Source organism: Thamnophis elegans, chromosome 2 (assembly GCF_009769535.1).
Source record: "Thamnophis elegans isolate rThaEle1 chromosome 2, rThaEle1.pri, whole genome shotgun sequence".
NCBI classification, from domain to species: domain Eukaryota; kingdom Metazoa; phylum Chordata; class Lepidosauria; order Squamata; family Colubridae; genus Thamnophis; species Thamnophis elegans.
The window spans coordinates 123268206-123337927 of NC_045542.1; the positions used below are offsets into that span (position 1 = coordinate 123268206).

At 40.0% G+C, this 69722-nt stretch overlaps 1 protein-coding gene across 3 annotated transcripts; it reads left to right on the forward strand.

The window, feature by feature from the left end:
- The first annotated feature begins 5332 nt into the window (after positions 1–5332).
- Positions 5333–51585, forward strand: LOC116503897 (protein SSUH2 homolog). Of its 3 annotated transcripts, XM_032210613.1 has the most exons (13): positions 5333–5426; positions 7377–7438; positions 19012–19107; positions 20559–20631; positions 21588–21717; positions 25024–25084; positions 27254–27378; positions 28841–28903; positions 33639–33721; positions 42988–43080; positions 44190–44295; positions 48253–48360; positions 49731–51585. In XM_032210613.1, the coding sequence occupies exons 1-13, from the start codon at positions 5401–5403 to the stop codon at positions 49869–49871; spliced, it is 1167 nt and encodes a 388-aa protein (XP_032066504.1). In that variant the 5' UTR covers positions 5333–5400; the 3' UTR covers positions 49872–51585. The 3 variants fall into 3 exon arrangements, with proteins under 3 accessions (XP_032066504.1, XP_032066505.1, XP_032066506.1); XM_032210614.1 differs by lacking the exons at positions 5333–5426; positions 7377–7438 and adding an exon at positions 8926–9026; XM_032210615.1 differs by lacking the exons at positions 5333–5426; positions 7377–7438 and adding an exon at positions 9906–10090.
- Positions 51586–69722: the final 18137 nt, after the last annotated feature.

The window sequence follows — 69722 nt, forward strand, 5'->3', positions numbered from 1 at the left end:
ATGCCATCATGGAGTGGGTTGGCCTGATTTTCCCTGGGGCTCATCGGTCCCCCTGAAAAGCATCAGCAGTTCCTGGCTTCATCTTCCTTCATTTCCCAGAACGAAAAGCAGTTTCTTACCAAACTGACCCCTTCAGGGCAAAAGCTGTCTAAAAATCAATGTGTAAATTTTATATTCTATACTTATGCTCTTCAATTAACAAAGCAGACTTGGAGAGGGGAGAGCCAGATTTAAATCTCCGTCACCTACACACCTCATGAGATGATTTCCATCAGTCACTTTCTTTCAACGGTTTCTTTCAATCCTTCAATCTCATCGGATTGTTATTGGAGAATGACAGGATATTCCCATTCATGATAGCTTGTAACTTGTCATGACTGCATGACTGTAACTTTGTTGCTTATATCCTGATGATTTATATCGATATTGTTTCCTGATTGCTTATTTGTACCCTATGATTATCATTAAGTGTTATATCTTATGATTCTTGATGAATGTATTCTATTTTATTTTTCTTTATGTATACTGAGGGGATATGCACCAAAGACAAATTCCTTGTGTGTCCAATCACACTTGGCCAGTAAAGAATTCTATTCTATTCTGTTCTTTGCAACTTTGCAACTTTAATAAGATTTGTATGCCGCCCACTCCCTAGGGACTCTGGGCAGCTCACAACAAAAGTAAAAACATAAAATATTAAAAATACAATTATTTAAAATAAGATATCATCCATTCAATCAAGTGGGGCTGGATTTTAATCAACAGCCCCAGGCCGGCCGGAACAGCCAGGTCTTGGTCGCTTTACGGAAGGCCGGGAGAGTGGTAAGGGTCCGGATCTCTGCGGGTAGCTCGTTCCATAAGGCCGGTGCAGCTACAGAGAAGGCCCTGCATCAGGGAGCTGCCAGCCGGCATTGTCCGGTCGACGGCACCTGGAGGAGGCCCAACCTGTGTGATCTTATTGGTCATTGGGAGGTGAATGGCAGGACGGTCTCTCAGGTAGCCAGGTCCAATACCATGTAGGGCTTTAAAAGTAACAACTAGCACCTTGAAGTGGGTTCTGTTCTGTTCTATTCTATTCTTGGACTCCAAAAGGATTGAGAGATATTAACATGGGATATATAAGAGGCACTGTACTTGTGAAGGTCACAAATCTACATTTGATTTACTTTGACCATGTCATGCATGCAAATTTATTCAGAAGTCAATGATGCTAGGAATGGAATAAGAAGAAAGGAAAAGCAAGGAATAAGCTTGCTCTATAACAGCACAACTGATGCAAAGATGAACATCCAACAACTGAAGGAAACTGTGCTTGACAGGGTAGCATGCCCATAAAGTTACCAAAAGTGAAACATGACTGAATGGTTAAAACAACAACTTGTGAAGGGGCAGTAGCATTTTTTCCTCTATCTATTTCTGCAGAAATTGCTTAGGAGGCCTTATTGGGTGCTGCTTATCTTAAAGAACTGAAACACATAAATCCAGGTTTGTTCTGAAGCACTGAGATAAGATACATTTGCATGATGGCTCTCAAGAAACTAAGCAGAATTATAAAATATTTGGGAGACACCAGAACTGCTAGCTAAGGTGAAAATAAAATAGAAGCATACCAAAGGAAAGTAGTTATAATCCATTTAGATGATATTGCCAAGAAGACTCCTTGGACATGTCCATGAAGTCAGCATGAGTTGAACTTTTCGAAGAAACTCTATAGTAGAGAAAGCAGAACATCAGCAGAGGTTGCTAAAAGGTGCCATCCAGTTCAACAGTTTTCTGACCTTTTTGTCCCCTGATAAAAAGGCAAACAGCTGAAGCTCCAATGATAGCTTATCACTTTTGAATTTTGCTGTAATATTATAGTTTTCATAAGTGCCCTTGAATGCAAAAGTACAAACTTAATACCCATGGGAAAACTTTAGATGTTCACTGGACTTATTTTGCTCGCCATGCAGAAAAGGGGCTGTTTTTCAGAGCACTTTATTCATAACAGCTTTTAATTTTATTTCGTATCTGAATCAGATTTTTAATTATTTCACCCTTCTTTCACTTTCTTTTATTTAGCTCAGTGTAATATGTCATATCATAATATATGTTTTATATAAGGTCTAATCAAACAAACAGAAGGTTGTTTTGTTTTTGCTTTTTTCCTCATTCATTTCCCCCCTGAAAGATCTTATGCAAGTTACTTTTTTAGACCTGGCATTCATATTTAGCCCAAATATACCTTTTGTTTATTAGGACTCTAGCAATGCTACTGTATGTTGCTGCTATTTTGGGTTAAATTGTGATCCATAATGGAGACTGATTCACCAGCTAAGATTAATGGTTTCGATCAAATATTATTTATCTTTTAGGCCATTCACTCCTTTGAGAATCTGGTGAAACCTACAGATCCACTTCTCAGTTAATTTATTCAGGTGTATAAAATACAGAGCTAGAACTGTATTGCAAAGGAATATAGTGCCTCAAATACAGTTATCAAAATATGAACTAATAGAACCCTAACCCTGTTTTAATCTGGCTCAATCCATGCCCAGGGGATGCATTTCCCAGGATTTTCATATCCATTGGGATCTTGGGAATTTCTATCTGGAAAATATCAGGTTGGAGAACATATATGGAATATGAGATGTTTGCATATCAATTTAACACAAGAAAGTGTTTTAGAAAAAAGGAAAAAGTTTGCAACAGAATCCATTGTGAATGTAATCTAATTGTTGAAAGCTTGATGTTGAGAGTTTGATTTTTTTGCCTACATTTTATTACCCACCTAGGCAACAATACCAGTGCTAGTGAGAGTGAGGTTTGCTCCCTGTTTATATACAGTAGCTTGCCCTATGAATGCTGGTGGAAATGTTTTTTTTTCATTAGTAATTCCTTGATTAGGGTATTGTTTCTGTTTCATAGTTTGTTTGGTATTAATCTCTGTTTATCTGAGTGTTGTCTGCTGGAAAGGATATGTTCTGATCTTTTTGTTTCTTTGTGGTTTTTATTGTTTCTTTTGAAAGGTCTGTAAATGTGGTTTGTCTCTATGTGTCTGTAGATGGCTGATTTTTCTGATTTCCAAATTTACAGGAATTCCTTGGCATTTCTGGAATTAGCTTAGTCTAGGATGTTCAGAGTTCCCAAATGAAGCAATGTTTGAGTCTGTCCATGTGTTGTAGAATTAAATGGTATTCATTGTGTCTTCTGACTGCCAGTTAGTGTTTATGGATGTACTCTGCAAGTCTTCAATTTGTCTGTCCTTACAGATAAATTACAGTCCTTATACTGTATTGTTGTAGATGAGTTCTATTTGTTTCTTCTTGGGCTTCTGAGTCTTTTGGTTTACTTAAGATGTTTAGGATAACTTTAGTTGGTTTGTGTGTAAGAGTTTGATGGTTTTTAATGTATGGCAATGCTATCCTTTTCATCTGCTTGTGAGGTGGGAAGTTATATAAATGTGATTAATAAGTAAAATAAATAGGCTGTGTTGGTTATTCTGTAGAGGGTTGAGTGGTCTGGCACATTTGATATTTTGTTTTAAGCTTGGGGTTTTTTTCTGGAGTAATTTGTACTCAGACTGTCTACTTAGCTTGGTAGAAGAATTTATTTGCTCAAATGACTAAAGGGAATTCTGCTAAATGAAGTCAAAGGTCTAGCCGCACAGCAAAGTAGAGATCTTGAGAAGATCACAAGTAGGGCATAAGGTCAACGATGAACACTATCCATCCTCTCACTGCAGCCACTTTGGGAATGACTCACACACTCATTCTCTTTCTCACATACTCATCCTCTTTCTCCTTAAACTGAAAGGTCACATAAATTTAGCATGCCTGTGTGCTGTTCACCAGTTTGTGAAAAATTAAATGCTTAAATTTACCTTCCTCCACATTCATTGAACAAATCTTCAGGAGACTGGTATAGTGTCTAACGACTTCCTCCTTCACTATTGATTCTTAGTGAGATAGTTTAGGGCCAGAGAGGTAGTAATTTGTCCAGGGTTGACTGATTAGTTTTAGGGACTGAGATTTTGAACCTGGGAGCCATTGTAACCATTTTTATAATATAGATATGTCGGAAATCTGGAAAACAATATATAATATTTTATGTTATGTAATACTAGCTGGATACCCGTAGGGGAAACAATGCAATCAGGCTTGATAAATTGACACTTACACATTGAGAATTAATGAGTAGTTACGATTGGCCTCTCCTCTCCCCTTTTCTCCCTCAGGCTTGCCCCACAGAAGCCTCTCCTCTCCTGTCCCCCTTCTCTCCCTAAGGTTTGCCCCACAGAGGCCTCTCCTATCTTATCCCCTTCTCTCCCTCAGTTTAATTCCTTAGCATCAGTGTGTTTTTCAGGTGGGGAGGGGGAGTAGAACGGCTAACTCCTTAGCATCAGAGTGTGTTAAAAATAATATAAGAAATGCTAATGATCTGATGGTCATTTTGAAAAATCCTTTCTTAGTGAGCACCTAGAAGCCAGGAGGAACATATATGCCAAATTACAAGTTTGTAGGCTTTATTGTTCTGGAGATATTGTGATGGTATGAGAGTGGTATTTCACGTATGTATGTATGTATGTATGTATGTATGTATGTATGTATGTATGTATGTATGTATGTATGTAAAAAATCCATTTATCACTCAAGCTGCCATCATTGCAAACAGGAGTTGCGGATGTTTGAACTTTACCTGGGGAAATATCTCTTAGATTTCAGTTCTTAGTAAAGGTATCTATAGCACTGACTAACTTAGGGGGATCCCAAAGCCAGTTACGCAGAGAAAGATTTGGTTAGTTGGACTGGAGCCCATCACAAAAATCCCAGAGTGAGGAAAAAGTCCTCCACTCGCCAAATGCGCGTGGACCATTTTGCTCCGGAATCTTCCCGTCTCCCCCCTCAAAGCGATTACAGCACCCCCAAATACACACACACGCACTCGCGCTCTGCAGGATGAGCGGCCAAAATGGGGGTGGAGAGGGCGGCGTTCTCGCTTTGGGATCGAGGCTGAGGATGCTTTCGTGCCCCCTGGAGTTTGCCAAGGTATGCAGCACATCCACCCACCCCGAGCGGGCGCGACATTCCTCGGCAAACTTCAGGAGACACAAAAGCACCTCCAGCCTCGATCCCAAAACATTCTTGAGCGAGAACCCCGCCCTTCCCCGCCTCCCCCCCCAATTTTGGCCGCTCATCCTGCAGAGCGCGAGCTCTTAGAAAAACAAAACAAAACAATCTTTCCCTTTTTCACGTTTTCTTTCCAAAATCCAATCTGGAAAGTTTCACAAGCCGGAAAGTTCGTTGGTCGGGCGGAAAGGCTGAGACCGAGTTTAAAGAGAAATGAAAGTGAAAGTAAAGGGGAAAGTCAGGCGCTCGTGTTTCCCTTTTACAGTAGTTTCCGGAAAGGTTCTTCGCAGCCATGGCCCAAGCAAGTCAAGCGATCCGGTGAGAGCCTTTTACCCTCCCGCTTCCCCGGCAGCACCCCGCCAAAACTCTTTAAATATTTCAATAACTTTCTGCAACTAGGCGGAAAAGCCCCCCCCCCTTTTTTTTTTGTCCGAGCTCCTGCTTGAGCGGGGCTGATTGCAGAATGTAAACCACACCCCCTCGCTTGTCTCATTGTGGAGACCGAGAATGCAATGTAACCAAGCCAGCCACGCCGAATCCCTAAGCTAAAGATTGGGGCTTGGCTCTCAGAAACCACGGTTTGCGGATCGAATCGGATTGCCTAGGTTCTTATGGCAAGTGAAGATCACGGGGACCCGGTTCGCTCAATCCGGTCGGTTGTTTTATGGGTTGGTGAAAAACAACAACTGAACTGCCGTTTTCTTCTGAAAAGAAGAAATGTAGTTGACCTAGTAAACGCATATTTGTAGCAGCTCTGGAAATCATAGAACACAACCTTCTGTTATTGGCACTCCGGATTTTTAATTAAAAATATAGGGCTTGATTCACACCGAATCAAAGCACTCATTTTATCTCACACGCATAATGGCCTCAGGCTTTGCTCATAGTTTGCTTAATCATGGTTCATTGAATAAACCACCATTATCTGAGTTCACACAACATGCTATAATAACCTCTGGTTTACAAACTGCAATGGCTACGTTCATCGCATGCAATAACAAGCCACATTATGACTGCATTCCTACAATATGCTAGTTGTATAAGTATTGTATAAGATACAATCATTGTGTTTTATAAGCAATCTTTATGGAGTTGTGATATGGCCTCAGGGTTGCAAGAGGTCTTGGATCCCTTTTTGTGACTCTTGGAGATTTCTCTGACCATGAATATTGAAAATCATAGTATATTCTTTTACAGATTTGAATTGGGGTGTGCATAAAATCTGTAATTTATCGAAACCAAATTCTAATCTGGACCAAACCAGTTTGGGGCCCCTCAACCTTTGAAAAAATTGTCAGTGTGCTCTGTGGCCATCAAAAGATTGTCCACCCCTGCAATAAACTATAGTTAGGCCATATTGATTTAGGATTGTGTGTGCATAATTCTGAGTGAAGTTGGCTTTCCTATTAGCACAATTTATTTACCTTTTGTTTGTGTCCCCCTTCATTTCATTTCAAATTAACCACGTGTTTTGGAAAAATTAGACTGCTCATTGCTTCGGGACAAGAAAAACATCGTATCTGGACAACAAAAATATAGACAACAATTAGATATCCACAAAGAGAGTTTTCAGTATCTCTCTTCTGCAATCTTGTTTCCTGATTGATTAGGCCTAGCCTGGTTATATTTGAATTATTAATTGGCTATGTTTTACTCAGTGTTAAATATTGGATGCATGGATACTTACTGAGACATTGAAAAGGGCAGAAGCTTATCCTCGGGTTCTATCTATGAAAGTTCACCTTTACAATGGTAAAGAAATTAGATTTGGACTAGGGAAATTTGGCTTCATGTCCCCACTTGAACCTGAAGATGGCTGAGAGACTTTGGACAAGTTGGTTTTTTTCAACCCAGCTTCCTGATAAGTTTGTTTTTTATAAATGTTTTTTTTAAAAAATATGAACATTCCATATTTCTTTAAACAGTGTGTTGTCTGGGTACAAATATCTCTCTGCAATAGCCACCACCTACAACATAATTCACAATATTAATTATCTAATCTTAAAATTATAATATATTAAACAGTTGAACATAGTAACACCTGTTTGTTTTTCCCTCTTAACGTATCTTCTAATAAAAATGCAATAATAATATGTAAGATAATAATCCTTATCATCATAATACTGAGTTAGCATATTATTTATATTTTAACATATTTTCTGCTAAGATTGTTGTGAGGATCAAGTGAAAGGAGTTTTCAAGAGAAAAAAGAAAATAATCAACCAAAAACGTGCTATTTTATAACATCTTCTCTTTCTCTCCCCATAGCGACGCATCAGATCATAAATATTATGGAGCTATTGATCAGATGCCTGCTCCGGAGCCTTTTGGTATGAGAATTAAGCCATCTCTAACAGCAAGTATTCTAAATATTGCAGGTTAACTCTGCAACATAATGAATTTAGATGTTATTGTCATCAACCAAGCTGCAATCAGATAAAAAATGTTTGTGGCTGCATCAGTTGAGCTTCTGGAATTTACCCCTTTAACAAGCAACCCAAGTGTGTTTAGCAGGATTTCCTGTATGCTACCCAGAGCCCATAAGAACTCCAGATCAGATTGGCTGAGCTAACTGCACCTGCCTCTCTTCTAGAGATGTGCTAGGTGCACTTTGGAACGGAAGCCATAAAACAGCTTCAGGATACGCTGAACCGGTCAACAACATGAAGAAGCTGGATCTTTTCCTAACCTTGGGTGATAGTTGCACATTCCCCAGGAAGACATGTGTCTTTAACTGTCTTTAATTCCAACATTTCTTGTTCCTGAGAGCTTCTACATGGCTTCTATAGGGAGATGCTCACAGCTATGACACTCCATTTCTCAGATTCAGATTCAAAGCGCTGCAAATCCCTTCTCGTCAATTATTAGCAACAGGAAACTTTAATACCATCCAGGAAACAGCTGGAATTGGCAAGCTGTGGTTCTCACCATAACCAATAACTTCAACACCATAGAGAATGAAACAAAGCCTTTCTTCCCCTTAAGGACAAAACCTTTTTTCACTGCAGTAGAATAGTCCCAATTTAGGCACTGCGGGAGTTTTTCTTCTTCTCCATATTATTTGGGACACAGACACTTATATTTCCCCTAAATAGGAAAATCATGTCTTATAATACATGCATTTTCTCTAGAATTATTTTTTACGTTCCAGAATTTATTTCCTCTCCCACCCCTTCCAATTTCTCACGGGATTTATCATTTCACTGCAAAATATAAATTGTGACATCCTGTGGTTTGGGTTGTTTTTTTTTGCTGAAGGAGATTTCAAAGCTTATTTAAACATAGTTTCCCACCCTTAAAACTGAAGAACTGCAGGCATAGGATTTTTGCTCTTTCTCCTCCCAGTCTACTTCTTAATGTTACCCTGTAAATCTTAAGTTGGCACATTCTGTCCACAAGTATCAGTGTGTTCTTTGGCACCAGCAGAGTTGTTTCCCTTCAGCAGTTGCCTCCCCAATCTCCTTGAACCTTCTCCATCCAAGCAGACATGGACAAAGCCCTTTAGCAAGTGGCAGCCAATTTTACCTGTCCCAAATGCAGACTTAGGGACACGAAGTGGGCAATTATCTGTTATAGGGCTACCTAATCTGGACAGAAAAGATCTAGGAGATGGCAGGAAAAGAGATACAGAAACGGGGACTCTTTTGTGCTTTGTGGTTGTTATGAGTTTGCAGCTGGTAGCCTGCTGCTGCAGATAAGAGCTAAACTGTTTTGATACAAAAATGAAATCTGCTTGGGGGAAGTAACAACAGAGGGCTTCTGCTCCACCTCTAGCTCTGCCCTCCCCTATTTGTAAGCTCATTGGGAGGGGGAAGAAACTAACCGGATGTAAACTCATTGGCATGCAACAAAGCAGTTGGCTGGGGGAGAACGAATAGCTTTGAAAAGCCTGGGGCAATTCAGATAACTGACAGAAAGGTAAGCTGAATTTAAGGAGAGGAAGCCTACAAAAAGACCCCCCAAAACATGGTCTTTTCGGGGAGAGGAAGCCTGTGGGAGAGGCCCTTGTAGTGTGGGAGACAGCGTGTAATGTAGCTGTAGACTTTATACCAGCGTTTCTCAACCTTAGCAATTTTAAGCTGGAGGGACTTCAGTTCCTAGAATTCTCTAGCCAGCAATCCTGGCTGAGAAATTCTGGGTGTTGCTAAGGTTGGGAAACACTGCTTTACACTGATAGTCTGCTTATAACGGTGCTTTGAACTGTAACATACAGTGCTTTAGATGAATCCTTCCTTGGCCTCTGTGGTCGGTGTTGGGCCATTCTCCAGACAATGCTTGCAAGATTCTCCCACCCCCAGCCATGTTTCTCTAATAGAGCACAAGTTGGACTCTTGTCTGTTGCTTGGCGAGAAGCAGAACTGGGCTTCTGCCCTCTTTCACAGCAAGCAGATAAAAGGATACTCTTCCACGGCATTCAGCAGGGGTGAGAAACGTGCAGCCTTGTCCAAATTCATCCCTGGAGGAAAAAAAAACCTTGACTTGTTGCAATGCATTTTTCCTCCATGTGTGACTGCAGTCTAATATACTGCAAACTGAAAACTAGAGTATTTGGGAACAGTGGGGATTTGCCAAGCGGGTGTGGTCCGAATCTGCAGGAAGGAGGAGGAGGGAAAGGGTTTTGCTGTGGGTGAAAGACAAAGAGCCAAGACTGAGAACCAGAATTCCACATAGCTTTCCATTTCCTCTACTTTCTCTGTTACTAGTCACACCCCTTCTACAGCTTTTCTGGATGACTCCTCCTACTCTTTGATCATATCTGGGGCTCAGTAAGAGGAAAGGGGCTGGGCTGTTCCCTGGGTCCTTGCATCGGTTTCATTTCCTGGGTTGAAGAAGAAAATGAGATCGAGAGAATTGTGAAACATTCCTTTCTTAGTTGTTCCTTTATGATGGTTAGACCAACAGGAAGGAAGATCATCCTGGTGTTTCACAAATCACAGGGCCTTGGTGGATCTATTGCTTGCAGTTACAGATCTTCCAGACTGGTACCCATTTGTTTGTTTTTCCTATCGGGTTCTTTTCCCTTCTTTCCTTTCCACCCTTTCTATTGCTCCCCCCCCCTTTTTTTCTCTTTGCAATCTCAGCTCTCGGTTTTCTTGTCTATGGAGATTCTAAGTCATCCAGGTCACGGTTGTCCCAAAGGTGCTTTTTATCAAAGGGGAGCTGGACTTTTTGGTTTTTTTTAAAAGACTTTTTGCTTCTCATCGAAGAAGATGAGAAGTGAAATGCCTTCAAAGAAAAAGAAAGTCCAGTTGTCTCTTGATAAAAAGCACCTCTGGGTCTCGAATTTCTGGCTTTGAATTTTTTTTTTAAAGACATTGGCACAGGAATATGAAAATTAGGTAGCTGCCTTCTGACTAAAGCATTTTCAGAAAAGCTTTTGGGAGCTGCATTCATCTCATGAAAATAGCTGCAGCTCATGAAAATTTATGCCTTTTGATGAAATTGTTAGTTGGAAAAGTTACTACCAGACTCCTGATTTGGGACTATAGTAGACTGATGGGTCTCCCTTCCGACAGTGGCTGCACAAATAGAAGGAAATTCTTTCATCTTTGTCTCATGCTATAAAAATGACATGGTTTTTAAAATAAAGATTTTTAATTGGCCTTTAGTTTTTCACCTAATGACTTTTTGGCTTGAAATAATGAAGAACTGGTATTTAGGGGAATACTCATTTTATGACCAAAGTGGCACATTGGCCTAAAGGTGAAGAGGCTCACCTCCCACTTGAAAGGTTGAGAGTTCACTTCTAGGCAGCTGTTTCTCTATCAGGGTGCAAAGAGAAAGTATGTGCTGCGAACTCTGCATAGGCATCAGGAAGGGCATCCGGCCAATAAACACTCAGCACCATTCAGTCGCCTCGATCCTACCCCAATGAAGGGATTAGAAGGTTGTAAAAAGAAAAAAAATCCATTTTATGAACAGCCTCCATGGCAGCTATTTCTTGTTCTTCTGAATCAGGGATGAAATCCAGCCGGTTCTGACAAGTTCTAGAGAACTTGTAATGGAAATTTTGAGTAGTTTGGAGAACCAGCAAATGCCACCTCTGGCTGGCTCCAGAGTGTGGTGAGAATGGAGATTTTACAATATCCTTCCCCTGGAGTGTGGTGAGAATGGAGATTTTGCAGTATCCTCTTCCTGGAGTGGGATGGGAATGGAGATTTTGCAGTATCCTTCCCCTAGAGTGGGGTGGGAATGAAGATTTTTCAGTATCCTTCCCTTGGAGTGGGGTGGGAATGGAGATTTTGCAGTATCCTTCCCCTGGAGTGGGTTGGGAATGGAGATTTTGCAATATCCTTTCCCTGGAATAGGATGAGAATGGAGATTTTGCAGTATCCTTCCCCTGCCACGCCCACCAAGCTACAGAACCGATTGTAAAAAAAATTGAATTTCATCATTGCTCTGACTTAAAACATGCTCAAAAAAGATTTCCAGTACCTATCAGACAGGCTAGCTCAGAAGTAAATCCCACTAAATTAAGTGAACTTTTCCTCCTGAACAAGTATGGAAACCAGCTCTATAAGAGTATCTCAGCAAATGTTCTTGATACAGGCATGCATGCTCACACATGGAGAGTTTTGGCTATATAAAAAATAACCATAAATATATCAGAAGAATGAAACATATTCTTTCAAGGGATTGGCTAAATTCTTCTTTTCAGAATGCAGTCCTGCGCAAAAATGAAAATAAAAAAATAGATAGCCTCCCTATTAATAAAACCACTTTTGTGGTTTTTTTTTTTTTTTTAGAAAAGTAGATTACTGCATGACTTGCAAAACTAAAAGTATAAAAAACTAAAGTATAAAATGGCTGGTTTTCATAACCTCTGCTTTTCAGCTTTTAATCACAGATGGCTTTCATTTTTGGCCTGTCATTGGATTTCCTAAGATGGAGCCAAGCAATATAATAGCCTTGGATTGTGCAACAAAGGACTTGACTTGCAAAACATCTTGGAAGTTTTAGAACCTAAAAAGTCATAGAGGATATTCATTCTTCATCAGAAGTAGATTAAAATCAGGGATGTGTAAAAAAAAAAAAACACCTTATCACACTCCATTTTGACTCATCTTTCCTCTCTGGGATGTGCTAACCTATTCTGAGCAACATGCAAACTGCATTTTGTGCAGAAAAACAAGTTTCCTTGGAATTAAGATGAGAACTAGCAGCCTCTCATGCGCCTGCCTTGGCTTGAATGCCCCTCCCAAAGCAGATCCCAACAGACAAACTAAAATGCAAAAGAATCACAAAATGCTGTGAGCATCGATTTAGCAGGCATTTTACCCCCATTACAGGCAGTCCTCGATTTACAACAGTTCATTTAGTGACGCTTCAAAGTTACCATGGTGCTAAAAAAAGGTGTTCCATTGCATTGTCTCAGAGTCATGTGCTCCCCTTTTGTAACCTTCGGGCAATCAAAGTCAATGGGGAAAAATCGGAATCATTTAACAACCATGCTACTAAACAATTACAGTGACTCACTTAACAACTGTGTCAAGAAAGGTCATAAAATGGGACAAAATTCACTTAAATGTTTTGCTTAACAACAGAAATTTGGGGCTCAATCTTGGCTGTAAGACGAGGACTACATGTACTCGATAGTGTTCACCTTGGTTCTTGGTGGACACTGATTAACCGTAAATGTTACTTTGATTACACTGAGGTTTTTTAAAAATTATACAGGAAGTCCTCCAAGTACAACTATAATTGAGTCCAAAATTTATGTTGTTAATTGAGAAAGTTGTTAAGTGAGTTTTGCCCCATTTTACAACTTTTCTAGCCACAGTTGTTAAGTTGTTAAATTAGTAACACAGTTGTTCAGTAAATCTGGCTTCTCCATTGACTTGTCAGAAGGTCACAAAAGGTAGTCACTTGACCACAAGGCCATCATATATATGAACCAGTTACCAATCATCCGAATCAGTAGTTGGTTCCAGATCCTGTTGCAACCAGTACAGTGCAACGGGGCTGGGCGTCCACCACATGCACACGTGTAGCACATGCGCAGCGTACTTACCGCCGGCAATGCTCCAGCTGCTAGGCGGAGCATTGCGCAGACGCTGTACACTCTGTACACGTCTGTGGAAGCCCTGATCAGCTCAAATACCGGTGAGGACGGGCGGGCAGGCCCTCCGGAGCACCGTACCAGAACCTGGTGCTCCCAGCAGGCACCGGTACATCCATACCAGGGCATAGCGGTCATATCCCACCACTGATCTGAATGTAAATCAGTGACCATGGGGATGCTGCAACCTCATAAGTGTGAAAAATGGTCTTGTCACTTTTTTTCAGTGCCATTGTAACTTCAAACAATTACTAAGTTGAGGAATACCTGTATTTATTGAAGATTTTACATAGAGTAGAAGGCAAATCTAAAGAAAAAGAAAAAGGATAAAGAAAAAAAGAGGAAAGAAGAGCAAGACAAGAAAACAATCTTTAAAGTTATGAAATTTAATGACTTCCAATGTTCTCTTTTGGCAAATATTAACAAACCCACTGTCTATCCTCCCTCTTAACTCTTCCAGAAACCCCTTCAACCCCTTACTGAATTCTTATCTGTTTCAATCATTAAATCCATAAATCATCCTCTCACTTTCTTCTTTTAGTGAAAAGTCTATAAAAGGTTTCCAGACTTAAAAGCAAAACCAAACACTTGTTTTCTGCCTCACCAGAGAGGTCAGTTTTGCCATTTCCACTAGTTCTGACATGTTTATGATCCATTTCTCCACTGTAAGAATTTCAGTACTCTTCCATCTTTGTGCCTATAACTTGCTTCGGTTACATATACAATCTACTTTTAATGATGTTGAAATTATTAGGGGAACATTTCAAACTAGCTAAAGGTCATGGAACAGAGTCACTTTGACGTAGTGGTTTAAGGAACCAAGATAAAAACCAGGAGGCTGTTAATTCCTTGGATATGGAAGGCAGCTGGATGACTGGCCCATTACAATCTCTCAGCCCTAGGAAGAAGCAAGCAATGGCAAATCACTTCCAAATATGTTGCGAAAAAATGACAGGACTAGTTTACGCAGTCAAACTATTCTCTAAAGACCCTGAAGGTAGAACAAGAAGCAATGGGTGGAAACTAATCAAGGAGAGAAGCAACTTAGAACTTAAGGAGAAATTTCCTGACAGTTAGAACAATTAATCAGTGGAACAATTTGCCTCCAGAAGTTGTGAATGCTCCAACACTGAAAGTCTTTAAGAAGATGTTGAATAGCCATTTGTCTGAGGTGGTGCAGGGTTTCCTCCCTAGGCAGAGGGTTGGACTAGAAGACCTCCAAGGTCCCTTCTAACTCTGTTATTCTATTCAGTCCCTAGGAGTCAAGACTGACTTGAAAGCACCAAACCCCCCCCCCCTTAAATTAAATATAGAAAGCAATTCCTGTATTACTGGCAACAGAGCAATGGTTACCCGTTCCTTCCGAATCAGAATCAGTGAAAATGTCTGATTATTCCTCTGTCTGTTTCAGGCCAAGGAATCTGCTTTCTTTTTTTAAAAAAAATCCCAGAACTTCAATCCACAATAGGGCAACTGTGGTACTTTTTTTCCCACAGGAGGAAAAAAAAGGTGAAGGTAGAATTCATGGTTTCTTGTTTTCTAGCTGATGCCTTCACCACTACACCTAATTGGTTTACAAAATTTATATCAAATTGTAAGAAATGTTGGCTGATTAATGCTTAGTTTATAGTAATATGATATTATAATGTAATTATCATATCATATCATATGCTGTGAAAATATCTACAGATCCTGGACATAAATTCTACCCCCAAAACGATGCTGTAGGGCACTGTACACCAGGACAAGTAGACACAAGAACAGTTTCCCCCAAATGCCATCACTCTGCTAAACAACTAATTCCCACAACACTGTCAATTTACTAAGACTGTATTGCTATTCTTCTCATCCTTCCTAGTACCTATCTCTTCCCACTTATGACTATAACTCTGTTGCTTGTATCTTACAATTTATATTGTTTGTTTCCTAGTATGATTTGATTGCTTATTAGTAACCCGTGACTATCACTAAGTGTTATATCTTTTTATTCTTGATGAATGTATTTTTTTTCTTTTATGTACACTGAGGGCATAAGCACCAAAGACAAATTCCTTGTGTCCAATCACACTTGGCCAATAAAGAATTCTATTTTATTCTATTCTATTGTCATCAAGATAAGGATGTAGAGGATGTTATCTTTGAAAGAATGCATCTGCTTGTCTGGGGAAGAGGGATCACTTCACATAGGCATTAACTTACTAGAGCAGTGGTTCTCAACCTTCACAGTGCCCGACCCTTTAATACAGTACCTCATGTTGTGGTAACCCCCAGCCATAAAATTATTTTCGTTGCTACTTCATAACTGTAATTTTGCTACTGTTATGATTGTAATGTAAATATCTGATATGCAGGATGTATTTTCATTATTACAAATTTCATTATTACAAATTGAACATAATTAAAGCAGAGTAATTAATCTGCCAATCTTGGTTTGGGAGAAGATCAGCCAGGCTGGGATTTTCCAGGATAAAACAACCTCCCTGCCTGCCTTCAGTAGCAGTTTGTGGTTTACATGAGTTTCACTTTATTAAGGTTTTTTTTTTTACTTTCCGTTCCCACCCACCCACCCAGTTTTGTTTTCTTTCTTTCTTTCTTTCTTTCTTTCTTTCTTTCTTTCTTTCTTTCTTTCTTTCTTTCCATTCCTCCGTCCATTTTCTTCTTTCTTTCTTTCCTTCCATTCCCTCTTCCCTCCTTTCTTTCTTTCTTTCTTTCTTTCTTTCCTTCCTTCCATTCCTCCCTCCCTTCTTGCCCTTTCTTTCTTTCTTTCTTTCTTTCTTTCTTTCTTTCTTTCTTTCTTTCTTTCATTCTTTCTTAACACAGATTAAGAAATTGCCCTTTAAATGAGATTTTAAACAGAGGCTTAAGCTACATCGAATTGTGCTTCTGCCCCAAGTGGAATTCCTCGGGACGGAAGGAATGGGTGGGCGGGGCCTGGCCTCCCCTCCGGCCTTTCCTGCCAGCCCTTCCTGGGGGCCAAAAAGCATCAGTGAGCTCAGTTTAGCCCAAAGGAAAGGACCGGCAGTGGGGGCGGCAAAGGCAGCATCCAGGCCCAAGGCGGCTTGAATCTTGGCATGCGCCTGCCTGGGCAAGAGCCCGTCCCACTGGCTGAAGCGGGTGGCCCGACTGCCCTGTCGGTTTCCTGCTCTACGGGCGCCTTCGAGTCCCTGTGCAGGCAACTGGGCTGAAGCGGCACTGCAGACCGTGCTCACTTCGGACGTCCGTCGGAGCTGAGGCTGATCTGCCACCCAAAAGAACCCATCTCCCCCTTCAGCGCTTCGGCCTTTCCCTGGCTTGGAGACCGGGCAGGGCGGCGTTTAGGCCTGGAGCTGGGAGGAGGCTGCTTTGCCACCCGGTGCTCTTCATACACCTGCCATTTCAGGGCATGCTCCTGAGCATGGGCGACACCGATGGAGGTGAATGGTCTTAGGCCACCCCTGTGAAAGGGTCGTTTGACCCCCAAAGGGGTTGCAACCCATAGGTTGAGAACCACTGTACTAGAGGCATACCCAGCAAATAGCCCCTTCTGATCATTGTATGTTGAACTCTTCTTGTGTTCTAAATGCAGGAAAGCCTGCATGGATTTATTGTCTTTATCTTTATCCTTGAGTAAATCAGCATCCCCAGGCATGCATTTATGCTATATAATAAGGAATGTGGGTCTGGCTGGTGTCATGAAGATTTCCTACTTGCATGGCAGTTTGATGTTGTTTATGTATGAGGGGAGAGGAATTGCAGAGACAGAAGTTCTATACAAGGTTGCCAGTTATCATAACCTTCCAGGTTCTATGCTGTTCACCAAGCATGTGGCCTCTAATTACTAGAGTAAGCAGCACTGGACCCACAGTTAGGTCATTAAAATGACTTAAGAGAAACATTTTATTTTAATGTTAAGGTTCTGGAGTTAAGTTGCCCTCTTGCCATGGTTCTGCTCTTAGATAATAAACGTTATTACTATATAAAATCCTACTGTTGACTTTTAAGGTAAATAGATTCCTTATCATCCCCTGTTCTTTTACACTCCCAGTATACACTGACAATCTGTCTTTATTATCCTATAAAGAATGGGAGAAAATAGACCTAACATTCCAGCTTGAAGCAGGGTGACCTGCTAAAATATTAATATCAGTTTATCTATTTGTATTTTATTCACTTTTTCCTCTAAAAAGCTCTTTGTATCATTCACTTCCCATTGAATTCTCACTTTATCCATTGGGGGTAATCTAGATTGAAAGATGATTATCAGTCAAAGTTCATCCCGTTGAATTTTGTGGCACAGATAAATATGAAGTTGTATTTCTCCATCTTATTAACATTTCATTGACAGATGATTGAGTAATAATATAACCTTTTAGTATTATATGAATAGTTATCAAGAAGGGCCTTTGATCCGAATCTCGGGATGAGTGTGCTATATTTTTAATAAGAAAAGCTGGCTTTTTTATTCAGTTAACTTGTAGATAATTATGAAATATAAATATCATCTATAACACAGGCTCTGTTCTGGTTAAGCACTTTAAATTAGAATGGAATAAAATGGAATGGAGTGGAACGGAATACAATAGAAATAGAAATAGAATAGAAAGTTTATTTTCACTTTAAATGTACACTTACCAGCATACATTAAAATGAAATTTCTTTGCATCCAGCTCTCCTGTATAGTAGTTTAAACTGACTTTATGCCATTTTCTGCTGTCAGTATTAATAGTTGAATTGAATTGAATTGAATTTATTATATTTCTATGCCGCCCTTTTCCCTGAAGGGACTCAGGGCGGCTCACAACCCAAGTCAGGGGGGGGGGGGATAGGGGATACAAATAGGGAAAAAGACATGGACAAACAATACCACAATTTAAAACAACTCAACAGGCACACCATTCGAGCAGGGACAGGAACTCATCAGCCCCAGGCCTGTCGGAACAGCCAGGTTTTAAGGGCTTTGCGGAAAGCCTGGAGGGTGGTGAGGGTCCGAATCTCCATGGGGAGCTCGTTCCAGAGGGCCGGAGCAGCCACAGAGAAGGCCCTCCTCCGGGTGGTCGCCAATCGGCATTGGCCAGTGGATGGAATTTGGAGGAGGCCTAATCTGTGGGATCTAATCGGTCTATTGGAGGTAATTGGCAGCAGGCGGTCTCTCAAGTACAAGTTTTAGTATCAACTGTTGCAATCTGGAGTTGATTGTACTTCAGGACAAACAAACAGAGGTTACAGCAGTGTTTTTGAAATGCTTTAAGAGATGTGGGCTTCAGCTCCTAGGGTTAAAGTTCATACAGCTTAAACTTGCCAAGGAATAAAGAGTTAATTTAATGCCTGATGTGGGATTGCTGAAGGTGTGAAAACACCCAATTGCTCACCCCTTCACCTTTTGAGAGAGTGTAAGGGGCAAAATTAGTATCTTAAACTTTTAGAGATTTTGTTCAGTTTTCCTCTTAAAAGCCCCCCCAAAAAGAGGGGGGAATTATTCAGTGTTTGGGGTTCTCAAGATTTCTGAGGTATCTTAAGCCTCCGTAAAAATATTGTTCCAATTTAAATAATAGATTTGAAATGTTGGGCTGTGGTAATCTGAGAGCTGCAAGTGGGGTGCTAGGGGAACTATTTGTGATCATTAGCCATAGATTGCCCTCCTCTGTCTTAAAGTTTTCCGAAGACAAGGTCCATATTGAGATGCATAAATTAATGGTTGTATCAAATGTCCATCTTTTTGGGGGAAATATATATTTAGACTGTTCTTGTAGTGTATGTATCATGTGACTTTTGAAAGAAAGAGAATGTATTGGATACTGTGTTTCATATGGCTTGTTAAATGCTTGTATGCTGGTAGTAATAATGTTTCTTCATTACATGTTGTAGGGATCACACCTGCTATTATGACAGCCCAAGGACCTTCTGCTCCTGCCTTTGATGTAAACAGTGTGTCTGGTTACGAAGGCACCAAAATTGGGGATGGTAAGTTTGGTGTAGAACTTATGCAAACGATGACATCCTTGGGATTATATATTGAATGTTAAAGTGTCACAAGGCTCTTGTGTTGATTTTGTGCCAGTTAAATTTGCTACTTTGGGGGGAATTACCATATTATCTGAAAGGAAGATTCCCTGCCCCCAATTATGACATTGCAATAGCACTTAGACTTGTATACTGCTTTACAGCCCTCTCCAAGTGGTTTACAGAGTCAGCATATTTGCCTCAACAATCTGGTTCCTCATTTTACTGACCTCAGAAGGATGGAAGGCTGAGTCAATGGATCCTGAGGCAGTCAAGATCGAACTGCTGGCAGTCGGCAAAGTTAGCCAGCAATACTGCATTCCAACTACTGTGCCACCGTGAATCTTGTTGTCTGAATTGCAAACAGATAAACTTATATTTGTCGAGTGTGGCAATAGCGGCAGATGGAGATATAGAAAAAGAGTGAATGAGGAGGATGTAGAAACAATCCATTGTAAATAATGACAGTGACTGGATGGAGCAGAGAGAGGAGAGGTTGCTCCCATTTCTTTGAAGGAAACAAGAGCAAGTTTACTCATACTATCCTGCTCTTACAACTTGCAGTCACTTTGGGTAGCAAGATTGGTGGCTCATACATTTAATAAATAAAATAAACATGCAGATGGAGAGAGTGAAAGTCCACGATATAAAGCTTCCCAGTTATGAACATTCTCCAGAGAGTTAACATTTTCAAATCAATCATACACAGCACTTCCATGGACTTAGAGCAGTGGTGAAATTCAATTTTTTTTTACTACCAGTTCTATGGGTGTGGCTTCTTGGGCGTGGCAGGGAAAGGATACTGCAAAATCCCCATTCCCACCCCACTCCAGGGGAAGGATACTGCAAAATTTCCATTCCCACCCCACTCTGGCTCCAGCCAGAGGTGGTATTTGCCGGTTCTCCAAACTAATCAAAATTTTTGCTACCGGTGCTCCAGAACCTGTTGAATTTCACCCCTGACTTTGAGGCATTCCCTTGCAGATTTTCATTCCCAACATGGAGGCCACTGAGATATCGGTCCTGTTTGTACGGGACTTAAAATCTTAAGTGGGGAAAGCCACTGAACACGGTGGGACTTACAACAGAGGGGAATTGCATAACTTTACTCTTTTGTAAATAGAAAGAAAAAAGAAAAAAAATACATAGGTCTGTTTTCTGTATCCAAATGATACATTGGCCAGCTGCTCGACATCACCTGTTGCTTGTATTTGGTAACAGTCTGTAATGAAACAAATTATAGGTTACACTGTAAGCAGGGCCATCACAGGATATTTACTGGAGAATAAGAGCCTTGAATTTAAGATGACTTACAATAGGATAAGCCATGTTCACTGCCCCTTCGACCACAGACCATTGGCCACTGTTTAATCTGCAACCTCTTTTCTCATCTTTACTCTCCTCTTTTGCAGCAGGACACTATTTCCCTCCTCCACCTGATCCGCTCTCTTATCCGGAACGTTTGCCAGCTCAGACAAACTGGAAGTAAGATGGATACTGTTCTTTTAAATCTTCTAAGAATCCATTTTTATTTTGCCTAACTAAGTGGTTATCTGCTGCTTATCTGGAGGAAAGAGAAAAACGAACGTGCAATAGATACACAAGTAGTCCTTGACTTATGACCATAGCTGAGCCCAATATTTCTGTTGCTCAATGAGACAGTTGTTCAGTGAGTTTGGCCCCGTTTTATGACCTTTCTTGCCACAGTTGTTAAGTGAATCACTCCAGTTGTTAACTAAGTACCATGGTTGTTAAGTGACTCTGGTTTCCACACTGACTTTAGTTTGAAGCTCACAACAGTTGATCACATGATCTCAAGACACTGCAACCATCATAAATATGAGCCAGTTGCCCAACATCCAAATTTTGATCAGGCAATGGCCGTAATTGTGAAAAACTATCATAAATCACTTTTTTTAACAGTGCCGTTGTAGCTCTGAACTGTCACTAAACAAAAGGTTGTAAGTCAAGGACTACCTGTAAAGTGAAGTAGATCAAAGCAAGGGATAAGAGCTGCTTCTATTGAGGGAAAGTTATGTTTCTTATTAAATTATGGTTTCCTCAGCATCCGGTGGGCCCATATAGTTCGCGTGGCTTTCATTTACTTGTTTCCAGCATCACCGTTCTTTCCCCAAAGCTTTCTTTAAATGTAAAAATGATGGGTGGCTACAATTGGTTGCTTTTGGGGAAAAACAGAAGAAGAAGAAAATACTAAAACCCAAAGTCATTGAGACTCTCCGTTTTGTCACTTGACAAATGAGGCTCTGCTACCGAGTGTGCCCACAGGGACTTTTCATTTTGTGGGAGAATCCATAGAGGCTCTGAAAATTCTGACCATGCCCAACAACTCAAAAGGTAGCATGTCCCGGTCTTGGAGAAGTATTTGAAGCTAGCCTTGTGATTTATGCTCACTGTCTCCGTTGCTTTTGCTTGTGCCACAGTATTCCTGCTATTTCGGAAGACGAAGCCAAAGATGCGTTTATCGAGTACGCTGAAAGCAAGTGCTGCTACAGCAAGAATCCGGCCAAAGAGTTGATGTTTCAGGATCTCCTAGCACTGAATACTTACAGAGTAAGCAGAATATAGCATTAGCATGTGTGTGGATGCAATAAACTGAATGTAAAGCCATGCACAGTTAGTCCTTGACCTACCACCATTTGTTTAGTGACTGTTTGAAGTTACAACAGCACTGAAAATAGCGACGTATGACCATTTTTCTCATTTATGACCATTGCAGCATCATGTGATCTGAATTTGGACATTTGGCAACTGGCATGTATTCATGAAGGTTGCAGTGCCCTGAGGTCACGCAGTCCCCTTTTGCAACCTTTGCACAAGCAATGACAAAGCGTAGATTCATTTAACAACTGTGTTATTAACTTAACAGCGGCAATGATTCACTTAACACATTGTGGCAAGAAAGGCTGTAAAATGGGGCAAAACTCACTTAAGAACAGTCTTGCTTAGTAACAGAAAATTGAGGTCCACATATATCCCAGAGTCCTTCGGGATTGGGTGGCCTATAAATCTATTCAATACAATACAATACAATACAATTGTATTTGGACCGGGGTGAAATCTAGCAGGTTCTGACAGGTTCTGGAGAACTGGTAGCGGAAATTTTGAGTAGTTCAGAGAACTGGCAAATGTCACCTCTGGCTGGCCCCAGAGTGGGGTGGGAATGGAGATTTTGCAGTATCCTTCCCCTGGCATGCCTACCAAGCCACGCCCATAGAACCGGTAGTAAAAAAAAATGAATTTCACCACTGATTTGGACTATATGCTGCATAAAGACCTTAGTTAGAAATGTAGTTCACAAGCTTAAATAATTAAATAATGAAATTTTTTTACAAGAAAAGTGTTTTACATCTGTAGGTAAACTCATGTCTTCAGCCCCAACTTTTTCCAATAAGATTGGAATATTTCTAATATATGCAGAGAAAGGTTTGATGAGCCATTGCCACTCACTTGTTCTGCAATAAGGCAAATTGATCTGTTTAGTAAACTGAACCAAGAAGCCCCCCTGATGTTCTTGATTTTATCGCACACAGTTTACTTGCAAATGTTTATATTGTGTCTATTGATCTGAATACGCTCAGAAAGATTTGCAGTTTTCTTTTGTAAAGAGTATAAGGCAATTCACATTGAATATTTTAAAGTGCAATAACATCAGCAGTTCGTACAAAACAATATGCAATTTCAGGATAAAATGGTTTAAGAAAGGACATGTAGAAAATATGGAAAGCATACAGGTTTCTCTATTTGAAAGTGCCACAGGTTTTCAATAGTCCACCTGAAGTTAATCCAACAAGAGAATAATTAAATCAGGAGTGATAACAGAGTACATTCTTTCTCCAGTTACTATCCACCTTATTGAAGATATCCAGGGAAGATTACAATATTTACAATATACAGTTTGCGTATATTCAACCGAGGGGTAGTAATTGATGAGAAGTTTCATTTTCCGCAAATTTATTCAGTGGCCTTAGATGAGACTATAGTTAAACTTCCATCTTCTGATCTGAATTCAAGGTGTGACAAAACACAGGCAAGTGACAAAACATAGTGCAAACGCTGTGTCACATTGCACATTTTTGTCATTTTGGCATCATGGAGAGAAATGGACACCTATCTGTAACCCTGGGAGAATAATACTTAGTGTAGTGATAACTATTAAAAAAAACCCCGAAGGAATGGGGAGAATGTTAAGTAGACTGTCAGTTCTGTTCAGATATGGTTTGTGTTTCTTTTATGGTGCTTGCTGCTTTTTTCCCTTTTTTCCCCTTCCTTGCTCCTTTTCTTACCTATTTACTTTTTCCCCATAAAATATCAGTGGTGAAGATAGAATCAATCAGGAAATAAGTGATTGGAAAGAGAATAGAAACTGGCAGCTTGATAATTCACTGTGGGAACACAAGCGCATAACATGTGATGCCCAGTTGGACTGAGAAAGTCATCTGTTGCTCAGTGTCTTATGTACTGAGTTGTATATGTGTAAGAGACCAGGAAGGGAAGAGGAACAGAAACTTCATGAAATCAGTTAACTTGTTGGCACTTTGTAACTTAGCTCAATTTTGGACAAATTGTACATATGATTGTATAATATAGAACATAATTTTCATTTGGTGGATTGAATTGAAGTCAGTGGATATGGGCCACATGTCTTCCTTGTCAGCAGCTGTGGGGCCATAATTAATACTCTCTTGTGCTAAAATGCTTGGAAATTCCTGGAAGTATCTCCACAAATCAACCACCAATAGACACGCCGAGATATATTCCCTTTACATACTATGTTAAGGATACAATCAAAAATCAGGGAAGGAAACAAACAGCCTAGAACACCTGTCCATCAGCCAAATCCAGATAAAGAGGAAACCACACTAGGAAAACACAGAAAGAAGAATACTTTAGCTGGCAAGGCAGCCTCCTACCCATGTTTTCCCAAAAATAAGACCGGGTCTTATTTTATTTTAGATCACAGGGCTTGTTTTTTGGGGGGAGTGTCTTATTGTTTTTCCATGTACAGGAGGCTCACTTCTTGCTTGTGGCCAGGTAGGAGGCCGCACATTGTGCCAATGCCACTGCCGCAGGGCAGGAGAGAGTGGAGCTGCCCATGTGCCCCACACTGGCTTCCCTCAAGACCCCTGCAGCCAGGCCATCCATGCCCCGACACCTGCTTCGCCTTGTGGCTGCAGCACTGGAGCGCCACTCAGCCTTCTGTTCCATTGCAGCTGCAAGCAAGCAGAAGTGGGCCAGCAGCCATGTGGGCTCCTGCTGCACTTGGCTACTAGTGCTGCCGCTGTGACGCAGGTATTGGGGCATGGATGGCCTGGCTGCGGGGGCCTTGAAGTAAGTCAGTGCAGGGCATGTGGGGCGGCTACACCACCCCCTTGTTTCACCTTGTGGCTATGCCACTGCAAGCAACCACACGGAATGGGCCAGTGGCTGGCTGTGTAGCCTCTTAAATAGGGCTTATTTTGGGCTAGGGCTTATGTTAGGTGCACACATAAAAGCATGCTAGGTCTTATTTTCAGGATACGTCTTGTTTTTAGGGAAACATATATAAACAACAGCAAAACCTGCCTTCCCTTACATTGATGATATTACCTAGCCTTGTAATGAAATGTGTGCGAGCTCACAAAACCCCAAGAAACCAGAACCAGTAGCTTCTAACATCCTAGTTATGTGGACTAACTCAGAATTTTAAACTGGCAGTTTTGATCATTGTGATAAGTTGTTTCTTTATTATATATAAAGATATTGGGGTCTTCTCTGCACTCCATGGCTGCATGCTTGATAATATTTCTTAGAGATTTCTGTTAATTTGCTACTTTTTGACACTAAGCTGTAGTATTTATATTTATTGAATTTTTTTAGTATTACTTGGAGACTTTCACAGAATCAAGGTCTTCATCATGGAAAACCATACCATATAAAGGTAAGTGTTGCTATGCTATAGTAGAACTTTGATTTTGCTGCCCCAATACATTGTATGTTTGTCTTCAAATTTGTATTCCGCCTGGTAGTTTTGGGGAGGTCATAGGGATGGCATAAGAGCCGTTGTGGTGTAGTGGTTAGAGTGCAGTACTGCAGGCTACTTCTGCTGATCAATTGCTGCCTGCAGTTCGGCAGATCGCATCTCGCCAGGCTCAAGGTTGATTCAGCCTTCCATCCTTCTGAGGTGGGTAAAATGAGGACTCAGATTGTTGGGGGCAATATGCTGACTCTGTGAATGGCCTGTAAAGCGGAATATGAGTTTAAGTGCTATTTCTATTGTATTAAGCTTCATATGGGATTCAGATTCCATACTGGAGACATCTTGCTTCACCCATCATCAATTCTCATTGTATCATGTCACATTCAATTTTGTTCTAATAGTCAGACCTATTTATAGATTATTTTTTTAATAGCTATGTGGAAAATAGAGACATGCTTCATCCTATAGGTTACTGTATTTTTCGGAGTATAAGACGCACTTTTTTCCTCAAAAAAGAGGCTGAAAATCTGGGTGCGTCTTATACACCGAATACAGCATTTTTGCCTCCTGAAGCCCCGCCCCTTAACCAAAATGGCCGTACATAGCCTTATGGAGGCTTTCAGAGAGCTCCTGGGGGCTGGGGAGGGCAAAAATGAGGAAATAATGGGCCGTTTTTTGCTCCCCCCAGCAGCACTCTATACGCCTCCATAAGGCTATGCATGCATTTTTTTGACAAAAACTGGGCCTGTTTTCACGAAAAATGGGGTGGTTTTTGCTCATTCTCTCCTCCCAGGAGAACTCTGCAAGCCCACCCACAAGGCTATTCATGCCTTTTTTTGAAAAAAAAATGGGCCCTTTTTGTAAAAAACGGACCGTTTTGAGGAGGTTTGAAGAGTGAAAAACTTTTTTTTTCTTTTGGAAAGCTCTTTGATTGATGAGAATTACATTGATCAAGTGCTGTGCCAGCAGAAACACCTACCTATCTACTGTATTTCTCTCTATCTCTATTTCGCTCTCTCTATCCCTCTATCTACCTACCTACCTACCTACCTACTTACTTACACACACTCTCTCTCCCTACCTACCTACTGTATTTCTCTCTCTCTCTCTATTTCTCTCTCTCTTTATCTACCTACCTAACTACTCTCTCTCTCTCTCTCCCTACCTATATAATTCGCCTCTTCAAAACCTTGGTGCGTTTTATACTCCAGTGCATCTTATACTCTGAAAAATACGGTATGTGTGTGAGGATAGTTTCTGTATCCATGGAGTGTTCTGTATTCCAGGGCTCTATATATGCTTGATTCAGTACACTGGGAAACCATGGCTATAAAAGAGTCTCTTACCTCAGTTTGAGGAGGATCTGAGGATAACAAAACCATAGGATGAAGCTAGTATACTTGTCCTCACTTTCAAACTTTAGTAGTTAACTTCTGCCATGAGAAAGGATGATGGATGTGGCTTTACAACACCAGTCAAGATTAATGTGAGTTTAGGAAATTAATGATCTATTTACACCACTACAAAAATTTATTAATTTAGACACGGTAATGCATTTTGTGATTTATGCAGCAAAAGGGCTGCTTAAGAATTCCACTAGTATAATGAACTGTATAATTTGTTGAGTTCCTTGGAAGGGAGATTTTTTAAAATACTTAAATATTAACTCACTTCTATAGGTAGGATGAAATATATGAACTGCATGACATTCAGGCTTTTATCTGCTTTCTCAGAAAAATGGGCTTCTTTTTGCTATTATTACTATTTTATATACTGCCTTTCAGCCCTAGGGAACTGTTTTAAGAAAATAAACACAGTATTAAAAATGGTGAGAATTTCAATGTTCAGAATTCTCTAACCAACATGATAAGTTTTCGGGATTGAAGTCCACAAATGGAGAGCATCCAGGTTAAAAAAGGCAGTGATCTGCTTACCTAGTTGAGTAATGAAATGTTTGAAAGCAGATAACCCAGCTCAAGAGAGCACTAAGGATTCCACAGTTCATCCTTGAGTTACATATATTCCCTTCTATTGAAATTAAATACATTAAGTCCCAAGCTATGCTTCTGAAATGTTTGTGTGCAAGATAGAATATTATGACATTGTCCAATCATCCTTGCCTTCGATCAGGAGAACCTGTTGATTCTGCTATGTATGGTGCAGCTCCTTCTCCCTGGGACATGAGAGTTGAAGTTCCTATAATGTTCAAAGACAACATCGTAAAACTTAAAGTGCCTCACACATCAACAGTAAAGGTACAGAAAGCAAAAATAAGATAACGTTCTAGTTGCCAGGACCTCCCTCCCTCTTTCTGTCTCTTCAGTACAATTCTGTTCTTTGCTTTACATTATTTATTCATTTGAACAATACAAACTGCATTGCATTATGTAGAGCTTGATTTGGGAGGTGTATATGTGGACAGAATTGCAACCTTAATTGTGAAGCTCCTGCTGCTTTTCTGAAAGAAGGTCAATAGCGATCACCGACTTTGCACTCTAGTTCACACTTAGATTAAAGTGAGACATCAATGGAGATTTCTTTGGGGTTGACTGAAGAAAGTAATTGGAGCATCTATAAGCAAGCCTGTTTTGGGAGTGCTGCGGGTGCTTAAATAGCCATTTTGCCTAATTTTCTTTCTATCTTAGAAAAGAGGCAGGTGGTTAAAGTCATCCAAGTTCTGCATTCAGACATGCTTCATATTAAACAAAGCCTGAGCGGAGCGATGTAATAGACATGCTGTTCATGGGAGATGCCAGTAGGCCAGTGGTGGGATTCAAAATTTTTTACTACCAGTTGTGTGGGCTTGGTGGGCTTGGCAGGAGATGGATACTGTAAAATCTCCATTCCCTCCCCACTCCATGGGAAGGATACTGCAAACTCCCCATTTCCTCCCCATCAGCTGGGACTTGGGAGGCAGAGACTAGATGGGAGTGGGGCCAGTGAGAGGTGGTATTTACTGGTTCTCTGAACTACTCAAGAATTCTGCTACTGGTTCCCCAGAACTGATCAGAACCTGCTGAATACTGCAGAGGTTTGAAGCTCAAACACAGGCTTAGGTAACCACAACATACAAACTGTCTTGTTTTCTCCTCACTGTTAGATTGTGATAGGTAGTTAGGTTGTTAGATTGATTGGCATTTGGATGGTTGCAATCCGGACAGGATTTGTGGCGGAAAGATAGACCCCCTGATGATCTAAGCAATTAAACCAACAGGGACTGTTTTTTGAAGAAAATATTTTCTGGGAAAGCAAGTCTATTCTCTTGCATATAACTGGGTAATATTTTATTAATATTTGGATTTTTTTTTCTATTCAAAGAAAAACAAAAAGTACAGTAGAAAAATCCTAAAAAAAAAACCTATGGAAATTGAGGATGATTGTTATGAGACCCATTCAAGTAAACAATTTTGCATACATTTAGAGCATTAAAAAACCTAAATTTAGTACACCATTTTTTTTATTTGCTGGTGCAGACTTTTGCCCAATAACAAGGGATTGTTGCTGTCATAAGAATCATAATTTAGGGTGCTTTCTTTAACTACTGAAGCAATTATTATCAGCTCTGATTTTTATTTTTATTTTATTTTGTGGTTGTGGGAAGGATTCTCAAGAGGAAAATCTATCGGGCGCTGATGGATCATTTTACATTCCTTGTCAAAGCTGAGCAAATCACAGTAAAAGTGAATGGCTGCCTTTTAACCCTCTTTTTATTTGAAGGGATGTCCGATCTGTGGCTGTTCTGGCAGACGCCCCTGCACCCAGTGCCATGGACTCACAAGGGTATGTACTTCTTTTTTTAAAAAAATATTTACAAACAGAAAATATACACACACAGAACTTAGATGTACACTACATTTACACAATACAGTACAAACAGGAACTTCCTGTTCCTTCTAATAGCAATTTCAAATCGTTACAATTCTCTTTATGTTATTTCCCCTTCTAATATATTTCATTTGTGTTTCACCATTTTTAACCCTCTTATTTTACTAATCTATCTGCGATATTGGGTGATTACCTCTAATAAATTCAAACTCTCTTGTGTGTGTGTGTGTGTGTGTGTTTGTGTGTGTGTATATATGTATATATATATATGTATATATATATATGTATATATATTATATAAGTCTCCTTTTATTATTTATCAGCACAAATGCAACATATGTGTATGTATATATGTATGTATGTTTGTATGTATGTGTGTATGTATATATATATGTATGTATGTATATGTTCTGACCCCCTCCTCCATTCAGTAACGAAAGCTGAGACAAGCATAAAATGGAATGTCCTTTAATAACAAGACCAGACTCTCTCGTTGGCTGAAAGCCAAATAAACAAACAGATAAGGACGTTGGCAGCAAGCCATCAAACTTGTCTGGTGTAGCCACTGGGCACTTCCTCTGTGGCTGGTGGGGGGGGGGTGTTAGCAAGTCCCAGAAGCTGAGAGACTTGACCAGCCAGCAAAGCAATCTGTTGAGCCAACTGGGCATTCTCAGCACAGAGTTGCTCCATTGTAGCTGAATGGAGTTTTGTCTTGGGCAGAAGTCAATCTGTTCTGACCCCCTCCTCCGTCCAGTAACAAATGCCGAGACAAGCTTAAATGAGAATGTCCTTTAATAACAAGTTCAGACTCTCGGTGCTGAAAGCCAAGTAAACAAACAGATAAGGACCTTGGCAGCAAGGTTGACAAACTTTGGCAGCAATTCAGACAAACTCTGGCAGCAATCCAGCCTGCCAAGTTTGTTTCTCTTTTAGTCGGTTGACTTCTGCAAGAAGGGCATGGCACAAGCAGTCTCATTTATAATCTGGAGAGGAGCTTAATGACCATCAGCTGAGCGTAATTACCTCCTGTAATTATGTAGTTGTTCTTGACGCCAAGTAGCCCTTTGACAGCGTGCATCCCGGAACAACTCACAGTTGGTTTCTGGATCACTCTCCCTTGTTTCCTCCCTACTGATCCAAGGCTCAGGCGCCACCTGGTGGCCAACCCGTCTCTCTGTGCCCTGCTCGGAGTTGGAACCCTGTACAGGGTCCTCCACATCCTCCAGGGCCGACTCATAGGGCTCCTCGCTGTCGGAGTCTGGTGGGAGCTCCAACGGCTCCTGCTGGGCCACACATACACACACACACACACACACGTGTGTTGTGCTGAAAAAATAAATAAAAAAACAAATATAACAAAGGCAACAGTAAAAATATTGGGTTTCTGTCGTGATGGACTCTTGTGACGAGCCGATTGACAGATGATGAAAGCAGTTAGCTTCTTCCCATAATTGGGGCTTACCAGGGGTTGTAAAAAATCTAATATATATATATAATATTTTCCTCCATCCACCTATACCATTTCCCCCATATCTGATAATATTCTGTTTCTTCTTTTCCCTGGATTTCTTTTGTTAATTTGTCCATTTCGGCACACTCCATAATTTTTCTTAATATTTCATCTTTGCTTGGTATAAATTTATTTTTCCAATTCTGAGCAAAGGCAATCCTCGCCGCTATAATTATGTGTAAAATTAAATACTCGATTTCTTTTTTATATTTCATTGTCATTATTCCTAGTAAAAAAACTTCAGGTTTCCAATCTATTTTGACTCCTGTTATTGATTCTAGCCAAGTTGTAATCCTTTTCCAACACGTCCACCATATGTGATAATACGTTCCCTGTGTTAATTCACATTTCCAATATTTTGGTGAAATATTTACCGAGATTTTTGCTAACCTTGCTGGTGCTAAGTGCCATCTGTAAAACATTTTGTACTGGTTTTCCTTGTATGCAACCAATAGTGTCATTTTTAAATTTGTCCCCCCCAAATTTTTCGCATTTATCTAATTCAATATTGTAGCCAAAGTTCTGTGCCCATTTTAACATTTGTTCTTTCACAATTTCTTTTTCCATTTTATACTTCAGAAGAAATTTATATATTCTCCCTATCATCTTTCTTTCTGGAAAGAAAGATGGATTATTTTGTCTAATTCGTGTGGTTCCATTTGTATAATTTAGTATCGTTATTGTGTTTAGCTTTGATTGCAAGTAGGTATGTACTTCTAAATCAGAGGCATGTCTTGCTTCGTGTGGAAAAGTTTGTCCCCTGAAGAAAAGTTTTTTTTAAAAAAAAAGAAAAGATAAAAAGTTGACATTCTCAGAGCAGTTTGCAAATTGGGTTGATATAAATGTTAAAAAGCTAGCAGCATTGCTATTGAAATATTATGGTTGACCTTCTTTCTGCTAGCAGGTTGAAAAGACTGCTAGCAGAAAGAAGTTTTATTGGATTTCTGATGGTCATCATCCAGCCCTACTTACCATTATTTGAGGATATTCCCTCCCAAACAAAGCCTCCATCTCACTGATAATCTCCTGGGGAAGCAGACTGAAGCCTATTCAAGGCATTCCAGCATGAAGAGTGTTTTTCAAAGGAAATGGAAGAACCGCTCCCACTTGGAGAGTCCATGGTACATGGAGGAAGTTCAAGGTCAGCTGGTTAGGGTAAACATCTGCTTTATTACAATTGGCCCAGGAGTTCTGTCCCCTTTGTAAAGTGCTGTTTTGATTGTGAGGAAGATCGCAAACCCAGCTTCCATAGCCACACATCCCCACAGCCACAAGCTTCTGAAATTGACTGAAATTGTAATCGAAAGGACTGGGGTCTTATATTTCTGTAGCACATAGGGCAGAGAATGCCCCTCTTTTTAGAAAAGAACATTCTACCATAGAATGAAATTTGGCACAGAAATGGCTTCAACATGGAACCACATTTTGCTTCTCCTTCCCTTTGAGATGATGGGAACTGTGATTTGCTGTAATTTGACACACGGATCAGAAAAACGTTTCCTCAGACTCCTCTATTGACTACCTAGTGCTCAGTAATAGGTTGACTGGCCAGCCAGCCATTTTGAGAAATAAGGAGCAATGAACTCAAGAGCACCTCACAGTTGGATGTGTTTCAGCTGTCAACCCTGAAGCTGACGTGACTGGAGCCACCTTGGAGCTTCAGTGTTGCCACACTGGAGCTGAGGGATGGGGATAGGGATTTTGGAGATAGCTATGTAGTCTGTGTATTTTTATGTAGTCAAAATAAAATACTTTCTCTTGGGAACCAAGGACGTTCTCACACCTATTCCTTGAGGATTTCACCTGCCTTGGAGCTTTGCTTGATATGGGATTATTACCTGGAACCCTGACACATACTCACCGAACCTCTTTCTTGAACTCCATCTGCAAGAAGACTTAGCAGCAGCTTTATCTCAGCTGCAAAAATCCAGGTGTCCATTCTTTTGCAGTTAAGACTCTTTTAACTTTTTGCCATCTAGTGGTAATTACTTCAATAGATCTTTTGTGGAAAATCCCAAAAGTGCTTTTTCAAGAGGCAACTGTACATTTCGCTTCACATCCAAGAAGTTTCTTCAGCTCTGACTGGATGGTGGGAAATGGAAGGATTTATACTCCTTGCAGACAGCCAGTCATTTTTGGTTTTTTTTAGCGAGTTGTTAAGGCTTTGTGGAGGTTTATCTGTGTCATCAGGGTCATCTGAGTGGTGCAAATGTGTATGGAGCCTTCTTGGAACTGTTGAAATGATTGTGTTGTAGACTGGAAATAGATGATGTTAGTTCCCTCTCTGTTGAGAGAGGGCTGTTCAATTTCGACATAGATGGCCTCTTTGACCCTTCTTTCTAAAAAATGCAAACGGCCAGCTGTTTGCAGAGGCTATAAATCCTTCCATTCCCCACCATCCAGTCAGAGTTGAAGAAGCTTCTTGGATGAGAAGCAAAACATCTTCAAAGAAAAAACAGAAAGTTTGGTTGCCTCTTGAAAAAAGTACCTTTGGGACAATCATGACCTGGATGAGTGAGAATCTCCATAGACACTTTGCCGAAAATGTTTCAGTCGACTACCTTTCACAGACCATCGCAACATATCCTCTATATAGGAATTCATAGCTTTTCCTGTAGTTGGTGATAGTCATATTTTAGTTACAAGAAATAACCAATCACTGCTTTTTTAGTGTCATGCCAGGGAGCTACCATGCAGTCTTATGCAATGACACTTCTGGTTCCATTGTAAGCAGTGATGCATGTTGTGTGCCTCCTGAAGACACAGAGGAGCTTTTTAACAAGGGTTGCCACTGTTGTCAATAACTCCTGGCTGCACACTATGCTCACAGCTTTCAGTGTGAATTTATTTACAGAAAAAACAATGACTCTGATGGTTGGGCATCTCTCCCCTCATTACTGGCAGATCTTATTTCTTATTCTGTCAACCGTGGAGAGTGGATCCTTACAAAGTGATAACAGTTTCCATGGAAGAAGAATGTGTAGAGGAAGGAATTTCATAATGAGGCATCTCCCTAGTCACTTTCACAATCCTACCCAATCTTACAGCCACTCGTTATAGAGAGCTGTTTTGTTTTTGTTTTTTAAAGAGGAGCCCAGAGGTCTGCTTTTTGACTAATCAATGTGTTGGTGGAAATCCAGTTGATTTGATGCTCTTCCATTTGATGTTATATGTCAACAGAAGCAATGTTGGGTCTGCAATGGAACAGGATCCCAGCTCAGTAATCAGAGATGTTCTTCTTGTTCCGGCACGGGAACAACTATGTACGTGAGTTAGTGTACTTCTTTTTTTTATTTGCACTTTATTTATTTGGGGAGGGAGCAGTGAGTGCTGCATGTGCATGCACTAGGGTGCGTGTGTGTCATGCATGCATTACATTATGGGTGCGGGCGCACGCACGGTGATGCACTTTCGGCACATGATGACAAAAGGGCCAGCCTTCACTGTCCTACGTGATGCCAAAACTTTAAGATAGAGTGAGACTAGGAAACCAAGGTCATGATGCTAATTTTACTTTTATTCAGGGTGGATTTGAATTAAATCAAGTTGATTTAAGTCAAGTTGATTTAAATCATGATTTAAATCACTGTTAAAAAGGCTTGGTTTAAATCAGCTAGATTTAAATCACAATTTTAAAATAGCAACAGTCATCTTGCCCCACAGCAGTGGCTCCTCTGACCCGCTGTTGACTCACCGACAGTCCCATTCACTTTAATGGGACGGCTGGCGATGCAGCAGTGACGCAGCAAGGTGAGGGGCGTGGCAGGCAGCAGGTGAGTGGATGCCCACTAACAGGCGCTGCCATAATGGGTCTGAAATTACCCAGTGCTCTTTAAAAGTAAGGACTCATTCTTGCTGGTAGTTAGAATCTTTATAATATTATTAATATCAATATTAATCTTTATTAATATTATTTGCAAGCAAAATGAAGGTTTCCTATTTAGCTTGCAGAGCTTGGATTCATTGAATGAGTTTACCAAATATGACTCATGCTACATAACTAAGCTCCATTTCATGCTGAATAAACTAAATTATTAATGTATCTTAAATAGAAAACTATCTTTAGGTATATTTTTTTACTCCAAAAGCATTTTATTAAAATAAATTTGAAATAAAATTTGAAATCAAAATTTAGAAAATCCTATTTAAATTTTTTAAAAAAATCAGATTTTTTTTTAAAAATCAGATTTTTATCCACCCTGCTTTCATTATAATGTTACAGCAGCAAAATCATATAAGAGATATACCTTCTGAATATACCTTCCCCTTCCCTCCCTTTAACTTTGTGAGAAGTAGGAAGGCTCCTGACTCAGGTGCTTCCTCAAAGGACTCAGATTTCTTTTATCTGATCTTGCTTGTGGCTTTTCCTCCTCTTCCTCAAGTTACTTCTTCGACCCTCAACATATGCATGCATGTGTTCAGATATTGGAATAACATTTACATGGAGCTGTAATAGTGTAGTAATTAGAATGCAGTATTGCAGGCTGACTCCACCCACAGCCAGGAGTTTGATCCTGAGTGGCTCAAGATTGACTCATCCTTTCATGCCTCCGAGATCGGTAAAATGAGGACCTAGATTGTCAGGGCAATGTGCTGAATTAGCACTCAGAGTGCTATAAAGCACTATGGCGGTCTATAAGTCTAAGTGCTATTGCTAAATCATCATCATTCTTCCAATGAAGGATGAAGGCCTCTTCCACGTTTCCAACCAATATGGTCCTGAGCTTTCTTTTGCAAATTGGGCCCACAATACTTGCTGATGTTGTGGCTCTATCTTGTTTTAAGGTCTCTTTTGTGGACATAAAACAAGGTGGGTTTCCTACTTCTGCATATTGACTACTATTGCTAGGTGAGGGAATGTATTACTTTCAGTGTGTGCAGCTGCTTCATCCCCAATCACTGAAGCAGTCTGCTCTTGAGTGATGCCTCATTGAAAAATAAAGACACCTGGTCTTGTTGGTTCCAGTTGAAACCCTGAAGTGGGCCACTTCACCTGGCTACTTTGCAGCATAGCCTGTCTTCTGTGAATGTGCAGACACTTGGGAACATATTGTCTAGAATAGGGGTGTCAAACTCGATTTCATTGAGGGCTGCATCAGGGTTGTGTTTGACCTCGGGGGCTTGAGTGGGTGTGGCCAGCTCCACATCACTTGTGTTAGGGGCACCTATGGTGGCCTGGGCAAGGCTGGGTGGATCTTCCTGTAGCCCTCTGCCAGCAAAAACAGAGCTTGGGAGGGCTGGCAGTTGGCTGCAGGAGGCTGTTGCAGTCAAAAAGGGAGCACTCCTGAGTTCCTTTTTTGCTGGCAGAGGCACTGCAGGCTTGTCCTTCATTATTTCCAGGGCAGCCCAGCAGGCCAGATCTAAACACCTCACAGGCTGGATCCAGTCTGCGGGCCTTGCATTTAACACCCCTGGTCTAGAAGGAGGGGTTGCACTGCTCTGTGGAATTGTATTGGAGAGGCCTCATTCGAAGCAGCAAGCCCTTATGAGTCTTTGCATGGGCCTCCTGAGTACGTATGCATGCAAAATAGGTTATTTATCTATCACATCATAATGTGGATTTGAAGCAATAGACAAGGAGCTTCCAGGTTTCAGATCTGACTCTTAATTCGAACTTACTGAGCCTGCCTAAAAGACTTTAGGTACAAAATAAGAGGTATCATAATTTTGAATGTCCTTAGAGAAATGAGAACAAGTTTTAAGGAGAAAGCATACAAAGGTGCAATAGAAATGCTAATGTTACTTCTGTTGAAAGAATCAGAATCCTGAGCTAATTGAAATGTAGTTTGAAAAGCAGCCCTCATTTTGATATGCAGCTGTCTGAGAAACCAGAAAGAGAAAAATAAGTCTCTTTTGTTCTACTCTGCATTTCAAAGAAATATTTAGTGGCTTTCAGAAGCTGCATCAGCGTGGAAATTTAATACATATCAAGTGAACCAACAAGAGATCCTTGCTTGGATTGTGTGTCTCCTCTGGTTCTGTTTGGGCTATATAAACACATATGGAAGTTACCATGTGAGCTGTGATAAGCAGCCCTCTTGTTCTTTAAAGTTTCACTAGAGTTGTCAATGCAGACTGTGGCCTGCCACTGGCCAGCAGAGCTGGCAACAGATTCGAACAGTGAGGAGTTTGGGGAGGAACATGGGCCACTCCTGGAGTCTGAGGGAGGCTCTGATGAGGGCTTTGTGTTGGAGGCAGAGAGTGGGACAGAGCTGTATGCCAGTTATCATCTGCCTTCAGAGTCAGACATCAGTGAGGCAGACGAACAGCTGGAGCCTGTTCCCAGTGTGTGCATGCACAGAGTTGCCAGATGAAGGGAACAGCTAAAGAACAGGAGTTGACTTGGGAGTAAGACCACAGGTGGGCAATGAATACCCCCTCCCAGAAGAAATAAAAGAGGAGCGAAGAGTGGAATTTGCAGGAGACAATTAGTTCTCTTAATTGGTTTGTGACTCCGAGACTCCTTGCCAAGTTTTGCAGATATTGGCCCTGCAGCTCTCCAAGTCAGATAAGGTCTGTGACTGTAAATCCTCCCTTGAAAGACTTTGCTGGATGTGAATGAGCAGAATTCACAGTAAATTAATAAAAGGGACTTTTGTCGAGACAAGGAGTTTGCTTCATGCTCTTGGGAAGCCCAGGTCAGAACAGACTGGTCTTCATAAATATAATGCCATTTTCTACAACCAGGAGTCCTTGTGTGTACTGTAGATTTGTCTAGTATGAAGGCTTATGGGTTTGTTGGGATCCTTAAAGTAAAGGTATTTTTTATCCCCACAGTACCCCCCAACCCCCATTGGCATAGGGGGAGAGAAGGATAGCATCTGGACCAGAATTTATGGAATATATAAAGACAACAAATAAATGACATGGAATTTTATGTCCTCAGCATACTTATAGTATTTGCTAGGTACCATTCCAATGTGGAACACAATTGGTAGAAAATACATTTGTGTAACATATAGGGAGGTTTATTAATTAAATTTATAGGCCATCCATCTTGCTAGCTATAGTGACTCTGGGCAGCTTACAATGCAATAAAAATAGAAATATAAAAAAATTATAAACATAAGAACAATTAAAATTACAAGAACTTGCCTGGAGCAAGGGTCGTGCTTTTTCTATCAATAAAACTTCTAAATTATTATGGTTATTGGCAAAATGGACTACGATAAAAGAAGACAATTATAATAAATTGTTACAACAAATACAAAAAGATCTGGACAATTGGACTAAATTACAGATATCACTAATTGGCAGAATCTCAACAATCAAAATGAATATACTACCCAAACTAATTTATCTTTTTCAAACAATACCCATTAAATTAGAGAAATTTTATTTTGAACAACTAAATAAAATGGTATCCAGATTTACCTGTTCAGGGAAGAAACCACGTATTAAATACAAAGTTCTACAAGACAGTAGAAACAAAGATGGTTTCAACCTCCCAGACTGGGAGCTTTATTATCAGGCAGCAGCCTTGACATGGCTCAAGGATTAGATCCAACTAAAAAATAAAAGGATTCTTATGCTAGAAGGCCATGATCTCCAACTTGGTTGGCATAGCTTCCTCTGGGAGGGAAAGAATAAATCTCATTCATACTTCCAGAGAGACATAGTAAGGGATGTCCTGTTTAATGTCTGGGGGAAAAAAAAGAACCATAATATGAAAACCCCAATGTGCTTATCAACAATGGAAACAATGACATATCCAAATACCAAAGATCTCAGTAAAATGGTAAGTTATGCAGAATGAAAAAGATAAAATTAGATGAAAAAGGAGAACTAAAATCAGTACAATATCTGAAAACACAAGGAATAAATATGGAATGGTGGCCCTATTTACAAATCAAAACAAGATTTCAAAAAGGAATGGAGGAAGAGACAGTAAAGGAGACAATGATTAGCTGGGCCAGAAACTTTGGTCATAATACAGAGTTAGAAAAATGGGAAAAACTATGGGAAAGAAATTATAAATTTACAATGGCAGTAGCCTACAAAGAAAACCTCTATAAAATAGATGTAATTTCATTTGCCCCCAGCGAGATTGGCCAAAATGTATCCAAATCTATCTCCCAAACGTTGGAGATGTAGCCACAAATCTGTAACATTCTACCATATGTGGTGAACGTGCTCCACCACAAGGAAATACTAGTGTAAAATTCAGAAACGGGTGGAAGAAATTACAGAGCAAAAGATAGAACTGAAACCGGAATCGTTCTTATTAGGAATATTAGACTCGAAAACAGACAAAAAATATCAATACATAATACTACTGTAGCTAGGATTGCTTTCGCACAAAACTGGAAACAAATCAAGACACTCACAGACGAAACAATAATTAGAAAGGTACTCGAATGTGCAGAGATGGACAAAATGACCATGAAGTTAAAAGAAAGAGAAGAATCAGATAATTATAAAATGTGGAATAGAATGTATATGTGGTTAGAAAACACAAGCCAAAACAGGAAATAGAAGTCTTTTTTTTTGCTTTTTCTAAACTAGTATCGAATAAAAATTAACCAAAGTTACTAATTACTGTATTGACCATAATGTAAATATAATGGTGATATGAACAAATTATTATTGTTACAACTGTGAGTACAACTGTTATTACACTATTACAGATGTTAAAACTGATAGGAAGGCAATGTAGAATAGAGAACTATAAAAGCTAAATAAATATGTAAGCCGATACAGAAGGCTGTAAAACTATTTTATACTGTTATGTGTGTCTTGTTTTTTCCGTATTTTTTTCTTGTTTTTAAAGGTTAAAATGTTTAATAAAAATTATTTTTTAAAAAAATAAACTTCTTTAGTTTTATTCTAATATCTACTAGATCCAGCAGATGGCACCATTACCCAGCAGAAAAACTGAACAAAAAGAGAGCTATATTTATTTAGTTATTATTGAATTCCTATAGATAATTTCTTCCCATAAAGGAAGAAATTGCTATTATTGTTAATATCTAAGCCATTGGAAAAAACAAATAAGAAGGAACTTAGATACTTGTAAAATTATACCTTAGACATTTGAAGGTCGTCTTTTGCCAATTCTGTTTATTTCTCCTGTATTTTGGAGACAGGACGTAGACTGTCTTATTTTTGCATTATGTTATTTACAGGCAATTTTTTCGCTTGTCCATCATTCATTTGGGAAACCCAAAGACTCTTAGGCTTCTTGATTCATAAATAAAATTGCATATCAACCCATTTTATTCCATGTAGATGCTGGAATTCATTGTAATAAGTTTGTTGCTAGAATAGGTGAAAAAATATATTACTTTTATTATTATCTCACTTTTGATCCAGCCAGATTACCAGAGTTCTTGGGATACACTACAAAGTTATATAAAATACTAAATACAATAAATAATATGAAACCTTAAATAGTGCAGGAAATGTATAATACAAATCTCCACCCCATATTAATGTTGGTGGTGCTTAACATCAAAACCTCAGAGAAAATTACTTTGAAGAGAAGAAAATAATCAGGAAGCTTCAGGTACAAAGACTGGTTTCTCTTCCAAGAGTTCAGGGCATTGACCAGGAAATCCATGTAAATGTATGATAACTTTGGACCATAGGTAACCCTCGATATGCAACAGTTCATTTAGTGACTGTTCTAAATTACAATGGCACTGAAAAAAGTGACTTACAACCGTTTTTCACACTTACCCCCAGGGTCGCATGATCAAAATTCAGGCGCTTGGCAACTGACTTATATTTATGACGGTTGCAGGTTCCCAGGGACATGGGGTCACCTTTTGAGGGTTCACTGACAAAAGGGAGCCCGACAAAAGCACGCTCAACTAAACGGCGGTGACAAAACTGCGAGTTCTAAACCACGCCGATGAATGAGCGCTGAAGCGCGCCGACAACAGTGCACCGACAGAAGCACGCTCTAAACCTAACCCTAAACCTGACCCTAACCCTTACCTTAACTTAAATCACACTGTTGTCGACGCGTTGATGACGTCGCGGTTTTAGCGCCTCAGTTTTGTCATGCGTGCATTTGTTGGGTCACGCCTTTTGAGACCTGACAAGCAAACTCAATGGGGAAACCCCGTTCCCTTAACAACCATCTTACTAACTTAGCAACTGCAGTGGTTCACTTAACAACTGTGGCAAGAAAGGTCATAAAATGGGGCAAAATTAACAACTGTCTTGCTGTCTAGCAATGGAAATTTTGGCTCGATTGTCGTAACTTGAGGACTACCTGTACTCTTTCTTAACTTGTTGTGAGCATAAAATGAGGTGATACATATGTGAATGACCCTTGAAGTCCAAGAGGAAAGTACATAAAAAGAACCAGTCTTTTAGCAAAATTGACTATGGTTGACTTTCTTGGCAAGACTACAGAAGGCCCCAGAGGAAGGGTAAGAAGGGAGAAAAACAGACCCAGGAAGCTACAGACCAATCAGCCTAACATCGATACCCAGGAAGATACCAGAAAAGATAATTAAAAAACATTTAGAAACAAGTAAAGTAATAACTAGCAGTCAGCACGGGTTTGTTAAAAACATCACGCCAAACCAATCTTATTTCATTCTTTGACATACTGACTAAATTAGTAGACCAGCAAAATACTGTGGACATAATATACTTAGACTTCAGCAAGGCATTTGACAAATTAGACCACAACCTACTTCTTGGTAAACTAGAAAAAAGTGGTATAGATAGCATCACCACCAGATGAATTCGCAACTGGCTGACAAACCTTGCTTAACGAGTAGTCCTAAATGGGTCTAAGTCTATATGGAGAGAAGTAAGTAATGGGGTACCACAAGGTTGCATCTTAGACCTAGTACTCTTCAATATCTTCATAAATGACTTAGATAAGGGAATAGAAGGGGAACTTGCCAAATTTGCAGATGATGCTAAGCTGGCAGGTATAACTAACATCATAAAAAATAGACTCAAAATCCAGATGGATCTTGACAGACTTGAACACTGGGCCCTATCCACAATGTAGAGAATGAAATTCAATGTAGAGAAATGTAAATTCCTACACTTAGGCAAGAAAAACCAAAAGTGAATATATAGACTGGGTGAAACCAGACTTAATAGCAGTAACTATGAGAGGGATCTTGGAGTCTTAGTGGACAATCAGCTAAATATGAGGCAGCAGTGTGCAGCGGCAGCCAAAAAAGCCAATGCAATCCTAAGTTGTATTAACAGAGGGATACAATCAAGATCAAGTGAGGTACTAATACCATAATAAAGCCTTAGTAAGATCACACCTAGAGTACTGCATCCAGTTTTGGTTACCACGCTATAAAAAAAGATGTTGAGCCTCTAGAAAAAGTGCAGAGAAAAGCAACCAGGATGATTGGGACTGGAGACATGAAGAACGGTTACAGGAGCTAGGCATGAGTAGTCTAGTGAAGAACCAGGGGAAACATGATAGCAGTGTTCCAATATTTGAGGGGCTACCACAGAGAGGAGGGGGGTCAAGGTATTTTCCAAAGCGCCAAGGCCAGACAAGGATGGAAACTGAACACGGAAAGATTCAACCTGGAATTAAGGAGAATTTTTCTGACAGAACACTCAACCAATGGAACACTTTGCTCTTCTTGAGGCTTTCAAGAAAAGATTGGACTGCCATTTGCCAGAAATGGTGGAGGGCATCCTGCTTGGGTGGGGGGTTGGACTAGATTACCTACAAGGTCCCTTCCAATTCTGTTAAATAAATGTAATGATTGATCTAACCAGTAATGTCCCTTTGTCCTATCCACACATGCCTGCACATTTCACATGTACATCTCAGCATCCCAGTCTGTGCAAGGATCATCTTCCTTATTCGGAAAGTGACTTCAGAAATTCGGTGAAAATCTTGAGACAGAAAAGATTCAATAGCCCTCTTGTAGCATTAGACCTTTTGCAGGTTGAACAACCCAAGCTCAAAGCATCCTGGCTTTTGCCAAAACTGCTGAGAAATTGTATGCAGCCTTTGGGATAGTGTCATTTAATGAGTCGTTTTGATAGTGTCATTAAATGACACTATCCCAAACGTAGAATATTAATTGTAGGCCATCTGAGAGAAGAGTATCCTGAGGAAAACATCCTGAAATTGAACAGGCGTATCCTTTTCCTGCTATTTCTGGTGCATTTTTGGGGGGGAAATTTAAATGCAAAACAATTAGTGTTCCTCACAAGAATTCTGTACAAGGTTCTTTCTGCCTCTTTAAAAGCAGCTTTTTTGGTTCAGTGATTCCCCTTAGAATCTAGAAATTAGAAGGGAAGGGTGGGGGGAGGAAATCTGAGATTGGCAGGAAAAGATGGAAAGAGAAATTAACTCCCTGTGGTGGCCTAATTAAGTAAATTACTATAGAAGAAGATGGGATGAAACTACATCAAAAAGAAATAAACTTGATGTTTCTTTAAGGAAGTACTGGTGGGTTTTAAGCCAAGCTGTTAAGAACTTCAAAGATTTATTCTTGTTAGATTTCTCCATCCTAACTGCTGCATGAATCATACTGTTATTTCCACTGTCTGAAAATGTCTTATTGTCTCATTTCCTTTATAGGTGCAATGTCTGTTCTGGCCTGGGGACAACTGCTTGTACAGACTGTGCAGGAACAGGAAAGTTGCTGACATACATTGAGATGCAAGTTGAATGGCAAGTATTGCCAGATTATAGCAATAGTAATAGCCCTTAGACTTATATATTGCTTCACAGTGCCTTACAGCCCTCTCTAAGCGGTTTATGGAGTCAGCCTATTACCCCCAACAATCTGGGTCCTCATTTTACCCACCTTGGAAGGATGGAAGGCTGAGTCAACCTTGAGCCTGGTGAGATTCAAACTGCCAAATTGCAAGTCAGTCGGCAGTCAACAGAAGTAGCCTGCAGTACTGCACTCTAACCATTGTGCCACCATGGCTTATTGCAAATTACAAATTATAGGCACAATTTAGAAATGTTTCTACAGCAAAATGAAGTAAAATTAAAAGAAGTGGGGGGACCATTCCATTGGAAGAAGCATCTCACTTTTATTCTTACATGTCAAGTAGGATAAAATAAAGATGGTTTCATAACAGTTGTAGGTTTTACCACTTTCAAAACTGTTACACTGAACTGTTACTACAATGAAACAATAGGTTACTTGTGAGATATTTTAGATTTCAATATCTATAAATTGTATCATAATCATATAATAAGTTAACCTTTACTCTAAGTGGGCCCAAGTCTTGAATCTGACAGTAAACTGCATAAAATTGTACTCCATGAACAATATATAGGTTAGATTAAAACATAAGGCTTGTTTCTCACGTATGAAGTTATTTGAAATGTTGATGAATACTCCCATAATTTAAACTGTCATTCCTCTAAGGAAGAATTTCAGTGTGACCATTTGGAATTTTCTGGAACCTGTACAAATGGAAGATCTCCAATTCATGTCAAAACTAATTATAATAATTAAATTGGGCTTCAATCTCTTGTCGCTTAACTTGGCAGTACAAGAGTAGATTATGGCATTGGCTTGTATTTCAGAGCCACCATTAACCATAATTTTAGAAGCAATGCTGGGGTTTCACTTTTTATTTAATCCATTTTTCACATAATACAACATAATCATAGGCCTGCCTCATTGTTGATCTATATTAGAGGCTTCAGCAAGCAATTGACCTTATTCTTCCCGACACCCAGTTTTTCTGAATCTGATTTGCTATGAAAAAAGGGCCTGCACCAGAGGTTCACTTTGTAAATGGTATTGTTTGCCTTCACAGGAAAAATAACATTTTTGAATACGTGATGGATGAAAGAACTGGGTTTCCTACTGAACTCTTCAAAGGAGTTAAAGGGAAGAAGCTATTTGTGGATGAGCAATACTTGGTAATGAAATGCTTATAGTAGAAACACAGGGCTTACCTCATGGCAGGATTAAAAAAGGCAATTTGAATGCATGTATTTACGCACTTATGCAGGCCTGAATGTATATAGGTGCATGTTACACAAACACTCAGGGCAACTTATATGTCAGGCCTGGAAACCATTTTTTTTACCTGTGGGAGTTCAGGCCTGCCACATTTTCTACTGTGGGAAAATGGGGGGGGGGTGGTTATAAAGAGTGTGGGTGATATATAGTCAAAATAACATTCTTTCTCAGAGAGTCAAGGCCACCTTGCCCTGCAGCTCCGATGAGATAACTGAGAGGCATCTCCAGTTGTGGATGGTGCCTGATTGGATCATGTGATGGACATATGGGTACTGGGCAGGGACTTTTAACTTCCTTTTGGGTGGGGAAAACCTGGAAAATTTCAGATTTGGGTTTTCCCAGATGTGCCAATATGCCATCTCTAATAAAATGGAACTTTAAGGGAACACAATCCTTCAGTCTTCTCTCGTTAGAGATGTTACTTGGAACCCTGACATTATAACAATTAAAAGTAGCACAATATAAATATAAAGTTAGTAGTGCTCGATTACGACTGGTTGCTTAGAAACTGTTCCAGATCCCTCCCAAAAGGTATTTATGGCCCAGTTCCAAAATTTTGAAGGCCAGTGCTCCCTCCAATCTTGTGACTGCATTTCAGGCATTTAGCAACTGGCTCACATTTATGACTTTTTTGCAGTGTCTGGCAGTTATGTAACCATAGTTTTAATTTTTTTGCTGAAAATTGGCATTTACTTTAGGGTTGTTGTTTTTTTTGCAAAAATGCCCCTTAGCAAACAGTGGGTTCATTTAACAACTGCTGCATTTGCTTAATGACTGCTGGAAAAAGGGTCATATAACTGGGGTAGCCATGTGGTGATCTACTTTATGACTGTCATGACTTACAACAATAACGGGTAAGATCTGTTAAGATCGAAAGTCAAGAACGTCTTGCTTTGTGCCCTTTCTGCTATAGTGCCCACCTTACGAAACATCCTCCCTCTGGAAATGAGGATGGATTTGACCCTGCTGGACTTTTGTAAAGCTTTAAGACTTGATTCTGTGCCCAAGCCTGAGTCCCTGAGCATGTGCAGGGGAGAGTTTCTTGGTTATATTAGGAGTTTGGGCAATGATGTTTCTTGGCTGCTGTGTATTTTAATTTTTATAATGTTTATTATTATTTTTATTTAATTTTGTTCACTTGCCAGAACCACTTGTTGAGACTGGCAGTCATATAAATCCATGAATGAATGAAAAATAAATAAATAAATCCCGGCAATATATCTTCTTCCACTTATCTGTGAACCTATCCAGTAATCTATCTACCCGGCACTAGATGGAAACTTATCAAAGAGAGAACCAGCTTAGAAATAAGGAGAAATTTCCTGACAATGAGAACAATCAATCTGTCAGCATTCCAAGTAAGAACCCCAACAAAAGAATACTCCAAGGCAAGCAATTCCTCAAAGTTCCATTTTATTAGAGAAGTCATATTGGCACATCTGGGAAAACCCGAACCTGAAAGTTTGCAGGGTTTCCCCACCCAAAAGAAAGTCAAAGTTCCATCCTTTGCACCCACATGTCCATCACATGATCCAATCAATTCACTTTCCCAACTGGAGACAAACCCTTAGGCACTCCCATCCAGGTGCAAGCTGATTGTCATTGGTTCCCAGATAAAGGAATGTTGTTATGGTTAATTCTCCACCGATTCCTTGAAATCCCCCCTCCTGGTTTCCCAGGTACTAAATGTGGCAGCCCAGAAGCTCCAAAGAAAAAGATGGCTTCCATGGCTGACACAATCAGCGGTAGAGCTTGCCTTCAGAAGTACTCCAACAAGGGAGGGTTTGAAGAAGAGATTTGTCCAGAATGATGTAGAATCTCCTGCTTGGGCCGGGGGTTGGACTAGAAGACCATCCAACTCTGTTATTCCATATTCTAAATATCTTCATGAATGTTGTTTATGAAGATCCAGCCCACTATTTAGTATATCCTTCTCTAGTGATTTTGAGACTATGCCTCTCAGCACTCCCTTTCTGCGTTGTAAGTACAATCGCTGGCCAGCAACACACCAATCAACCAATAGGAAGGCACCACATAAATATAGCATATAGAGCAGCCCAAAGCACATATTCCAGTTGAGAGAATGTTCTCTGACAATGGGCTCCAGAACAAGTCTGAAAGCTCAGAAGAATAAACCTCTGGTCCTGATGACCAACCCTGATTAGATATTGTAAATACTGTCACTGTTGTCCAGTGCATCTGAAAAATACCAAGCCAAAGGCAGCTTTTATCCCAGTTTTCTTTTTTCTGTTGGTTAATTTATTGTTTTATTTCATTGAGCGTCCATCCACATACTCCCATGGATGTGTTTTCCTCCTGTCTCTGCTTACTTTCTTAGTTACTTAATTTGCTTATTTTAACTTGTATGGTGGTCTAACAGCTCTGGGGAACTTAACAGTGTTAAAAATATCGCAGCACGAAAGCAACACTTGAAAAATAAAATAGATGTTATTTGTGACAAAGCATGATTCTCAAACGCTTACATTTATAGTGAGCTTATATGTTCACCTGGCCTGGGGCAAGAATCAAGTCTTTGAGGCTTTGTTAAAAGCTGGAAGAATCAAGACATCAGAGAGGGATTTTTTCTTAGAGCAGGGACTGGAAAAGAGAAAAGTGCCTTCTGGATACGATCAGATGATGTACCATTTAATTGGTAGGACCTGGCCAGTCCTGTTGCATCTTGTATGGCAGGCAGAAATCCTTGCAGTCCCTCAAATATTCAGCTCTGGGCTATGTAGGAAGTGATGGCATCTTGAATTGCACCTGGAAATATATTGGCAATCAGTGAAGTTCACACAATTTTGGTGTTACATGGGTGCATTGAGACACACCTATATCTACTTGCACTGCTATGTTCAGGACTAGCATTAGCTTCCAAGTAGTCTTCAAGGGCAGCCTTATATAGAGCACACTGCAGTAATCTAAAGTTTTGGAATAAAAGACTGTGGACTGTAAATGTTTGTTGTACTTGCCTGGGTCTAGTCCATAAAGAAACTGTTTCTGAGCTGTATCTAGCTCTATTTTCAATGTTCAGTTGCGTTTCTGTTAGTGTAGGGCAGGGATGGCAAATCTTTTCAGCATCAAGTGCCCAAACCAGAACACGCATGCATATGCATCAGTGGTGGGATACAACTGGTATGCCCCGGCTAGCTGGGACACCGGGTATCTTCCCGGTACGGTGCTCCGGAGGGCCCGCCTGCCCGCCCTCATTATCTGTATTTCAGCCAATCGGGGCTTACGCACACGGAGCATACGGCACCTACGCAATGCTCTGGCAGCAGCTGGAACTTCGCAGAGGTGTCGCAGAGCATCAGGGGCAGTAAGTACACATGCACACTCTGTGCATGTGTGTGTGGTGGATACTGGGTCCCGTTGCACCATGCCAGTTACACTGGGATCCGGAACCCACCACTGATGTGCGTGCATGTGTGTGCACTGGAGTACTAGATACCCAAAGACCAGCTGTCCGGTGCGTATGCATGTGCACCAGCCAACTAGTCTTCGTACACATCGGAGCACTTGAAACCCAAAGATCAGCTGGTTGGTGTGCGCATCCCAGTTTTGGGGCTGCTGTTGGGGCCGTTTTCACAGCATTTTTGGATCATTTTTCAGTGTGTAAAAGGCCCCCCAAATGGCCCAGAAACAGGCCCTTTTTTTGGCCCTTTTTTGGCTGTTTTCCGGCACCCGCGAAGAGCAGCTGGCGATGGCACGCGTGCCCACAGAGGGGACTCTGTATGCCACCTCTGGCACACGTGCCATAGGTTTGCCATCACGGGTATAGGGCAATAACATTACCCATTCCTTCATTTTAATGTTCTAGAGTTTTATATCTCCTAAAAATGTTGTTTTCCTAGGTTCATCCAGTGGTAAGCTTCCCTATCTGTGCTATTAATCAAGCTTCCCGAAATGCCATTGAACAACATCATGCTCAGTTTGGATCTACTGCACGGATACTGAGACAGGTGAGAGCAACAGAGATTGGCAAAACGCTTTTTGTAATGTGATGATCCATCGCGGTACTATGGATTACCTGATTTATATGCCTTTCTGATAGGGTGTATAGAAGAAAGGGAAACATGCAACGATGGCAAATGTCTGTAGCTCGGCTGTCGAATGAGGGTGGAGGCTCATTCTCCCAGCTTATGAAGAAACCATGTTCAGAAACCAATCCACAAGCTCAAAGAATGAACCTCCATCCTCGAAGGGAAATATCTCGGCATGGAGCTATTCCTTCTCACAGGAGGCCATGATAAAATAATTTCATGCATGTTGTTAATTTGTTGCTCTTGTGTCACTAGGCATGATGTAAGGGTACACCTATATCCCAAATATGTGGTTCTCAGTGCTCCTGTAAAAGCCATGTTCAAATTAAAACTTAAGGAAATAGAAAATTTAAGGGAAAAAAATTACTACCTGTATTGAATTAATGTATTAACCTAAAATTAATTATTTACATTTTATAATTTAAATGTATCTGTCTGCCTTTTAAAATGCAGCTTCTGGCCTATTATCCAAAGAGCTGATATAGTCTCAACTCTCCCAAACTTAAGTCCTATACTACTCTTCTAGTTCCTACAACCTATTTTTTTTTCCAATTTCTTTTTGTGTTTCATGTCAGATTCATATCAATTAGAGATGGCAATAGGACTGTGAAGCTTTTGCATATTCTTTTTAAAGATAAAACATCTTTGATTATGGACAGAGGAGCTGGATTGGGTGAGGGGCTTAAGAATTTGTCACCTTGTGATTTCTATTATTTCAAAAGAAAGTTGACAGGAATCAAGGAGTCGTAAGGTTTTGACCCACATTGCAACTTTAATATATTTCTAAAATGCTTATTTACTGGAATTATAAATCTAGAATCACTATTTCTACTGCAAGTGAGCCACAAACTGCAGTGTTATTCTTCTTGTGAAGACAAAAGACCTAGATTGCAATGAACACCTCTAGCAGTTTCTTGTTCTTTGCTTTTATTAATGTCTCTGTCAAAAGGAAGATTCAGTGCCAAGACTTCCTTCTTAATATACCTCGGTTCTGTTTCCCATGTGGTCACATCTCAAAGCAATTCACACTTTAATAACATGATTAAAAACTAATCCATATATCTTTAATATATACAGAACATATTCATTATGTTGGAGTGGAAAAGAAAGCAAAATCAAACTTAGAGTATTCATAACATACATGCAGAAAAGGCTTAAATTACAAGAAACAGTCTTTATAGACATCCTAATGGATATGGATATACTAGGATATACAACCTTTCTGACTGACAAGCTCAGCCACTGAGCCACTGCGTTCCCTAATAATTATACCTTTTATCTTTTTGCAGAGGCAAACCATTGAGCTGGTATTTCTTACCAAAGTGGAATATGAATGGCACAGGAAATCCTATTCCTATTATGTCTACGGGAATGAGCACAAGGTCTATGCAGAGGATTATCCTAAAAAGTGTGGCTGTACTATTGTATGATACCTTCCATCCATTGACAGAGAAACATTGATCATTCCTGTATTACGTCTGCTCACCTGCTTCCCTCCCCTCCAGTTCTTTTTTTTTATTCAAGTCATGTATCTCAAATGAATTATAAACCCTTGCATTAGCCTTTAAAAGAAGACCTGGGGGATTGTCTCTAGGGCTGAAACACTGCATATTTTTTGTACAATTGAATGTTCATTGTTCTTGATGATTAAAAATACTTGTGTTGGTATATTAATTATAACAAATGTTAAAAGTTTAAGCCAAACATGCCAGAGATTCCATTCCTTTCGTATCTCTGGTTTTCCTTAGTTTCTTCTCTCATCCTGAATTAATTCATTATGTTCTGAGCCTTTAATGGAATATTGTATTTCATTGGCTTAGTGCACTTGGCACAGAGTGTTACCCAATTCCAGATATTATTTTGGATTTTTTTTAAAAAATATTAATTCTTAGTTGCACTCTTTTTTTTTAAAGTTTTAATATATATCAGGAAACGGATTATCCAAAGTGACAGAAAGACTAAGACTTTGTAGAGGCTAAAAGTTTTAAATTGTTTAATTCATGTTTAATTCTTCAGTTGATTACTGTTATGGTATGTCCTTGATAGGACGGTATATAAGTAATACTAATTCACTTTTCTCTCAATAATTATTACAAACAGAAAGATCATATCCTAATAACTACATATTATAATCATACCCTAATAACAACTTATTATAATCATATCCTAATAACTACCTATTATAATCTTTCTAGCCTGAATTCGGAACTAATAAAGTGCAGTTATTCTAAACATGCAATGAAAGAATACTCCGATATGCTGGTATGAGGTTTTAAATTTTCTTGTAAAATTTTATGAACATTTTATAAAGCTATATCCTTTTTTCAAATGTTGGATGGAATGGCTCTATCCTAAAAAGCATTGTAAAAAAATAGATTATAGAACAAAATAAAAAAGAAAATATGGTTTCAGTGGAATAAAATAGAAATGGATAGTGACAATAATAGCAATCAAAGGGGAAACATTGAAGGACTTGTTTCTCTCATCTAATATACTTTTAAATCATGAATGCCCCTGGCTCCTTCCTATGGTGAAGATTCCTTTGGAGGAGGCTAATTGGGACTAACTCCAGTCCTAATGAACTTTCTGTTAGTTAAAGTACAAGAAGTGAAGATCTTACTGTGTGAATAAAGCAGATTGGGTCAGGAATGAGGAACCTTGTTCCATTCTGTTGGAAGAAAAATCTTATCTGGTTCAGTTCCAATCCAGGAGAAAGGCACTGGAAATAAAATGGAGGCTGGAGTCTGATTGGAAAGAAAGGTTCCCTTTATTGACGAAGCAAAACTACCAAGCACATGTGATTCGAAGATAGTTGACAAAATGGAGTTGAGAGTGGGTGGGTGTTTATACCTTCTTTGGGCTTTGAGCTTCCTGTTGCTCTGCAAGAACATGTCCTTTAATATTCCAAGAGAGGGAAGTAGAGGGGAGGAAAAGAGTAGGAGAGGGAGGAGGAGTGGAGTGAGGAGAAGGAGAGAGGACGATGGTGGAATAGGGTATAACATGATGTAGAAGCAGAAGAGCAAATGTGGATGGATGGCAAGAGGAATTGATATAATATTGGATAATATAAAATAATGCTTGTTAAGATGTAGTGGTATACTTGCAGTTACTTGTATGAAAATAAAAAAAACATTTTTTAAAAAACGTGTCCTTTAATATTCTAATGGCTGTTGTTAGATTCCTTTGAGGTCATAGCTGGCTGTATAGGCAAAAGGGGAAATGCAAATCCTATGGGGTGTGTCTGAGCTAATCTATAGTTTCTAGCTGGCTCAGTCTTTCTGAATGGATTACCAAATCTGCATTTCTATAAATTGGCCTCCTCAGTTTCTGCTTGGGGCAGGGAAACAGGCTGGCTCCCTTAAGGTTTTTTTCTATTTCTTCTTTCAGGGAAATATTCCATCCTGCCTTTCTGATATTCCCCAAAATATTTCATTATCTTGGGGGGGGGGGTTTCCAACACTTCTAAGCTGCATTCTAGGAGATGAATTCCAGTGTTGAATGAATCTGATTGCTTGGTAGCCATCTTTCGCATTAGGCCTTCAGGATGGACAAAACCTGGAAGCTTTCCAATCTGGGTTTTCCCAGATGTGCCAAGATGACATCACTAATAAAATGGAACTTTAAGGAACTTTAAGCCTTGGAGTCTTTTTTCATTAGGGGTGTTACTTGGAACCCTCACATCTGAATCTAGCATGCACCTGGTCACCTGCAGGTTTGCTTTCACTGCATCTGTTAGACTTAAGCACTGCTTCTGTTTTGAAGTTGCTTTGGATGCTGTGGTTAGGCTTAAAAAAAAATCTCATACCAGGTGAGTTCTCTTGTGAGGGTTTCTGGGGGAGGGGGGTGTCTCTGAATGAGAATGTCAGTTGGTCTTGCCTGAACTGCATGTCTCGAAGGATGGCATGGGAGCAGTCACAGCTGGGTATTGTCCCCACGCCCCACTTCGGAGACCTTAAAATATGCTACTCTTTCAATTCTCCCAGTGGAATTTTCCATTGTGGGTCCTTGGTGATCTCTGACCTTGATTGTTTTCTTGCAGATGTTTCATTATCCAACTACGTAATACTAGCACCAATGAGCTCAGAGAGCACTAGGATCCACAATTCAACCCCGAGCTACATACAGTACATTCAGAAAGTATTCACTTTCGTTATGCTGCAGCTTAATTCTATAGTTATTGAAATTCATTTTTTCTCATTAATCTAAGTACCCTATAATGACAAGGTGAAAACAGAATTTTAGAAACTTTTGTAAATTTATTAAAAAGGAAAAAACAACCCTGAAATATCACATTGGTATAAGTATTCAACCCTTCACTGAATTTTAACAACTAGCATAACAAAGTTGACAAAAGTGAAGGGGGTCTCAATACTTTCTGAATGCACTATATATTCTCTTCTATTAATTGATTATACTTGGAGAGTGTCTTTGGAGATTCTCAGTCATCCGGGTCATGGTTGTCCCAAAGGTGCTTTTCCAAGAGGCAACTGGACTTTCTGGTTTTTCTTTGAAGACATTTTGTTTCTCATCCAAGAAGCTTCATCAGCTCTGAAGAGAAGTTGGAGCAGTGCTTTCTCAGGATGTTTTGTGTCCTGTGTTCCTTCACCGTTGAGCACAGGTGCTGAGGTACAGGCTGAGCCGAGGTGGCGCAGTGGTTAAATGCAGCACTGCAGGCTACTTCAGCTGACTGTAGTTCAGCAGTTCGGCTGTTCAAATCCCACTAGGCTCAAGGTTGACTCAGCCTTCCATCCTTCCGAGGTGGGTAAAATGAGGACCCGGATTGTTGTTGGGGGCAATATGCTGACTCTGTAAACCGCTTAGAGAGGGCTGAAAGCCCTATGAAGCGGTATATAAGTCTAACTATTGCTATTGCTATTGCTGTTGGGGATGAGTCTGTGCTGTCTTGCATATCAAACTGAAGTATAAATGGATTCCTGTAGTCTCAATTTTTCTGAAAATTCATTTATACTACCACACCATTTGAAGGGTGTTCATCCCAAAGTGCATAGCTAAATGTCTATGGAGATTCTCAGTCATCCATGTCATGGTTGTCCCAAAGGTGCTTTTTATCAAGAGGCAACTGGTTTTTCTTTGAAGACGTTTCGCTTCTCATCCAAGAATCTTCCTCAGCTAAAGAAGCTTCTTGGATGAGAAGCAAAATGAAAAGAAAAGATGGGAAATTTTGAAAAATGAGGTTACAAAAGGCCAGTCTACCACAATACAAATGAAGAAGAAAAATAACAGCTCCCAAAAGAAACCAGCATGGCTGCATAAAGAACTGACAAATTGAAAGACAAAAAAGATAAGTATAAAAAGTGGAAAGGGGGGGGACATAATTAAGGCAGAATATCAGCAAATAGCCCGAGCATGTAAAAATGAAGTGAGGAAAGCTAAGGCTTACAATGAAGAAAGGCTTGCCACAAAAGTAAAAAATTACAGAAAAAAGCTTCTTCCAACATGTTAAAAACAAGAAAAACATTAAGGAAACAATTGGTCAATTGCTGGGAGAAAGTGGCAAGAAGGTGACAAGCAACAGGGAGAAAGCAGAACTATTTAACTCATGTTTTGCATCTGTCTTTACACAAAGGGATAAAACAGCCCAACCTATCAAAAACAGCAGCACAAAAATCAGATTAGGAACACAAGTTGAAATAGGGAAGAAAATGGTAAGTGAGCACCTGTCTACCTGAGACGAGTTCAAATAACCAGGACCGGATGGATTACGCCCCAGGGTTCTGAAGGAACTGGCAGACAAAATCTCAGAACCACTGAACTATATCTTTCAGAGATCCTGGAGCACCGGGGAACTTCCAGAGGACTGGAAAAGAGCTGATGTGTTTCCCATCTTCAAAAAGGGGAAAAAAAACAGATCCAGAAAACTACAGACCTATCAGCCTGACCTCAATTTCGATTTCGATTTTCGATTTTATTGTATTTCTATGCCGCCCTATTCCCAGACGGACTCAGGGCGGCTCACAAACCAAATCGGGGGGGGGGGGGGGGGGGTCGAGCAAACAGGAAAAAAAGAAAAAAAACAACGGACAACACAACACCACAATTTTAAAAACAATCAACAGCTACACCATTCGAGCGGGGACAGGAACTCATCAGCCCCAGGCCTGTCGGAACAGCCAGGTTTTTAAGGCTTTGCGGAAAGCCTGGAGGGTGGTGAGGGTCCGAATCTCCATGGGGAGCTCGTTCCAGAGGGCTGGAGCAGTCACAGAGAAGGCCCTCCTCTGGGTGGTAGACAATCGGCATTGGCCGGTAGATGGGATTCGGAGGAGGCCTAATCTGTGGGATCTAATAGGTCTGTTGGAGGTAATTGGCAGCAGGCGGTCTCTCAAGTACCCAGGTCCAATACCATGAAGGGCTTTATAAGTGACGACTAGCACCTTGAAGCGTATCCGAAGACCAATAGGCAGCCAGTGCAGCTCGCGGAGGATAGGTGTAACGTGGGTGTACTGAGGTGCACCCACGATCACTCGCGTGGCTGCATTCTGGACAAGCTGAAGTCTCCGAATGCTCTTCAAGGGCTGCCCCATGTAGAGCATGTTGCAGTAGTCCAGTCTTGGGAGGTTGGAGACTGGACGATAGTTATTTAAGATGGCTGGATCCAAAGATGGCTTCTTCAGGAGGGGTCTCACCACCACCACCTTTAAAGCGGGGGGAAAGAACCCCTCCCGAAGGGAGGCGATAACTACTCCCTGGATCCAGCCCCGTGTCACCTCCCTGCTGTTCGCAACCAGCCAGGAGGGGCACGGGTCCAGCACACATGTGGAGGCACTCACAGCTCCCATGGCCTTGTCCACTTCCTCAGGGGTAACGAATTGAAAAGCAATCCAGAGATTGATTTTCAATACCAGGAAAGATTCTGGAAAAAATAATCAAGCAACGAATTAGCAAACACCTAGAAGCAAACAAAGTAATAGCCAAAAGCCAACATGGGTTTGTCAAAAACAGATCATGCCAGACTAATTTTATTGCATTCTTTGACAAAGTGACAAAATTAATGGACCAGAGGAATGCCATTGATATAATTTACTTGGACTTCAGTAAGGCATTTGATAAGGTAGACCATAACCTACTACTAGATAAAATAGAAGAATGTGGGTTAGATAGCATCACCACCAGATGGATTTGTAACTGGCTGACCAACCGCACCCAACGTGTAGTCCTCATTGGAACTGCATCTACATGGAGGGAAGTATGCAGCGGAGTACCCCAAGGCTCTGTTTTAGACCCAGTACTCTTCAACGTCTTCATCAATTATTTAGATAAGGGAATAAATGGAAACTCATCATATTTGCAGATGACACAAAGCTGGCAGGAATAGCCAACACTCCAGAAGATAGGCGAAAGATACAGAAGGATCTTGACAAACCTGAACATTGGGCACTATCTAATAAAATGAAATTCAATGGTGAAAAAGTAAGGTTCTACATTTAGGCAAGAAAAACAAAATGCACAGGTACAGTATAGATGGTACCTTGCTCAACAGTAGTAACTGTGAAAGGGATCTTGAAGTCCTAGTGGACAACCATTTAATATGAGCCAGCAGTGTGCAGTTGCTGCCAAAAAAGCCAACAGGCTGCATAAACAGAGGGATAGAATCAAGATGACGTGAAGTGTTAATACCACTTTATAATGCCTTGGTAAGGCCACACTTGGAATACTGCATTCAGTTTTGGTCACCACAATGTAGAAAAGATGTGGAGACTCTAGAAAGTGTGCAGAGAAGAGCAACAAAGATGACTAGGGGACTGGAGACTAAAACATATGAAGAACGATTGCAGGAACTGGGTATGTCTAGTTTAATAGAAAGAAGGACTAGGGGAGACATGATATCAGTGTTCCAATATCTCAGGGGTTGCCACAAAGAAGAGGGAGTCAAACTATTTTCCAATGCACCTGAGAACAAGAAGCAAAGGGTGGAAACTAATCAAGGAGAGAAGCAACTTAGAACTGAGGAGAAATTTCCTGACAGTTAGAACAATTATTCAGTGGAACAGTTTGCCTCCAGAAGTTGTGAATGCCCCAACCCTGGAAGTCTTTAAGAAGATGTTGGATAGCCATTTGTCTGAAATGGTATAGGGTTTCCTGCCTAGGCAGGGGGGTGGACTAAAAGACCTCCAAGGTCCCTTCCAACTCTGCTATTGTATGTTGTATGTTGTAAAAACCAGAAAGTTCGGTTGCCTCTTGAAAAAGCACCTTTGGTATATACTTGGAGAGAAACCTCTTTGAAAAGACTGATACAGTTAGGATGAAATGATAAGACGCACTTTAGCTATTTGTTGGTGGAGTGCGATCATGATTTTTCTTGAAGCAGAAAGATAAAAATTAGTAGAGTTATAGGTATCTGTCTTAAAATGGCAATAGACATGCCCAAAGCTTCCTAGATTATTTCTCAAACGGTAGAGTTATTGCATCAAAACCAGCATTTGTCATTTCCCTTCTTAGAAGCGCCTGCATTAATAACACTTCAACAGCCAGTTGCCTTCCTATGACTTTGCTTTATTATTGTTGGTGGGATTTCAAACCTTGTGTCCTATTCTATAAATAGGCATATTTTAATTTATTTTATGATTACTTACTTTAAGTGTGCTGCCACCAGACCTTTATCCTCACTCTGAAATCCTATAGGACCACATTGTTTCTTTCGGAATCAAGGAAACAATCTGTTCTTGGCAAGAGAAAGAGAACTGTCAAGGTGCAGTATCTTTAATATAACAGTTGAATAGGGCCATTCTTACAAGATTATCTAGAGGTGATCAGGTTCTTCAATTTTGTCTATTTTAGAGGTTAATTATTAGGCTTTTAAAGTGAGCCAGTTATAAATAGATCAGATCTTTAAGATGGTTTTTTTCCCTTGGTTCTGACTTGGTCACTTTGATTTTTTGGGGGGGATGTGACATTCAAACATATTATTCCAGCAGTTTTCTCAGAACTAATACCAGTGCTTAAATTCTAACTAAAGTCAGTTTAATCACTTGATTCTATTCAGATTCTTTGAAAGACACATTATGGTGTGAAGTTAACAGCCCAGTTGTTATGTGGTCAAACTTCAAAGGATAGCTCACCATATTTCAAGTAAGGGTGTAAAGACTATGGTCCAGCTTGATCTGTGGTCATTTTGGAAACAGCAATAATAATAAAAAAAAGCCAACAAAGGCAAATCAGCACATATGCTTTAAAAATGTGCCACAGCAGAGCACTTCAGGAATACTTTGACTTCAGTATTTTCAAAAGTTAGGTGACAAGTTTCCTAACCATGCCATCTGCCATAACATAAACAGTTATTCTAAAATCCATATGAAATGCATTAGAAAAGGCTGTAGAGGTATTGTAGGACATGGGAACAATCTTTATTTTGATTCAGAAAGAAAATTAATGGACAATCTCTTCCTCCAAACATACACTTTAAAATTAGGTACCTATGTCTTCCTTTTTTCTTCTGTTCAACCTTGTCCAATTCTCATAGTCTCTGAAATTTTCTTGGTAAGTTTTTTCAGATGTAGCTTGCCATTGCCTGCTTCCTAGGGCTGAGGGAGAATCACTGGCTCAAGTCATCTAGCTGAATTTTAATCTAAGGCAGGACTAGAACTCATAATCTCCCAGTTTCTACCCTGATACCTTAACTGCTATATTAAACTGGCTCTCAATTTCTGATTAGGAATATATTTATATAACTTCCAAGGATGGTCCAAAGCTAAGAAAAAAAGTCTGCTTTGGAAATGACCCTTGAAGGGATAGATGGTGTCAGTTTACCATTGTGGTTAGACCTGTGGAAGATAAGGTTCAGTCATGTCTATACCTAATGGTGGCAGGGAGGTGGGGACTTAGATATGAAGTTATCAAAAGTTGAGGTTTCATTCTACCAGGCCTCAGCTCCCAGATTATGATTGCTGGTCATTGTTGTACCCTTCCATGTTCCCAGCAGAAAATATTGCATCACGGACACTTTTGCAAAACTTTTCAGCCTTATGCAGTCCTATGTCTTTGGGCTAATTATGTAACTGAAATGAGGAATTCCCTGATCTGTGACCTCAGTTAGATTATAGTCAGCACATCGCTGCTGGGGCCAAAGGGGCAATTTTTTGAGTAAACGTGTTTGGATGAGGCTGCAGGCCCAAATTTCTCCCTACAATATGGGAATACAGTAATGAGTTCAGTTGAGTTTCTTATTAGAGTCACTGACAGATGCCGTACGATATAACAAATAATAAACAATTTTCTAGGAGAGAGAACAAAAAGGGTAAAAATAGATATCAAGTCAATGGACATTTATAATTTATGATGCCGTCCCATAATTCAATATTAAGGCAGCCAGCTAAGATAATCAAAGAGATTGTCAAATACAAGCAAATTCTACAAGTCACGAAAAAAAAAAAAAACAACCCCATAATGGATAGAGAGTTCATCTGATTGTGCAAGAAAATATTTAATAAGGGGTCTTGTCCCTAGAGAGAGGTTGTCAGAGTGGGCGATTTTGATGTGTTTACTTTGTAAATGAAAATATAGATTTCTGCATAAGGGGATGACTGGGCCAGTCAGTCACTCTCATTCCAACCTACCACACAGGGTTTTTGTTGTGGGGAAAATAGTGTTGCCTTGTAACTCAGGCACCCCAAGTTTGGCATGGAGCCGATAAGGGTGGGGCCTGTAATGTGTCCCCTTAGGAGCAGACATAACTGCCTATGCCAGCACATTTTACACAGCTGGAGTTTCTGGAGTCTTAGCATTCTATAAGCCCACAGTTACTTTATAGTTCAGTGTGTTGTACAAATCCTCAATTTGTTTACAGTAATTCAGTAAATCATGGGTTAGCAATGCAGTAAAATTATAGTTTTGCTCCTGCTAAGTAATTTTGCTGGTGGAAAATGTTTCCTGTGTGCAGTTATCTGAGTAATTGTTTGCTAACCCACCATTCAACATGCAAACAATCAATTCTATAACATAATAAGCAGGGCCTGTGAAAAATGTTACAAGCTTAGGTCATAGATAATATTAGAAGGGAAGAAGGACAGTTAATTTGCAATTAAACTAGAATGTTTATTGATCTTTTTAAGCTATAGCATAAGTCTCTAGCACACATATAATGTAATAGCTGCTTTGCTTAAAGGTGTCAAATGTACATAATCATCCTTTTGCAGTTTCATTAAGGATCGCCAATCCAAAACTACCATAAAGCGGATTGAATTCAGGATAGCTTTTGTTCGCAACCAGGAATTTATCAAACTTTGAACAGTGGGGGAGACAACTCAGTCTTTCATCTTTTTGGCATGGGGGTGGGGGGATGGGAAATGTCACAAGAACCAATTTGGTGGCATAGTGATAAGATCATAGTGATATTTTTTCAGCCCATTCTTTAGTATTTGGGAGTTTCCAAATGCAAGTAGGTACAGAGGTGGGTTCCTACTTGTTCAGACTGGTTCAGCCAAGTAGGTAGTAACTCGGCCACCCATGCACCCAATCCGGTTCTATTGTCAGCGGTGCCATCTTGATTTTTGTTTCTGCGCATGCGCAGAACAATCTCCATTGCAGAAATGCAATTTCCCCCCCTTTTCTAATGTTCTGCGCATGCACAGACCTTTTTAGCTGTAAATGTGCACGCGCATGGCATGCACGTTTGGTGCCCGTGCAAATTTTTTTGTGCGACTAAGAGGGCAGTGTTGCCGGTAGCAACCCACCCCTCAGTAGGTATCAAAATATTCTCATTTTATTATTGTTGTTGCTAAAAATTTACATGAAATGCAAATTTGTGTGGCCAAATTTTAAGTTAAGGGGATTTTTAAAGGTAGAGATGAGAGTCTTGTGTTTCCAAGAGGACCAAATGAAAAACATCATAAACGGATTGCTTTTGGGTCTCTAGAAGAACAATAGTTTTAAGTTAGAAGTCAAACTAGGGATCTCTGGTGGTCTCTAAGCTTGGTTGTTTTTTTGCAGACTTCATTACCTAAATAAGATAAGATCATCAGTGCTAGTGCTGATGAAAACAATCAAACTCAGAGAACACCAAGGGCCCCTTCATATCAACTCTGAGCTACAAATATTCTCCTTTAGAAGTCCAATTCCAATGAAATATTAGGAAACCCGAACATAGTCAAACAGCAGGCATGGCAATGAATTACTATATCCTTCACTGAAAGTGTTCAAGCAAAAGATGGACAACCAATGGGTTACTATGAATGTCTGCACCAAAGAGTGCAGAAATATGCCAAAATAATCCATTTCACTTTTACAACTCTGGAATCCCATGAAGTCATTACAGGTAGTCCTCAATTTACAACAGTTCATTTAGTGACCTTTCAAAGTTACAACATCGCTGAAAAGGAGACTTATGACCATTTTCCACACTTACAGCCATCGCGGCCTCATTCAGATCTCTGGCAACTGACTGATATATTTATGACGATTGCAGTGTCAGGGGATTCTCTTTTGAGACCTTCTGACAAGCAAAGTCAAAGCGAAAGCCAGACTCATTTAACAACCAAGTTACTAATTTAATAATGGCAGTGCTGCACTTTAACCACTGCAGCATGAAAGGTCGTACAATGGTGGCAAAACTCACTTAACAAATGTCTCATTTAGCAACATAAATGTCGGGCTCAAATGACATAAGTCGAAGACTACCTGCATATGTTTTACAGTCCACTTAAACATCCTACTTGTTGATTGATGAATAGAATAGAATTCTTTATTGGACAAGTATGATTGGACACATAAGGAGTTTGTCTTTGGTGCAAAAAAGTGGCTTTGTTCTCCTATAGACATTTGTGAAATCAAAGTAGTGTCTTCGCGGGGGATGGGACTTTACATATAGTATATGAATGAACAGGCAAACCAGGGTTCAGATTTATCTTCATTTGAAAGAAAAAACTTGGTTTATTGGGAACAGCAGAAATCAGCACTATGAATAAATGACTGGAATGAGACTGGAATTGCTATAAACTGGAATTAATGTAGTGTGAAATCACTTATTAATCTTTGATTTATCCAATATTCTTTAGATAATTAAAAGCCTCTTTAAGAATGCTTTCACTGCTAAGTTTCATTTATATAAAATAAAGCAGGAAGTTCCTCTGGAATGCTGTGACATTTGTTGTAACCCAGCTAAATTATGCATATTTTTTCTATTCTTTGCATATTTACTTAAACAAATCTCATAGGACAAAAGGCTGTTTCACTTTAAGCAAATAAACTGGCTGAGAATTGTAAACCAGAAAACATATTATATTGCAAGGCTGAACACAGATATGGAGATCTGTGAGGCTTTACTTAAGCACAAAACATTGTTCATGCCACCTAGGAATTTTAGAGAATTGTAGTTCAATGCATCTAGGAAACACCAGGCTGGAGAAGAATGCTATTTCATCATTCTGTTAGGAGTGCCTCATTCAAAATTCAAGAAAGAATAACCCCAACTCCATTTGATTAGAGAAAGGTACTTTTGCTGGACATAAAATGAAAACTGTGAAAGTGAAGCAAGATCTGAAGCAAAAAAGTATGAGATTGTACATATCAAACATTTGCCCCAAACCCTCCCCCCCAGTTACCCCAACCCAATGTCCAATCTCCAGCTCCCAAAGGTGTCATGTGGGATGCACCTTCGAATGGCCTCATTCAGTTGGTATGCAGAGACAGTTGTCCTTGACCAAACCCAAACACGAGCTATCAGCATGCACAGAAGATGGTGAGAACAAAACTCCTTAAGCAATATCTCCTCCAGTACCTATTCCTCCCAAATACCATGAGCTCCCACCCTCCCTGTTTCTATGGCAGCCAATAGCAAGCAGGCAAAGTAGAGGCATATTCACTCCTAAATATGAATAAATCCCATTAAACACAAGGATGAGTGAGTTCTGAATAGCTGTGATCAGTATCGGGTGATTGATCTGTGAATCTCATTAAGTATTCCTTGCTTAAAAGCATATCTAAGTGTGTGTTTGGATTGTACCTTGGCTTGACATACATTAAGGTGTTTTGATGACAAGAGTAGTAAGTAGTTATCACCACAAATCAGCATCTGGACAGGCAGACTGTAGCAAATCTTTCCATCAATATCCAAACTTTACCATTCTGAAACCTTTGACTGCAAATTCTTTAGGATTCCATCAGCCCCAAATCACCCCTGCATTCCCGGTTTCAGAGACACAGTAGCCACATCTAGATGTCACGTTGTATGGGGTGAACCATGGAATTAAGAACTATCTGACCATAGGCTCCCCTTTTTTTTTATCAAACTCTTCATATTCATTCTTCCCTTACATAGCAACAAGAAACAATCTTGATTCAATTTGAATAGTAATTTCCAAATTTGAAGAAAGCGATCATAAGTTTACAAGATGTGATGGATATCTTCAAAGAATTTTATTGCAAAATGTGTCTCCCAGCTGGGAGGAGAAGAAGACAGGACAAGTTTTTAAATTGTTCCACAAGGAGGCAGGTTGTGCTGAACCAATGTAGCAAGTATCCTATCCAAGTGTTAAACTTAAATTTTTCAAAAAAAGTTTAAGAAGGAAGATCTTGCTTTTCTGTTTGCCTTTCTGGGATGCCAGGCTTAACATGTCACTGAATGTCAATAGACTGAAAAGTGTTCATTGAGTTATCCTTGTAGGCTAGCACTATGATGGCAAACCTATGGCACGTGGGCCGGAAGTGGCATGCAGAGCCGTCTCTCTGGGCACACGAGCTATCGCCCGTTGCTGTTCCAGATTCTGGGGCACCAGCCAGCTGATCTTCATGTGTGCGGGAGCACCAGAAACCAGAAGAGCAGCTGCCCGATGTGCATACGTGCACTGGGAAGATAATCTTCTGGCCACCTGATCTTCCGTTTTCTGGCCTGCGTGCATGCATGAAGACCAGTTGGCTGGTGTACATTCACGCACCAGAAACTGCCAGATCCACTTCCTGGTGCACGCATGTGCAGCAGGCAGCTGCTCTTCCATTTTCCAGCACACACATGTGCACTGGCCAGCTGGTCTTTGCATGTGCATGCATGCAAGAAACTGAAAGACCAGGTGGCCGGAGCGCATGCACGTGCCGGAAACAAGAAGATCATCTTCCCAGCGTGCACATGCGCACCAGGCGGCTGCTCTTCTGGTTTCCGGCATGCATGTGCTCCTGTTTCGGCCCTTGGTGCCGAAAAGGTTAGCCAACACTGGGCTAGCATGTTTTGCTGCCTCTCATCATTAGATTTTCTGGGATACCAAAAGCTTGGCATGGCTAGTTAGTAGATTGGGCCCTTCTTGAGAAGGATCTCCTCATTACTGGTTTGGGTGGATTTCCAAACTGAACTTGGAATATGAGAAACGTGTCAACTCTTCTAGGCAGGAATTGGAAGCATGCTCCCTGATAGTCCGTATGTCCAATGCAGCTTTGGATTTTCTGGGGAATTGGCAGGACTGGTACAGGTGATTGCAAACTTGGGTTCTCCTAGAAATGACTTCTTTATCATCACTACCTGAATTGGGTTAGCAATAGCAATAGCATTTAGACTTAGCTTCATAGTGCTTTTACACCCTTCTCTAAGCAGTTTACAGAGTCAGCATATTGCCCCCAACAATCTGGGTCCTCATTTTATCCACCTCCAAAGGATGGAAAGCTGAATCAACCTTGAGCCGGTGAGATTTGAACTCCTGAACTGCAGCTAGCAGTCAGCTGAAGTAGTCTGTAGTGCTGCACTCTAACCACTGCACCACCTTGGCTCCCTTGTTTGTTTTTAGTTTGCTGACAATATCTTATTGTAGTTGCAGGGATAGTTAAAAGCAGGGTGGGGCTGTGTGACAATTAGGCAACTCACAGAAAAGAAGGCTGTGACAGAGACACAGTAGCATTCGTAAAAGCATAACCTGTTATGCCTTAGAACCTCTCCAGGATTGATTCCTATAAGTAATAGCATGACAATCATTCATTCTTTGTTGAGATATGTCAACCTTCAATCATTCAGGAAGTCAGAGTAAGGTTAACCCCAAAACTGAGCTGAGAGTTGAGATGAGCTTCCAACTGGATTGGCAGGGCCCAGGCAAAATAGTTCCCAACTTGTAGCAAATGGGAAAAAAGGAAAATCACTTTTTTCATTGCTGCATCTTTTAGTACTACAGATTTCTTTTGGGATGGAATTGTAATTTCTCATTATACCATGATTGTTAACCTAAAACCTTTTTTTTATTTCATGGTACAGAAAATGTCTCCAGAGACAAGTATAAAATATAATTATTATTCTTTTTGAGCCAAATCAATAAAATATGTGTTCAGGGCTGTATCACTGATAAAATGAGCATCGTTTTATATTACAGACTATTTCTTATATATATCAGTCTACTCTTTTATTTCTTTGCTATTATACTGCTTAACTGTCCAACAACCACAGTTAATATGAAAGTGTTAACAGCAATAAGGTAATAAAACAACAAGAAATAATCTTTAAAGATCTGGCTGTCTCGGCTGGCCTGGGGTTAAGATTCTAGCCCCACCCGAATTGTGTGACTGCTGTGTTTTCTTTTTAATATGTTGTATTGTCTTCATGTTGGAAAATTGTTTGTCCTTCCCCCCCCCCCTTTTTGAACTGTGAGCCGCCCTGAGTCCCCCCAGGGAAAAGGGCGGCATACAAATAAAGGGGGAAAAAGAAAAAGGAAATAGTTATTATGCATAAGAAAGACCATAATTCAGGTTTCCAGTCAGCCTCTTAGAGGAGAATATTTCACAAATGTAGCAATTACATTGTAAAAATATTTGGCTGGTTATTGCAAGTCATTTGATGCAGCAACAGGAAAAATGGCCCTGGATGGAAACTTTAAAATTGGAGCAGGTAGATAAGAAAAAAAATTACAGTCCATCTTCCATTTGTTCTCAAAGGAGTGTTGGAAGAAATATCCATCTGGATTCAGTTCCCGGTGGGGAGAAAGAGACTGGAAACATGGAGGCTGCTTGGAAAGCTGGTTTAATGGAGCGGATCCATTAAGCACATGGTCCTGGTGCAGCTGAACACATGGAGTGGAGAGTGAGTGTTGTTTTTATCCTCTCTGGGGCTTTGAAGTTGATCTTCCTGTTCCTGTTCAAACCATTGGCTGCTGTAGGGATCATAGCTAACCTTGTAGGTTTTCTGAGTGAAGCTTGGTTGAACTGTGCTGGGTGATGTATTGAAGAGGCTTGGTTGTGCCATTTGGTGAGCTAGATAATCCTATTGTGGCCTGGAGGGTCATGTCTTAATCCCTTCATCCTGGAGCTGAGGTCTTTTGTTTTGTAGATAGGATGGCGCCAAAAATATCTGCTGGGGGCAGGGAGCTGTTCTTTGTCTTTAAAAACCTGTTTCTTCTTTTCTCATATTTCAGGGAAATGTAATATTGCATTCAGGTTTGGTTACCACGATGTAGAAAAGATGTGGAGACTCTAGAAAGAGTGCAGAGAAGAGCAGCAAAGATGATTAGGGGACTGGAGGCTAAAACATATGAAGAACAGTTGCAGGAACTGGGTATGTCTAGTTTAATGAAAAGAAGGATTAGGGGAGACATGATAGCAGTGTTCCACTGTCTCAGGGGTTGCCACAAAGAAGAGGGAGTCAAACTATTATCCAAGGCACCTGGGGTAGAACAAGAAGCAATGGGTGGAAATTAATTAAGGAGAGAAGCAACTTAGAGCTGAGGAGAAATTTCCTGACAGTTAGAACAATTAATCAGTGGAACAGCTTGCCTCCAGAAGTTGTGAATGTCCCAACATGGAAGTCTTTAAGAAGATGTTGGATAGTCATATTTCCTAAAATATTTCATTCTGCTAAGGGGGTGGGTGTTAACTTTTTTCAGGAGAAAAATACAAATGATACATTATGTCATAAATTCACTAAGGAGCAAAAAAACCCAAACAGATTAATCAGCAGATGTGGACACAACTACAAGCAACTTTTATATTTAAAAAAGTCTAGAAGTTTTGAAACCATTCTGAACTAAATTTCTCTTGTTTACTGAATATGCCTGAGCTTAAAGTCCTTTTATTTACGTTTGTTGTTTCTATGGGACACGGTGGGACCTTGTCAATGAGAAAGGTTGGCAGTTCGTCAGTTTGAATCCCTAGTGCCATGTAATGGAGTGAGTTCCTCTTCCTTGTCCCAGCTTCTGCCACCTAGCAATTTGAAAGCAGGTAAAAATGCAAGTAGAAAAATAGGAACCACCTTTGGAGGGAAGGTAACAGTGTTTAAAATGGAGATTAGTATTGCCCCCTAGAGTCAGGAACGATGAGCATATACATATGTATGGAAGGAACCTTTATCTTTTGTTCTCTTTGGATCCAAAGAGCCAATTGTCTAGGCATCTAGCCCTGCTCTGACACCTGGAAAAACAGTAAGTAAGGCTAAGTGGGAATGCCTATCCTTGAAGGACTTGGGATATTTCTCTTTTGCTTGTCAGGCATTTGTATTTGCAGAACATTTTTGTACTTTTATGTTCTTGGATTTAAAGACCTGCCTTTTGTGTTTCGAAAAAGAAAATGACTTCACAGAATAAGTCACATTTTATTCTGATTAAATGCATTGAATCTGTTTTTTTGGCATGACAAGAACTGGTTTCTGTTGGAATCAAAGCAGGTAGAAACAAAAGCTTTGAAGAGAGCGGAGGACACTTAGTTTTCATGCTGTAAGTGGTTCTGATATATGTTTGATATTTACTTTGTTGGGTTAACAAAGTTGTTTTAATAGTGAAAATACTGAGTTTGCTTTAGTGTTAGGTGCTATTCTCAGTTGGAGGAATAAAATAGATTAGACAATTGAATGTAAATACACTGTTCAACAGAATGGGACTTTAAATAATTTACTTTTCTCTTACCTCTCCTATCTGCTTAATGCCATTTCCTTTTCAGCCAAATAAGTCTTTATTCAATGAATGGCAAGCAACTGGTGGTATATATATAGAGATGATGATTTATGAACTAAATTCATCCAGGACCTGTCAATAAATAGAAGAGTAAGTAGAATCATGACTGCAAATTAGATGACAAATCAATTTGTTCAATATTTAATTCAATTGTATGGAAAGCAGTCACTAGGTCAGAAAAGACAGCCCAGAATCTTGACAACACACGTATCATAAAACAATGAGAGCCTTTTCTGTTATGTCATGTTTTTGGAACATCATTTCCATACAGATTAGATTAAGCGAATAACAGAATAAAAGAGTTGGAAGGGACCATGGAAGCCTTTTAAACCAACTCCCTGCTCAAGCAGTAGAACCTATTCGATTCTAGACAAATAGCTGGCCAATGTCTTCTTGAAAACCTCCAATGATGGAGCACCCATAACTTCTGTAAGTAAGCTGTACCACTGATTAATTGCTTTCAGTCTCAGGAAATTGCTCCTTATTTCTCTGTTGGCTCTCTCTTTGACAATCTTCCATCAGTTACTTCTTGCTTTGCCCTCAGGTGCTTAGATGAATAGGGAATGTCTTCTCTGTGAACAGAGAATGTCTTCTCTGTGACAGCCCCTCAAAAGATGGAAGACTGCTATCACCCTTAGTCCTTCTGTTACCGCTAGTCCAGAAGTGGGTTTCTACCAGTTCGCACCAGTTCGGTAGAACCGGTTCATCAAATCTACCGAACCGGTTAGAAGAGGTTCCACCAATGGACCCGAAAAGCATGCCACACCTACAGAAGAGGTTCCAAAATTTTTTGAAACCCACCACTGACACACACACACACACACACACAAACACAGACTCACACAGAGAGAGAAAGAGAAAGACAAAGAAAGGAAGAAAGGAAGAAAGAAAAAAAGAAAAAAAGAAAAAAAGAAAAAAAGAAAAAAGAAAAAAAAGAAAAAAAGAAAAAAAGAAAAAAAGAAAGAAAAAGTGAGAGAGAGATGAAAGAAAAAAGGAAAAAGGGACAGAGAGACAAAAGGAAGGAAAGAGAGAGAGAGTAGAGAGAGAGAGAGAGAGAGAGAGAGAGAGAGAGAGAGAGAAAACACATGGCAGGCAAGCCACTCCCACCAGGTCACATGGCCAGCAAGCCACTCCCACAAAGGAGGCCACACCCACAGAGTAGGTTCGAAAATTTTTTGAAACCCACCACTGCGCTAGTCCTTCTCTTCATTAGACTAGACATGCCTAATTCCTGCAATTATTCATTGTACAGATTAGCCTCAATCCCCTAATAATCTTTGTTGCTCTTCTCTGCACTCTTTCTAGAGTCTTAATATATTTTTTGGCATCATGGTGACTTCTTGACTTTTTGTAAGGCCTTGGAGATTTGGCTATGTCACTAGACATATATGATTTTGAAAGTACAGCAGAACCCATGGGATTACTTGCTGATGGTTGTTTGTGATTGTATCTCATTTGGGTCTGGTTGTAAAATTAATGGTGCTAATTGCTATAAAAGCTGTGCCTGATGAGAAAGACAGATGCTGAAAAGATAGGCATACATCTCTCTCTGTTTGTACATACACTATAATTGCCAAAAGTATTCGCTCACAACTGAGTCTGATTATGTGGATGGGTGAGCGAATACTTTTGGCAATATAGTGTATGTGCAGAGCCGAGGTGGCGCAGTGGTTAAATGCAGCACTGCAGGCTACTGCTAGATCAGCAGTTCAGTGGTTCAAATCTCACCGGCTCAGGGTTGACTCAGCCTTCCATCCTTCCGAGGTGGGTAAAATGAGGACCCAGATTGTTGGGGGCAATATGCTGACTCTCTGTAAACCGCTTAGAGAGGGCTGAAAGCCCTATGAAGCGGTATATAAGTCTACTGCTATTGCTATTGCTATTTATGCACAAATAAAATATGCACATTTATACATATAAATGCAGATGTAAACATGTGCATTTATATTTATATTCTTTGTCCTGTCAACTTCCTCCTCCTGATGATTTTATTCCAGTTTTTAGAACAATAGTTGTTCATAGCAAAATGTTGATAAGTATTTGGACTTGGTAGAATTTCCTGCAGATTTCTGTAAAAAGTTACTGAATGTACTTTTCAAAGGCTTTCTAACTAATTGATCTGTGTGTCATTGAATGGCTCATTGAAAGTAGTGTTACTTTATTATGAAATAGTGGGGCTGTACAGTACTTCAGGTTTGATCTCTAAAAGATGATCCTAAGAAAAAGCACAGCTGATGCTAGAGATGTCTGCAGACTCAGACCTGTTCTCCCCCATACATTAGCTTTTATTTTGGGGTCAACCAAAATAAATCTCCAAAACCAGCTTCAATGCCCACCTCTTAGATTTGCACAATAGTTTCTAGTCTATATCCTTATCAGTAAACCACACACAAACCCTCCTCGATTAAAATATCACATATT

Excerpts from the sequence above, each read along its gene's own strand:
- LOC116503897 (XM_032210613.1), top strand. The coding sequence starts at position 5,401 with ATGGCCCAAGCAAGTCAAGCGATCCG. Across the intron at positions 5,427-7,376 it reads CAAGCAAGTCAAGCGATCCG|CGACGCATCAGATCATAAAT; the intron begins GTGAGAGCCTTT and ends CTCTCCCCATAG. Across the intron at positions 7,439-19,011 it reads GCCTGCTCCGGAGCCTTTTG|GGATCACACCTGCTATTATG; the intron begins GTATGAGAATTA and ends TACATGTTGTAG.